Below are 63,861 nucleotides of genomic sequence, written 5' to 3' on the forward strand. Positions count from 1 at the left end.
TGGTTTGGGTTGGAAGGGACATTAAAGCTCATCCAGTTCCAACCCCCTGCCATGGGCAGGAACACCTTCCACTAGACCAGGTTGCTTCAAGCCCTGTCCATCCTGGCCTTGAGCACTGCCAGGGACGGGGCAGCCACAGCTTCTCTGGGCACCTTGTGCCAGTGTCTCACAACCCTCACAGGAAAGAACTTCTTCCTAAAGTGTAATGTAGTGTCATTTTTTAACCACATTTGCCAGGAAAATGAGGTGGCTGCTTTCTTGTCTGTCTCTGTACATTGGTCTGCTGTCTTCCAGTTAGTGTGCCCTTTCACCATTAGCTCTTCAATTTATTAACAGATATTAGCTAAGGTAGGCAGAGGATCACTGTTTTCCTAAGTACTTGCTTCTGTATGCTACAGTTGGCAGAGTATTGAGGAGCCATTAATGTTATGAATGAGGGAAAGGCAGGAGAATGTGGTTATGGTCGGTTCTGCTGGCCCACTGAGCAACATGAGAGCACCAGCTGCCCAGGGAGCACATGCATGTTTCTGCATCACCATAAGGATTATGCTGACCTTTGACCAGGAGCTGAGCCAAAAAAAAAAAAAAAAAGCCATTTTTGAATTTGGGACATAGAAAGAGCTGGGCATTTTGCAACAGAAGTAACTGATTTGGAGTATAAGGCTAGAAGGGGCATCATGATATGGAGGAGTGCTGGGAAATCATGTCATTGTGTTCAAGAGAAGTTGCCAGAACCAGGACTATTGCAACAGTGGGCATTTACAGGATGTGAGACACAAATCTTTAGGAAATAAAGCTGTGCAAACACAAAGCCTCAGTGAACAAGCTGTTATACCTCTTCTGTCTTTGAAACCTCATTAAGAAAACACTGTCTTTAAAAAAATAATAATAGAACATACTCCTAACCCTGCTGTCTTTCTGGATCTGAATTAGCTGTGCAATAATTGCATTTCACCACCCCTGCTAGGAGGCTGCCTTAAGTACAATTGCTATGAGTCAAATATACAGTCACTGTCAGAGCCCAGACAAGACCGTGGGGATCTTAACTCTTAATATATGCACTAACAGCTATTTTAGACAGCCTATTGACTGAGGATATTCACACAGAGCTGACAGAGATGAGACAGGTACAGCAGGAAAACTGTGCCTTCCAGGAGCAGCAGGTGAGGGCAGGTGAAATACAAGAAGGCATCTTAAATATAGACACCTATGTGTGGGCAACTGAATTATGTCTCCTGATTCAGGGCAGTGACAGCTGATGGATAGGGATGCACCTGTATTTGTTTAGACCTCTATATATCTATACATTTTTCTCAAATTTAATTCTTTACTTAAAGTCTTATAGATCATCTTCAGCAAGAGGTTTTTCACACTAAGTTCAAAACTGAATGTTTTGAAATGAGTGACTAGCTTTATACTAACAAATGAGAAGGCATTTAAAGGGTATAGAAATGCTGCATTTTGGATTTATTTCATGTCACTTAAGTCACTTTAAAAAACAGTTGTTTGGTCTAAGTTAGTCTAGGCTTCCTCTGCTATTGATCACGAAAGCAACCTAAATAAATCCCTTTGGATATCCACTTTTGACAGCCTTTGGTCTTTGAGGTGCAGGTTGCATTTCTTTCCCCATTTCCAAAGCAAGAGTCTGTGATTTTTTTTTTTTTTTTTTGAGTATTTTGCTAAAAATTGGCCTAAAAGACAAACAAAAGTGTTAAATAACCTCAACAGAAGATCAAATACTTGACATCAAATACGTGACATGAAATATGCATGTTGCTTCAACTGTTTGTAACAGGAATCCCATGCTTCCCACCCTGCACTGCAACAGGGAGTTGTTGGGCTGGGGAGACATGGGAGTTGGAGTTGTCTGTGTGTCAGGGATGTGTGTGCTGCCAGCAAAAGATCTCAGCACTGGAGCCTTCATGGTCATTTCAAAAGAGTACTGGGCACAGCATTTTCATTCTTCTTCTCAACTTTGTGGTACATCATCATAATCCCCAAAGAGAAAACTCAGTGAAGCATCACTGCTTTCCCCTTCTTTCTATGTGTCTGTCTGCTGCCTGAGGCAAACCCTCAACCGTGCCATTGCACTCTGTGGTTCTGATTCTCCTCTTTCTCTTCATTTTTGGCTCCTGTATAAGCACTTATGTTTTTAACGGAAGCAGTTTTTATCTTCTTTCCTCTACTCAGGTCACCCATAATTATATAATCTTCTTTGGCATGTTGCTCACTGTCAATCTGTGCTATCTCCCTGCTCCTGGATATCTCTCCCACGCCCCTCAGCAGTGGCATGCAATCACCACATCCTGCTTTATCAAAGAAGCCATGCAGTTCTAATCTTTGTCACACAGCTAAACAATCCCTTCTTGTAATCCTCCAAAACGCATGTCTTCCAGCAGTGTCTCAGTTTCGTCCCCTAATCTCCCTCTCCTCCCCCTTGTGAGAGAGAGGTTTTCTGCTTAAAAGAATGGAGAAGTAACAATGGTGAAAATTTCTCATGCCAGCAGCTCTGCAAAGCGCCCTAATGCAGTCATGCAGATTCCCTTCCCTTCCCCCTTTCCCTCCCCGCTGTATCATCAACTGTCTTCGGCTCTCTCCACGGATTGGCTGAAGTCCGTCAGTTTCGATATCCCTGTGCTGTCCTTTGCATTACCATATCCCTCAGCCCTGTCTAGTTCCCCCAGAGCAGTGTTTTGGGACTCTCTGGAGCAGAGAAAATTTAAAATGTTGGTGTTGTATTAACATAATTCACAAAACAAACCACAAATATACTTGCTGTCTACAGCAGGACTGTCAACAACATAACCTGGATTCAAGCAATCTGTATGCAATCTGATCTGTTTAAGCTTTGCCCCTGAAGATGAGATTAGATATCCCTTCTTCTCTGTTATTTATCTGTTCTGCAAGCACGTGTCTCAGCAGACTAATACAAATGGGCTTTTCTAGGCTTTCCTAGCAAGTAAATAGGAATGAACTACCAAGTCATTCAAAACTGACAGACCTGGGCTATGCCTATAGCCACTATAGTCACTGAGCTATAGTGGATTATGCAACTGAACAAATTGGAGAAGAAATGCACAAGGCACTTCCTGGCAGAACCAGCTGGAAATCTATGGAGGCTCTTTGTTTTTCATATCATTACACTGAAAGGTCTTAAGTGGGGCAACAGATGATGCCTTTTCTCTTTCCACTCACTCCCACCAAGGCATAGTGCATGCAAAAGCATTTTTCTTATTCTACTGTTCCACTACAGTCCCCATTTTTATGTGCCACAGCAGCTTCCTCTGATAAACCATGGCTGTAAGACTCACCAGGCCATTTCCAACAAACTTGCCAATAATCATCACACCAGACAATAGGATGGCATAGTCAGGGTTCATTTCAACACAAAGGCAAGTTAGTCAGAAGAGCCTTTTTTCCCTGGTGAGAAGAGCCAGCATTCACCCACCCTGAGGAGTACTGGGTGGGAGGTACATGCTTTGTTGGGGTTTTTTGGTTCTGCAGTACAAAAAAGCTATTGAAATGTTTTAAGATGTATACGGCATGGCCTAGTATGGTTTCACTGAGGCAGGGTGCCAGGGCATAATATGTAAAGTGTTGATCTTTCCTACCTATTAAACTGGATATAGAACAGTCGGTTTGCACTCCTCCTTTTTGGCAACAGGCCCAGCTTCATGAGCTTCCCTATAAACTGGGCCACTTGTAGCACAATAACTGCCCAAGGTGTTGGCAAGACTCAGAAACTCCAGTGGTCCTGTTCATGATGGCAGTTCTCAAGAATCCAGGGTATGCTGTTCTGCTTGTTTCTCCCATGCTTTTGTTCTGGCCAGCCTGTATCTCCACTGCGGCATTCCTCCACCTTCCTGGATCCTTCAAACATGGTTTACCTCTACCGGGACCATGATGAACAGGAGCTGATGACATTTGAGCTGCAGATCTGTACAACTGGCTGGATGGCATTTGGATTCAGCCCTCATGGAGAATTGCCTGGATATGATATTGTGTCTTCCCAAATGGCAGCATCTACTTCTCTGTAAGCTGTAAAGACTTTCTTCGCATCCCCCTTTGCAAAAGGTCATGCTCCAAGTATATTGGCTTGAAAACATATGGGCTCAACTGGCTAAAGATAAGCATCCGAGGAGATTTGAAAACCTTAGCTGGCATGGCCTCTGACAGTCCAGAAGCCAGGTCTTCTGCAGGTCCTGTGTCATGCCTGATAGCCCCATGCAGCTACCTGAAGTACCCTGTGATATTCCCAGATGGCACTAGATGATGTTGCTTAGGTAAATAAACTGATCCCATCTGCAAGTCAAAACCACAGCCAGAACAAATTAGATATGGCTGAAGCAATCACCTACCACAAAGCTAGAAAATGTTGCGGGGAGTGTAACTTCTGATTCATCCAAACCACAGGTCAGTTCAGACAGGTTTAAGATGTGAAACACACACGTTTTCGCTCACTGAAGCTCTTCAAAGGTTAGTTTACTTGGTTTCCTCTGCATTAAGTAGAGACGTGTACACCTCCAAAGGTTGCTTCTTGCTGATGGTCTTAGATGTCTCCCATAGGAATGGAGTAGGACATGCTTGAACTTGCTGTTTCTTCCATTGTCTGTAAAGGCAACCACTAAGGATAGATGTCTGATGTTGAAACAGCTGGAATTTAGAAGAACGAAATGCCACTGTGGGTGTTAAATTTAAAAGAAAAGGATGCTATTTGGTGGTTTTTGTTAGTGAAAAAGAAATAGGCAGTTTAATGTTATCCAGATACAGAAAGAAAAAGTTTACACTGATGAAGTGTTTGTAAGTCACAGTGGCTTTATTTTGTTCAGATGTTTTCAGTTCCCTTTTTACACAACTGTAAAAAGTGGTTTGCATGCAATGTGTCAGAGTTCATCTGAAATGGGGGAACTTTGGGTGAGGTAGCTTGCCTTAATTGTGGCCTTTAGCTGCTTGCAAAACTGTTCTTGAAATACCCAGTTTAGAAATCTTTTTTGTGATTGTGACACAAACAGGGAATTTTTGGCTGTGAATGACTATAGGGGAAAAAAATACAATCAATTTAGAAGAAACACTTATTCTTTATTTTTGTAACAATGATTTTTTTAAAGTGATTTGAGGTAAAAAAGCAGTTAATTTATCCAAAAAGATCACCCTGAAATAAAAAATAGAAAAGTTTGGTTCCAAAAATATTAACTATTCCATTAGTTTCAGAAGAGATATTTAACATTTTCAATGTTTTTCTGCATTGGTAGCTGAAACTTTCCATTTATACTGGAAAATAATTTCGGTCCCACAAAAGTTTCAGGTTTTTCCAACTCTTTTACATGTCAGAAAATATCTCCCAATTATTTAGGTCTGGGGACATTCCAGTAAACAAGCACATTAATGACCACAAAAATCCACATTTGCTCAGTAGGCTGTAAAGCACATCCACGGAACCCTTGGAGCGGTTTGAAGGGAAAACATGCGAGTTACTGTACATGAAGTTTGAGTGGGGTTTTCCATTTACATTCTTCCTTCTAACCCTCTCTCTCACATCCTTGGTTTTTGTTTTAATATTCTTCTTTACTACAACCATAACAAAGTCATTATCTGAGTAATATCCAATGGGTGAAAAACTAGTGAAAAAGGCTTGGTTTTGCAAAGGTGGTTTTTTTCCCCAGCTGTTTATTGCCTTCCTTTTTCATAAAGTATACTTAATTTTAAATATTTTATTTATTTCAGAATAGCTCATTTGCAGACTACTTATCTTTGAATTTGGATCTTTTAATGAAAGAGTGCAACAGGTATTTCACACCTGCACCACTTTATGTTTAAATATTCAGATAGTGAGCGTCTGGATACTGTTCTACCTGTGGGAGCTGTACAGTGGTGCTAAAGATCTTTGCATAACTTAGAGCAAGCAGATGCAGTTCATGTATTGTTAATGTGGTTCTGGCAATTTTTACAAATAATTACCATTCTGTGATTCTATGATATAATGCTATGATGACTTACACAAAAAGCTAACAAAACTGTACTCCACTGATTCCCCGTTAGTAGCTACTGTAGAGCACAAATGTATTCAGTGGTCCGCCTGGATCTGCCCCATCATGTAAGGAAAGCAGCATGCCTTATTACGGCATTTGGCACTGAAGACAAAGTCCAATACTTTAAAGGACAAAGATTTTCCATGTCTCTCTTCTTGATGAGGCACAGAGGCCCATCTGACTCAACTGATCCCAAAATATTCTTCACTTATGACCAGAGGTTGGACAATGTAAGTATTGGACAAGAACTTTACTTGGCATGTTAAAAATTTACCCTTCTTTTGCCTTTCTTTTCAAAATTGATCATGCCCATGATGTTCAAAAGACGGATGTGACTGATCTTGGAAACATGCAAATAGAGCTGACGAGTGGGAATGGAGTGGGAATGGAAGTCTTGCTATGGGTGGGTAAAGGGTTTATTTCTTAGGAAAAGCTGTGAGGTATTGCCTGTTCCCTTGATCAAAGTTTAGGGAGTCAAACACAGACTGTGGTGCTACTGAATTGCAATATAATTATTAACTCAGCATATATGTATACAGGTCTATTGTCTCATCCATACAGCCCCATTTAAAAATATCTATAATATACTGAAGATATTTACTGCTTCCCATCCTAGTCTTGTGGGAACTACACAATGTCACAGAGAAGAGAAACAATGGGTATGCATTTACCTGCTCTTGACAAGTCTTTGAGTAAGAGCTCAGAATATTTAATACACACTACAGTGTGTGCTGCCTCCAGTATTAGCTTAAGCAGCATCTCAGTGTCAGATGTATAGATTTTTATCAGGAAAGCTGGAGCCCCCCATTAGCATCATCTCATGATACATGAGCTATTCTTGTCAAACGGAGTTCAAAAGTACCAACTCAGGGTGGTATTGCGTTAACAACTTCTTTCTTTAAACAGCACCAGCCCACACAGTCAGCACTCACCCAAGCTGCAGCAGAATCAGCTGATTAGTGTGGGCAATATTCCATAGTAAAGAGGGACGCTATTTTTATGTATATATTTGTAGAATTAGTGCTATCATGTGCTGTGCTTGTGACTCCAGAAAACCAGCAATTAAAAATGTTCAATAACTGGATGGATGATTTCAGTTCACTCAGTTCATCTTACAACAGGCAAATTAGTAATGCAGTTCCCTTTTGGGAAACCAAACCAAACCAAAACAAACCAAAACAAACCCCACACAAAACCCCACAAACAAACAAACAGAAAAATCTAAAAGAAAAAGAATTTAAGACCTTGCGGAGCTGACAAATGTGTTTGCCCTTCCCCAGAATACAGTTTCATCTTCTTAACCCTTTAATCCTCTCACTCATTGCAACCAAAAACCAAGTAGTTCTTTAGTAAAAGCATCATCTTCCCTCTTCCCTTCCCCCATGTCCCCTGCTGTTCTGGGTCTCATTCTGTTTGCACTGGCTGTCTTTGGCTTCTCCAAATCCCTGTGCACATTACTGAGTTGCCAGGGGAACCTTCAGGTGACCCATGTGTGTTTCTTTTCCATTTTGCTGTTCCAGTTGAAACTATATATGCCTGTACCTTTATCCCACTGTCGAGCAGAAACACCATTATCTACAAGGTAAATTTGCAGGCTTGTCACAACTGAGGAAAAATAGGACAGGACAGACTTGCTCCAGACTTGCTCCTTCAATCACGTATACGAGCCTGTCTTTTACAGCACTTTAGTATCATTTTGGGAGCATTCTGTTTGTCCGTCACTGCCACTGGGATAAGCCAGCTAATTTGTCTGGCTTGTGTGGAGATAAGCTATGTCTTGTTTCTAGCTTTGAGTACCTTTGTCTTTCTGTACATCACACCTGAAGAAATGTTGCTACAAGTCTGATGTCTGAGTGTAGTTAGCTCTGAACCATGTTACCGGTATCTTTTACCATGTTACCATATTATTGGTATCTTTGAGAGCATCTTCCAGAATTTTCTATATTGAAAGCACTTTTCTATATTGAAAGTCCTTTGAAATTGATAAAAATATCTGTATAAAAGGCCCTCCTTGAAGCTCCCTAATGGATCATCCCATCCCAAAACCACAAACACGCACATACATAGCACAGAGAGCATACTCACCCAGAAAATAGTTAGGAACAGAGTTTAATAAGATAGTCTAGCTTGCAGTGATCAGGTTTGGTCAGACAAACATACTGACCAACAATCAGCTTAGGTACACTGGACTGTCCTTTTTGTCTCCCAATCTTCCCATGTTTGTTTCTCTCTTTCCCTGCTTTTGACCTCTTACCTAAGTGTCTGGTAATATTTATTTCACATTCCCACAATCCACTTAGAATATCCCTTAAATTTTACACAATCCCACAATCCCTCTCATACAACCCATCCATACGTTTGCTCCCTCTTATGAGACCTGCAGTAATCTTCTTTTTCTTTTCATCCATTTTCAAAGTTTTTTCTTTGAACCTCCTAAGGTTTTTGTTTTGATGGTACTTTTAATGGCCCACGTCTTACAATTTCTACTTTTACTCTTTTTATTATCTGCTCATTCTTATAGTTCATGTATCTTTTTGTTTAACTTCTATCTCATCTGTGTCTTGTCTTTGTTTTATACATAGCTGATACCAAGATATGGTTACAGTACCCAGCATGAGGTATCTATGACAGAGTACACAAAGCCAGAAGCGCAATGTTCAGAAAGGCTAACCAGAGCAATCTTTCAATCAGTAGTGACTCACATAAGGAAATGGTCTTAAACCTGCTTTTAAAAAAACAATGTTAAGATGATGTTTACATGAGTTTCACCAAGTTTTTGACTTGATGGGCAGGCGTAAAACACAGTGCTATGCTCTGACTGCCAGGCTCTGACCCACTTCATTTTGAATTGCAGATGAATGGGATGCTGGTTCCAGATCTTCACGTCTTTGCCTGCTTGCTTCACACCCACCTGTCTGGCAGAGGAGTGAGAGCTGCTCGATACCAGTAAGAGAAGGAAACTCACAGTATTGCTGCTCATGCTATGGGATCCCAGGGAGATGAGACCAGCACCTCCCTCTCCACTTTCCCTTCTCAGGAAGCTGCAGAGAGCCATAAGGTCATGCCTTACCCTCCTCTTCAAACCAGACAAACGCAGCGTCCTTTGGCTGCTCCTCACAGGACATGCCTTCCAGCCCTTCCACCAGCTTTGTTGCTCTGGACACATTACAGGACCTTCACATCCTTCTAAAATCATGGGGCCCTGGGCTGATGTTGGCTGAGATACAGTTTATTTTCTTCACAGTAACTAGTATGGGACAATGTTTTGATTTGTGCTGAAAACAGTGTTGATAACATGGGTATGTTTTAGTCATTGCTGAGCAGTGCTTACACAGTGTTGAGGACTTTTCTGCTTCTCACCCCACCCACCAGTGAGCAGGCTGGAAGTGTCAAGAAGCTGGGAGGGGACACAGCCGGGACAGCTGACCTCAACTGATTTACATACCATATGAAGTCATGCTCTGCAATATAAAGCTGGGGAGAAGAAGAAGCAAGCAGCAGACATTCAGAATTAAGGTGTTTTCTCTTCCCAAGCAACTGTTATGCATGATGGAGCCCTTGCTTCCCTTAAGATGGCTGAACACCTGCCTGTGATAGGAATTAGTGGACTAATTCTTTGCTTTGCTTCATTGCATGGCTTTTGCTTTACCTGTTAAACTGTCTTTGCCTCAGCCCATGAGTTGTCTTACTTTCACATCTCCAATTCTCTCCTCCACACCACTGGAGGAGAGTGAACGTGCAACTGTGAGTACCTTGCAGCTGGGGTTAAACCGCAACAGGCACAAAACTGCACACATCAGTCAAGGTGAGGCTGTACCAATGCTGAAACAGCAGGATGATCACTTCTTTTGGCAGGCTGGTTCTGCTGTGTTTTGATGCAGCCCAAGATGCAGTTTGCCCTCTTGGCTGTCAGGGCACACTGCTGACTCCCTATTGATCCTGCTGTCAACCAGCAAATCAGGCTGGGGGATGAGGCTTTTCCTGGCCAATTACATCTCCCAGCAGCACAAAAACAAAATCTGGCATTTTCAAATGATGCTACGAGCTAGGATATTTCCTCCAACAATGATTCACAGCACAATGTCCACATAGCTACGATCTCCTGCTCTATGAAAGCATTAGTCATGTGGGAATTAAAAACCTGGAAAGCCTATGGCTTCTCTAGACTAACATATTCTAGTTGCTGTCTTTGCATGCTAAGCACCCTTTGTCCTTCCTGAAACAGGCTGGACCAATTCCATTTTACGAATTCCCATTTGCCATCAGAAGCTACCTACAGAGGAGAAGAACCTGTTCCTGAGCTGCACATACCCCACGTTCCTCAGGCCACAGCAAGTCAGCTTGGTTCTGGTTTAAGAGAGCTGCAGACAAATGAAGAGCCCCAAAGTGTGGCAGGGTCCTGTTTCAGCAGCAGATCAGGGGTAAATGTATCATGCTTTTAGATGTCTGCTTTTGAAAGCACTGTCTTCTGGACTCTAATACTACTAAAGCCAGAAGCACTTGCCAACAAAGTTGACCACATCAATCCACAACCTTACATTTAACAAGCTGCTATAAAAAGATCAGTTAGAAGTAGGCTTCCTTGCTTATCACTGATTTCTGCATGACTAAAAGAGGAAAGAACTACTTCCTGAAAGTTAGATGGGGGAGAAGGCCACGAGTCGGCCTCAGTTCAGAATACCATTTTAAAATCAGCAGCGAGAGGGAAGAAAGTAGAGGGGGAACAAGAATGTCAGAAAAACTTGTTTATGCTGACTTGAACTTGACTGAATCAACGAGGCCCAAACTACAGAAGGTCACTGATGTCCAAGGTAGGTAAATTCATCTGAACTGCGCTTTTTTTGTATTCTTCAGCCTTTTGTGGAACACCAAAGCCTCAAAGAGGACTAAGAAAATGTGAGGGCCAGTGCTGTGAAAAATGCACAGCTGGGGTGTCCATCTAGATCTTTTACCCCCAAAAAGGGGATTGTTATAAGGTCTAATTTTTATTTGATAAGGTACACATGTGAGGGAGAGTTTCTTATGTGATATTAAGAGTAGTTTCTATCAGTCTGGGAGATTGTTCCACAGTTGAAGGCCAACTGGTCCTCAGGCACCAGACTGATTCCTGCAGCAAACTGATCAGGAGATTGAATGCCTAATGTTTCTGTTGTTGAAGCAGTCTCATGCCCAGCTTGGTCCTGCTTCCTGAGCAGGTGAGGCATTGCTCCAGGGTTTCTTTTTTTCTGCTGGCTTTGTCTGTATAAACTACATGTTTAATAAATCAAGCATAAAATGTTTCATGGGCAGATTTATTTTGATTTAGTATAAATGACTTTGCAAATTCTAATGTAAAACTTATTTTGCTTTAATGAGCTAAGAATTATTGCATAAAATTTTGCATTGGCTTTGCTACATCTGCATAAAATTACATCCTAAAATAACAGACTTCATGCACTGTGTTTCATTTTTTTTTTCTTCATTTTTAACTTCACCATCTCTGACACAAACAGTAGTTTCTGTTTGTATTTTTTATCTGCAGATGTTAGAACAGTTTTCTCTTTTCACACCATCGTATTAACTCCTTGAAATTTAGCATGATCTGCAGCTTCCAGGTTTGCTTTGATGTTGTAGACAATCTCACCACGTACATATGGATGTGAGTAAGACAAACAGTCAACCTTACACATTTTTCTTCACTTCCTTTTAAAATATGTGTGCAGGTACCCATGTCTCCTCTGTTGCTGTTTGCACCGAAGAGAAATCAGATGTGTTTCTGCCTATAGCAAGTCCTCTTAGCTGTGAATGCAATGGAGAAAAATATTATTCAAGCATAGTCAAACACAGTCACATAAATCAATTGCTGCGATGTGTGTAGCATTTCTCATAACTTCAGTTATTTTTGTTCCATTTAAGTTGTTCCCTGGTTTTCTCTGTTATTTTTGCCTGGTTTTAGATTCTACGTATGCAGAAGTGAAAGTGCAGTCCCTAGACAGAAGTGCTGCAGTTAGCTACACGTCATCTGGTGAGTTTTTAGTGGTCTATTAAGTTTATATGAATTTAAACACTGAGAGGAGAGGATGTTGGTCCTTATTTTCCAAAAATGCAGTGATATGAAACCTTATGTGAGACAGGAAGAAACAGATGTCTGCTTTACATAGCCAGAGCAGGGGGCTGTTCATGTGTTGTGTTATATGCAAAGAAATACTTACGGGTTCACTGGTATAGGAACACACAGAAATTCTGGGTCAGACCAAGAAACCACAGCAGGCATACATGAACAACTAGAGATGAGTAAGAAGAGGGTGGGCATATACAATACTTCCTGTAATACTTTCTCATGCACGCATCTACTCGGAGACTTCCCAAGGCAGGTGTATTTCTCTTTATGTACCGTCAGTGGATATCTCTTCCACAAACTTGCCCAATCTCCCCTTGGTTTTATACACAGCCCAGATTCCTACAGTGTCCTTTGATGAGGGGATCCATAGTTCTTTTTAATACCACATGAAGAAACATCCAATTTTTTCACTCTGAACTTGCCTTCTATTAGTTTCAGCTGATGTTCCATGAAAGATATAGTAAGCAGCCATATAATATCCAAGGTCCAAATGACACTCAGGATTTTATATAACTCTGACATAGCTTCTTTTTGGTTATCTCTTTTCCATACCACAGAACCCTAGTCTGCACCATCATTTACTGCTTCCCTTCTCTGAATCTTTTCCCATACTGGTAGTAGAATTGCATTCATCACTGAAAATAGAGGCAAATCATGATTTTATAAAACAATGTGGCAGACAAAACATCCCGCATTTTGTTCATTTGCCTTCTGCATGATTCCTAAAGTGGGAGGTTGTAGAATATTCATCCTAGGATGAATATCAAAACCTGACTGTGCATGGTCTTGGACAACCTGCTCTACTTGACATTGCTTGGACTAGATGATCTGAAAAGATGACTTCTAACCTAAATGACTCTGTGACTGTGTGGTCAGGACAGCCAACCTAAGTTCACAGATCTCCTCTAGAACTTCCATGTATTTTTTATTTTCAATGCACATTAGATCTGTTAACTTCCATTCCCTGGGTGCAGAGATAGCTTTAAGAGTGAGGTTACAAAATGGTTTAGCAACCCAGCTATCTCACACCTAATGTCTCTTGGGAGTTTTTTAGCTTATCTATTCTTTTATTTGGGCCATACATCTTCCAGTTCATGCAGCTTCTCACAAGGAACTGCCCTGAAATGGAAGATCTACCCAGTTCTTACTCAGACAACCCTGCTATAAGGAATTAATTTAGCTTCTCTACTATGACCTCATCTTCTGAATGCTTCCTAGACAGCCTACCACTCACTGGCCTACAAAACAAATTATCTGTCCTCTCCTGGACCTGCTTGTGCTTTATAACACCCAGCCAGTATCCACTAAGTTGAGAGACTAATGAGTATCACAAGGACCCTCTTGAACTAAATCCTAAACAAAAGTCCGTAAACAGTAAAAACAAAAAGAGGAGACAATTCACTTCTCTGAAAAATTTGCTTTGTTGAGGAGTACAACATGGCAGGACCTTTATCTGGTAGGTTGATTGGGCTTTGCTTTCATAGTATTTTGAGGGGGCAGATAAGGATCCCCTTGAGCACTTAACTCCAGTATCAAGTGCAGCAGAATATATCAAAGTATTGTAAGCAATGGCAGAAGGGTTCAGGTTGAATGCCTGTGATGGAATATGTGTCCACGGTGTAACTGTCACAAGAAGAACAAACATCTGAAGGGACAGCACCGAAGGGCTTTGCCTAACTTAAAAGAGTTCTCTCATTGTGAGCCTGGAAATGGCATCTTTGAATGAAGACAAAGGGTTCCTTTTCCAGTTGCTCCTCTAATCTTTATTTTTTTCTGTCTATCTGTAGGTAAAAGCTGTTGCTCCAGAACACGTGTTGCTGTATTGGTTGCTGTGATAATCCTATTGGTCTTAGCAGTGTGTCTGATACTCATGTGTAAGTCCTGCTAAAAATGTAATTAACTGCAATTAATTTGTGACCCTCACCCACTGACTGACATCTGAGTAATTCCATCCAAAGCCAGCAGCAACAGAAGGCTAGTCTGAAGGTACAAGGCAGTAGTTTTTAGCCAACCACGGCTGTAAAAGGAAATCCATAAAAAGTCGAGTGGTTTGGAAGTTTAAAATTCCAAAAGAAAAAATCCAAAACAGAATTAAAAAACTTGATGATGTGCAGACAGTTGTCATGGTTTAAGCCCAGCCAGTAACTCAGAATCACGCAGCCACTCTCTCACTCCCCCCGCTTCCTCCGCCCCTGTTCCCGGAGGAATGAGGAGGAGAATAGAAAGAATGTAACTCCCACAGGTTGAGATAAGAACAGTCCAGTAACTAAGGTATAACGTAAACCTCTGCTGCTACCACCAATAATAATAATGATAAGGGAAATAACAAGGGAAGAGACTACAACCGCTCACCACCCACCTACCAATACCCAGCCTGACCCAGCAGTGATCTAGCCCTTCCAGGTAACTGCCCCCAGTTTATATAGTGGGCATGACGTGCTGTGGTATGGAATACCTCTTTGGCTAGTTTGGGTCAGGTGTCCTGTCTCTGCTTCCTCCCAGCTTCCCCTCCTCCCTGGCAGAGCATGAGGCTCACAAAGTCCTTGGTCAGGGTAAACATTACTGAGCAGCAACTAAAAACACCAGTGTTATCAGCGCTGTTCTCAGGCTGAAAGTCAAAATCACAGCACTGCACCAGCTACTAAGAATGAGAAAAATGACTGCTACTGCTGAACCCAGGATAACAGTAAATAATTTTATTATTTATTATTCAAATGTTTTGAAGAAATAAGTCAAGATTAGATAATGCCTATTAGTATGATGATTGCTATTTGTGAGAATATTTCAAGGTGATGACTTTGTAACATGTCACCATCACATCCATAACATCAAAAATCTTTAAATAAATATGAATAAAAGCTCACTCATTTGAAAGGGGTAGCTAAGTCACAACTTGAAAGAATTTATTTGCACCTTACTCTAATAAAAGCTTAGTGCTAGGTCTCTCTTCATATATATCACTGAGTTCACAACTATCTTTGAGCTACATAAAAAATAGGTTTGTTTTTTTTTTAGAAAGAAAGCATTCTTATCTCAATTAGAGAGGAAAAAACCCAAAACACCAACAAATTTTAATAGAGCCACATGGTACGTTCCTTTGAATATTTTCAAGGAAACATTTTTAAATTTCAGATGTGGCTGCTTGTTTCTTTTCATCCTTTAATAGTTAAGCAAGTTTAAGAAGTTTCCAGTCAATCACATTCAAGCCCCAGAGTTTACCACCTACTCTGAATGCACATGGAGAAACTCTTTGAGAAGACATGACAAAACCTTTGATCCATGGAACTTCAAAAATAGGGTTGGGAGAGGTAACTGTTTTTCAAGGCAAAAAGTAAAGGAGAGATGTCTGATAGTGCTGTGACCTTCATAAAATGTAAAACAGCACAGGAAGAGCAAAATTATATATACAAAAAAAAAATCCCAACAATATTACAAGGTGAAATTACCACCATTTAATAAAGCTTTTAATCAGGACTTAATCAGTCACTAGACTCTGATTCAGGTATGGCTTCAGTTATAGTTACTTTGTTGGATTCAGTATGGCCCCAGTGAACTGAAAAAAATAATCCTAAGAAACTTGAGATCTAGATAAAACTTGAGAAACTAAAGCATATTAGTTTTTAATTTCAGTAGCATATAGTTTTCACTTGTACTCCTAATAAAAACTGTTGCCATGTTGAGTGGTTTATTTCCAAGTTTTTATTTTAGATGAGTTTTCCATACGGTTTTGTCTTGCCAAATATACCATTATTGATAAACTGCTTGTTCAAATGAACTAAACTGTCACCTCTTGATATTGCTCCATCTTACAAGAGCTCTGCAGGCCAGAGGGCATTTCCATTTCTGTTCATGAAAATGACAACAATCTTCCTCAATGGAACATGACCAGAATTTTTTATGATTTTTATAGTAGTATCATATCCTTTTATTTTTTCTTGAAAGAAAAGTTATCTGCTGGTAAGTGAAAAATTAGCCCTGAGTTCATGAGCTGGTCTTCCAGTAACAGAAAGGTCTGACTTTGAAATGCTCCTTCATATGACTTAAATTTTGCTCTTTTCTGAAACCAGGAGCTGATATCCAGCCTCAAGGTGCATGCATATAAATGCATATATGCATGAAAAACATACACTTTCAAACCTATTCTTCTGGTTTATTTTCCCTTATTGCTCTAGGGGTTCAGTAAAAAGCAAAGAAAGCCTAAATGTTCCCAATTAGTGTATGGCCAAAGCATGATAAAGTTCAGTATCAAATTGCCCCAATTAGAAAATAACACATTATTGCTTTGTTAGCTTTTGGCGCCTTTGAACCATTTTCAATAACAGTGCTGTCTGATACAGCAGATTTCAGAGTTAAAGTTCACAATATTCCAGGGACAATCTCGATCTACCACTTATGTGTTTTAAATTGATTTCCATTCAGTAGGAGAACCAGTGTGATGGTGTTATTTTTTGCAATGCACACTAGTATGCATTCATTTTGATTTTTTCACATAAATTAATGGTTTTGAATTATGTTAGGTAGTTTTAGTATCAATATTTGGTGCTATTATATATTAAGGACTTCAGGTCACCTTTACAAGCAGTACTTCAGGCTTCCACCCACAGGATCAGGCAATGTGCAGAACCCAGCTTCTTCATCTTCTAAGATGAAATGGTCCTGATATTGGTTCATATAATGTTTTTGAGAACTTCTACTGAAGAATAAATTCTGACTTCCCCCTCTTCCAAACATGTGATTGTGTCTTCAACTTCTCAATCCCCAGCTTTAAATTCATTATTACAATCAGTGTTAATACTTTGTAAAATATAACACATACTTTATCGGGGGTATCTCTGTATACAGGTTTGGACGTAATTCTACATGCCAGAGCTTTAAGAACCTTTGTTTTCTAATGTTCAGACATACATCTTTCCTTGGGTTTTTTTGCTTAGTTTTGGTTTTGTTGGTTTTTTTAAATAGTGATATCTAAGACTCAACTACTCCTACGGCAATATATTTGAAGTTAATCCCTAAAAGGAACAGGGAAAAACTTGCAAGTTAGTCTCTGCAAAATTAGACTTTTACTGATCAACTTTGATCTTTGAATTGTAAATGTAAAACCTGTGTTATATATTGTCAGCATTTGGTTTTAGGTGCTACAGTGAAGCTTTTTCTCTCACAACTTTGAAAGTCTGGTTCTTGCTTACTATTGGGAAAGAAATGTAGATGAAGAAATGTAGGTCTTCCTAGGCAATGTGTTTTTGAAGACCATAGTAGCTCTCACAATTCATACTCCAGCAATTTGTGAAAGAGTATTTCAACAACTGTTTTGCACCAGGAGATGCCAGCTTGTTACTATCCCACTTAGAAAGAAAAAAGAAAAGCACGCAGGCTCTGTAGGGTATTATTTAAAATGCAATTTATTAGAGTTTATAATATAACGAAAGAGAGGACAATAGAAAAACCTAGGTCTGATCAGATGCTAGGAAACCTGAGCAAAATTACAGAACAGAGGAATCTGGTCCAGTGGCTCTGTTTTCTGGGAAAACAAGTATAGTCATTTCCCCAAATAATCCTGTTATTTCATACTTCCTTCCTTCCTGTTGCCACCCACTGTCTGGCTCTAGGCTTATGGAAGGAGCTGATTATTCCTTTGTACTAAAATTGAGATTCATATATATCACTGCTCAGTTTGGAGTCTCTGGTGGTCCTTGAAATCCTTCATAGGAGGAGGAAAAAGATGAGGAGTAGGCATTCTGTATGGGGTGATGGTGGTAGTCAGAGGTCCAGAAGAGCCCTGAGAGTGTATGGCAAGATGATCAGACATTCAAAGCAGAAACTGCATTCTTATTTCCAGATCATCCAACTGCAAGCAGACCAGCTGACTCAAAAACCTTCCCCATCACCTGTGAAGATGCACAAGCACTAGGTAGGTAATACTCTGACATTCAAAAGACAGGTTCCAGAAGTCTGTTCAATTGTCTTTTAAGGGGGTGGGGGGGGGGGGGGGGGGGAAGGTATGTGTCCAGATTTTGTTCAGAAGAACAAACAAACATAGAATTTGACATCTCAGGAACAACCAACCTTATCACGTACACTCATAGGATAAGCTCTGAAGGCCAGAGACTTTTCATATTTTCATATTCTTTAAAAGCAGTGCTTGGTCAGCACTGCATTACTTTTTCAGAGATAAGAACTGATTACTCTCTCATGCCAGTACAGAGGAGCCCATGGATAGGTGAACAGACAAAAATATAACAATCCCTTTGGTATTGCAGCATTGTCATGAGCACGATGGATCAATGTGCACGTAGTGCTTCTCAAGTACTTCTCCATTCTTAGCATTTTAACTAAGTGCATTTCCCTTTTGATGTTTAGGACCTGCTGGATAACCAACAAAACTATATCAAGCAGTCCCTGTCTCCCTGAATGATATCACCCTTTCCAGGCCTCATTCTCTGTTCCTCCTGGTACCCTGCTTGGCAATGGAGAAAAATGTCCTTTCTTTTAGTAGCATCACTATTGCCATATTTTGCAGCAGGCAAATAAGACTTTTGAAAACTTAAAGCCGCTTTTTGACCTGGCCATTTCTCTTTACCTCCTCAGCAAATATTTTAAAGGCTGGATAAGGTTATCTATGATTCTACTTCTCTGACTTATGCCTAGGGCTGGAATTAACTACAGAGAATGGCATGGATCCCAGGTGGTATGGTGAAAATCAAAAGCAGAACCACAAAGGTACTTCTCTGGCTGTAATTCACTCTCTTACCTTTCTTTTGTGGTGGGATCCTTTTGTTAGTGTGAACATGGATTTTTTCACAGGTGTTCTTCCCTCCTGCAGGCTGCCCCGAACACTGGGAAAAAAATGGGGGAAAATGTTACTTCTTTTCTCAAAGGCAGAATAAAAGCAATTGGAATGACTCCCGTAAAGAATGTACTGACATGAAGGCTGACCTGGTCATCATTGACAACAAGGACGAACTGGTGAGATCAAAATTCATGGGGCTTGACCTGTATGCCAAAGGGCTAATGGGTTACACTTGTGTATTCTCATGTTAGATGTCTGCCTTCTCATGTTAGATGTCTTTGCAGATCTATAATCCACTGCTAGCTGTATACACCAAGCACCCCTATATGGCAGCAAACACCTTCACAGTAAGACGTATCTTGGTGGTTCAAGTCTTGCACCTGGGAGCTTCTCTCTGTAAGCATGCTCCCACGGAAGTACTAAACTCTCTGCCTAGATGACTTATGTTTAAAGAGATTTAGCATACAAACCGAGACGTACAAGCAGACATTTATTTGTGAGAGTCATTTTTTTGATGAAAACTGAACAGGCTTTCCCATCACAATCAGAATAGAAAAGTATCTCCAGGTATCAGGTCATACATGGCTAACTATAGCATATAGTTTTAATGGTATCACAGGTGTATTATTCTTTTTATTCTATTCCTAAGAAGCCCCAGGAAGAGAAATGAGATTAAATAAACTGGAAAAATTCAGCATCTAAAGCTGCGCAAAGATATGTGTGGCTGGATGCATGGTGTACTTGCAACGTTGGTTATTTAACACTAAGCTTTCTCTGTACCTCTGGTGAAGACAACATAATTTTAATGTATTATTATTCTTTGTTTCCTTTCTAGAATTTTCTTTACAAACGATCTAGAAGTAGTTACTACTTACTTGGTCTCACATACTCTCACGGTGAGAAGAAGTGGAAGTGGATTAACAACATGGAACTTAGCTCAGACATGTAAGCCTTTTTCAACAAGTCACTGTGATGCAATGTCTGGAAAAAGTAAAACACAAAAACACACAAACAAACCAAACCAACACAAAAAACTCCGAACAAACCCCAAACCAAACAACAGGGAGTACAGGCGAGGTCAGTGACCATAATCTGCAGCAACCTGAGTCCTTTTGATTCAGGTGCTTCAGCACATCCCTGTGACAAGTCAAAGGGAGCCTGTAAGTCATGTGGGAACACAGACATGTCACATCAGGATGGCAAAAGAGGACACAGCTGTAGTTCTGGTGAGTAAGGAGGAATCTGATTATATTGAATTCAGTGGAGAAAGGAAGCGGCAAGGAAGTGTAATGTCAGCACCGTTGAACAGAGGCTACCAAAGAAGGGGAAGGTCTCTAGATGAGAAAGCATAGCCCATATACTTTTGTTGAGGTCTGGGGAAGAAAATTACGGAATGGGAGTGAGACTCCAGCAAGGCAGCCTCTAATCCCACTGACAATAATATAGCTTAGCAGCAAGGCCAGGTACCACTGTGCCTTTCACGGAAGTGATATGACTGCATTGCATCCAACTAGGTCAGGAATGCAACTAAATCTGGCTTTCTCTCCCTGTTCAGGTTTTGTATAGGAGGAGACTTTACTGACTATTTCTGCACTGTCATTGGACATGGCAAAGTAGAAACTGCACCTTGCAGTGGATCCTTATCAACACAAAATATGTGTGAAAAAGCTGCAGATATTTCAGAAAGCCAGGAGAGCTAAAAAGAAGAGATCCAAGCAGCAATGTGATCCCCAGCTTTCTGTAGGAATGGCAGATGGTATTTGTGTCATTTATCTCTAGCTGTCTAAATATCTAGTCAAAGGGACTCTTACAGGATTCCTCTAGACACCTTGCCAAGCATAGCATATTCTTTCCTGGACGGGTTCCCTTCTAGAAGGGCATTTTCACACATTAGGAGCCTGGGTGACTTCTTTATACCAGATGCCCAAGTTTCAGGCAGCCACTGTTACATGATATGAGTCCAGCCTTAGGGATAGGTGTGATCACAGACAGATCCTGTCTCTTATAGACACATACATATGCACCCATACATTCAGAGCCCCGCTTATGTACGAGGAGACACTTCAAAGCCTTGCCATGCACTAGTCTTCCCTGCAGCCACAAGTGAAGGTTAGCACATATATGTATTTTGGATCCTGTAGAAAAACGCAACCACACTCATTGCCATGTGTCATAGATAGAATTGACAGGACAAAGTCAAATGTGTGTGTGTATAAACCTTACTCTGTAAAAGACTGTCTTTGTTAAACCCCACACTGAATACCAAACCCTGTGGAGCTAAAATGTGATTCACCAAAACATCCAGAAATGAACCTACACCACAGCTCTGTGCATAAAATCACCACCAGTCCTGTGTAGGTGAGGGAAAGTATATCAGATTTAAAGTTAGCCTTGCTGGGGAAGGGCGCAGGATGAAGAGCATTAGAAACCACCAAAGCCTGAAAAACACAATCACAATAATAGCTCAACTGGACAGAAAATAGTAAAATCAAAAAACAGTTATCTGTGAAGAAGCTGGTGAGAAGTATGAGAGTGATCTACAGAGAATGACAATACATTTGGATTATCCTGGTTTTCCTGGATAATGATTGGAGAAAATTATGCATGAAGGCTCTTCCTGCACAGAGAAGTTAGAGTCAACAGTGGAAACACGTGGTATCGGTAGAGCAGAGATATGACCGGCAAATGGTGAATATTACCAAAGCTCTTTCACTGTGCCTCAGCAGCTCCTGGGACCCTGAGGCTTTTGTTACTCTGAGGATTATCACTCTTACTGTTTCCATTGAGGTAGAATCATTCCTGCTTCAAATGGTGCCATTCATGGCTCTCTCCATTTGCAGGATGGAGAAAGATCTGCGAATTCCTTGATGAAGTGGCAGTGACATCACACTTTCTCATTGGGGGGAAAAAAGAAGTTTTCTGCTTAATCAAAGAATTTATAATCAGAACATTGCGGCCAAGTGTAGTGAAAATGGAATCATACAGGAAAAATTCCCTCATTCTGATCTGAAAGCACATTTTGATGTCTCTCCGACAAGCAATACTCCTTGCTGTTCCCATTCACCAATGGCCACGTTGATACATAAATTAACAGATGGCTAATATTGCCATTCTTCCAGCATATGAATGGAAAACACCTTGACATGCTACTTCCTCACAGCTTTCTTAGATGAACAGAATATCTTTGAGGGGGAGTAAGGGAAAAAACTCAGAATAAGCTTGTCAGTTGGAAATAATCTTGTCCATGGCAAATAACCAGAGGAAATGAGAAACATCTCATAGAAACTGCCTACTCAGAAATAATTTACCCTGGTTTTGTGTATTCCAGAGAAGACTGTGGGCCTTGACAAGGAGGTATCTGTATTAAAATTATGGCAAAGTTAAAGGTCTTGGGAGGATTTAACATCCATAACTAGTAGAGCAATTATCATTAAATTTCAATGACATTCTCAAAAACAGACAGGCACAAGACAATAAGGATGAAGATTCTTTCTTCTTTTTTTCTCCTTTTTCAATTTGAAAGTCTGAAAGCAACAATTTTAGCTGTGCTGTAATTCTAGATACACTGAAAGATCTGTCTTGTGCTGATCCACCCTGTTAGATTGCAAAAGTACACTCCACTTCCATATTGGACAGGAGTCTGGGATTGGAGACAATGTCAGACCTGAAAACTAGTCACAGGGACAGGTGACCTATAGACAAGCATACTCCTACAGGTTAGTAAGAATATGAACAGCATCACTATTTAATGGTTTACCAAGTTCCTTGGAAATGGATCTGACTTTGGTAGATGAAACTCCACTGATTTTTGCAATGAAATATAGAGATTCCATATTTCTATTGTTATCTATCACAGACAATGAAGATCTGTATAATTAAGCTCAGTGATATGAGAAGTGCAGTGCACGGCTGTTTCTCTAACAGTTTCTTTTTGTCTCAGTGTATTTTAGATAAAGCTTCTAAGAAATTTATCCCAAAATAAACCACTTTGTATGAGGATGTAAGCTGAAATCTTGTTGATGGAGAGCATCAGAAATGAGAAAGTGTAGATAAAGCTTTAAGAGCAGCAACTGAAGCTGTATTCAAGGCTATTTTAAAAATTTGCTCTAAACCTGCCCTCAGATGTATCCATCACCGGTCACGTATTTTCAGTGGCAGAGCAGAGATTTTTTATAAACCAGATAGCTTTACCATTCAGACATCATACTCGGGATTCTCACTGAAATTCATCTTGAGAGAGATATCTCTTACAGCATTTTGTTACTTTAGCTGATGCATAATAGTTCAGGATTCCTGCTTGAAATTTACAATTCGCTTTTGACCATAAAAATAATATCATGTAAGACCGGTGTACCACTTTTGTATTAGATCATTTGATTCGTACTATATCTTTCATTGTATCTTAGTGCACTAGGTTTAATTCCTTTTATTCACACCACAGATGCCTATAACATACCTTGAAATCCTTATTCTCCTTTCCTTCTGTTGCACTGCAAAGTTCAAGTTATGCAACTGAGAGGTAAATATCATGGCTGGGTGACAAAGGATACTTCTACATAAGTTACATTAATAAAAAAGAAATCAGCATCAATAAATGTATATGGAAAGGACAATGAGAGGGAATCTGAGGTATTTAAAAAACATTTTTTACAGGAGTTGGCAAATACAGTGTCTGTCTTTTATCCACTGAACTTGCGCATATAGCAGTGTATTCCAGTACTGCCCTCTGAAAATGCTGAAGTGAGACAATGTCACTGAAAAAAATACCAGCTTCAATAGCAGACAGCTCCTGCAAGATATCCCAGTGAAATTCCAGAGCAGCAAGAAAGGGGAGACAATAAGAGAAGCAAAATTGAGAAAACTCATGGCTTGAGATGAAGCCAATTTTATAGGTGAAGACAACAGAAAAAAGGAAGTGATGCAAAAGCAGCCACTCACCACCTCCCACAAGCAAACTTATGCCCTGTCAGTCTCTGAGCAACAGCCACCTTGGAAGCCAACAATCCTCCCCCATCTCCTTCTTTTATTGCTGGGTAAGATGCTATATAGAAGAAAAAAGCCTTTTATTAATTTGGGTCAGCTGTGCTGGCTATGTGTCCTCCCACCTTCTTGCCCATTTGTGGTAGATGGAGACAGGGCATAGAGTAAGAAAAAGGGAAGACCTTGATGCTGTACAAGCACTGTTCAGCAACAGACAAATATTAGAGTGTTATTGACACTGGTTTAGCCACAAATCCAAACCTCTGCATCATACAGGCTGCTATGAAAAAAGTTAACTCCATCCCAGCCACGCCCAGTACAATCTCCGCCCCTTATTCTCTATCATTTGCATCATGCTCATAACCCCTCATCAACACCCAGGCTATCCTTTGACATATACATTTAGTCTGTGACCCCATCTGTTACAGTGGTCACTCAGGACAAGAGGGGTGGCATGCCATCATGGACTGCTGGGTGCTAACACCAGTCTTGGCAGGGTTATCACTGTACTTGCCCTGGTTCTTGTGAGGCTCTTATCCTCCACTGGTTCAAGTGGTTCCTGCTGTAGTACTTGATATAACATACAACTCAAATCCTGACTTATTTTCCCCCTAAGTTAATTCTCCTTAAGGTGCATGCCCGTTTTCCCCATCCTCCCACATCATCCTCTAAGCGCACCCACATCCTTGAGTGAAAGCAATCCCACAAATGGATTTAACTGTTCCCAAGGGAGGAGCAATCCTTGCTGTCTTTCCCAGGCAGTTCCCTTACATCTACTACGGTAACCTTACTTCCTCCTACAGTGTGTGGAGCGTTTGTCTGGGAAGGAACAGGTCAGTCAGCAGAACCACTGGTGTTAACCAGCCAAGTGGCTTCTGCTAAATTTACATCCCAGTGTTTCCATGTCCCAGCACTTATCGCTCTCAGGTTAGTCTTTAGCAAGTTCATTGTATTGCTCAATCTTTCCAGAGCCAGTAGGTGACAGGGGATGTGATACATGCAATGAATGCCATGTTCCTTGGCCCTGGTTGACTATGGAATTGTTTTGAAAATAGGTCCTGTTGCCTGACTCAACACTGAGGTACCATGTTGCTAAACAACTTGCTTTTCAAGGCCCAGGATACTGGTTTGGACAGGGGTAACAAGGTTACAGGTTACAGAGTATGTTGCCAGCAACCTGAAAGTCATCTCCACCATGGCAAGTACATAACACTTGTTTTGGCAGGTTCATGGCAGCAATTCCAGTTGAGAACATGCTTGTTAGTGCAAAACGGGCTGCCTCAGTAGCCTGCTGTTACCAAAGAAGTAAACTACAACAGAATTTCATAGCAAGCACCTGAACTTTTCCAGTTCCTCATTGCCTGTCCTGTTCTTACCATTTATGAAGTTGAAGGTCCCTGGAAAGTGTGTATCTTTGGAACTGAACACAAGCCTGGCCACCAGTACCTAGAAGAGTGTTAATAATATCTATAAAAACACTCAGATATTAGCAGATGTTTTCAGAGAATTTACCCTTTCTATCCAAGAGAAGGTAGTGACTGCCAACAGTGTCACAGAGAGCTTGGGAAGAGCTATTGCTCTGCCCTAGGCAGGTGCCACAGTGCTCATCATATTCCCCCTGGGACTGTCCCAGCAACATGCTGCTAGGGTGTTGGCAGGCCACTCAGTTGTGTCTCACCTCAAATTCATTTTATGAACTCCAGCTGCCAATACTAGCACACATCCTTGGCCTAATTTGCACATGGTGCCTGTGCACCCACAGCCACTGCTTCCCTGCAGTGTGGGTTTCTGTGTGGGACCTCACCTCGTGTCAGGGGTTAGAAAAGAGGTACCTCTAGGCTACTCACAGCACTGTGTGAATCACTGCCTCCCAGCTCCTGTGGAGGGACAGTCCCATGCAAATGGACTCATCCATCACAGTTACTCTCTTTGCTTCAAAAGGCACCTTCTAGCCTAAGATATAATTTCCAACCATTTCTTGGTTTTCATGCTGCCACAGAAATAAGTAGGCAGATCCCTTCCACATACCTCTGCCCCCACACAGTCTTATCTAACAGAGAAAAAGGAAGCCTCTCTGCATAAATTGCATAATTCAGTTGCAGCTGTGAAACTGAATTATGCAAGACAGAATTAAAATCTTCCCATCCAAAATTAACAACTCTGCAACAAATGCTTCCCTCTGCTATTTCATTGCCCCCTCTTCTGGTGTCATTTATTTGGCAACAGACCTTCTTCCCAGCTAGATGTCCACAACACTTGCCCTGTGATAACTGCAGTTGAGGAGGACCAAGGTCAAGTAGTGTTCTTGTCCAGCAGGAGTCACTGCTGTGACTTTTAAATGAGGCGTCCTCTAAAATAATTACTATAAAAAGGATGGATGTCAGTGTTTATTAATGAACTGATTTCTTGATACATTCCCAGAACTCCTTATATGAGTGGTATAGTGACTCAGTAATGCAGAATTTTACAGACAAGAAGAATGTGTATACATATGTATATATATATACACACCAGCATTTAGTACTAGGGCAGTGTTCAGCTCCCCTTCTTTACAGCAAACCAGAGACATAGATACAGAAGACATTTTACTCCATGCATTGGATATGTTTTATAAACCCAACAGCATCATATTTATTTGTGCCTAGGCAGGACTGCAGAGGGTGCTTTTTGAGCCTTCTATTTTATATTTGTATACGCAGTATCCAGTATTACTGGAGCTAAACAATAAATAACTACTGAAAAAAACCCAAACATATAGGTATGTCAGTAGAGTAGATAGGAAAGGAGTCTTGCACCAGTGCTGTGTGCATAATAATCAGTCAAAGAAACACCATACCTCTGTTCAAACTGCTTGTGCCCACTGATCTAGGATGTTTCAAATCTCTTACGAGCAATCTACAAAAAAGCTCTTCTCCACATAGCACATCTGCATGCTGCAGAGTGATGCCAGCATTTCAGTAAATCTCTCAGCAGCCACTATTACACATTTCAGTCACATTCAACCATTCGTGGTGCTGGGACTCAGCAATTTTGGTATGGGTAGTTGCACAACCTGTGGTGCCCAATGGTAGCAGTATGTCAGTGCAACTGTCCCAAGTTTCTTTTCCTGCCACAGTAAGTCAGGCCTTTGCAGAACATCTCTTCCCTGTTCCTGTAACTGTATATAACCAACTGAAAATAACCAATGACCCACTGCAGTTTAGAAGGTCACTGAGATGCAGAAGAGAGAAGGAACATCTTGAGGTAGCCAGAAATCAGCCTTGTAAAATGTTCTGTGTGGACTAAAAATGGTCTTCCGGAAAAGGACAAGTCAGGGATTCATCCTTCTGACAGACCACTGCAGTTCCCTAGCTGCTCTCACTGGAACTCTCCATGCCAGAATGTAAGGGGCGCATCATCGATGGCATCCGTATAAAAACATTGCTGACCAGAAGGATTAGTTTCCAGAATCCAACATGGTCTCTGGTGATTCCACTGCTGCTCAGCTCTGCCCACTGCTGCCTTTCTCACTAGTACCCTTCTGTTTTGGTTCAGTTTGGATTGGTTTGGTTTTCTTACCCCATACTCATATACAGCAAGGCAATTTCTCACGGACCATTGTCAAGACTAGCGTTGTCCTATCTGTTTTGTACAAACTACTGTGAAGATTAATTAAAGGGGATGCAGTAAAGAACATGCTGTGCTCAAGCAACCTAGCCTCAATCACCTAGCCTTCTTTTCTTAATGCCCCTGCAAATAAGCCTAGAATGGAGGGTAAATAAAGTTCTCTAGTGGACATTTGTCCCTATAATAGCCTTTAGTGACCCCTCTGCTGTATGTCTGACTTCCAACCACTTTGTATTTTACACTTTTTCCCCTTAACTTTTCTTTGTGGGTGGCTCCTCAGGGCTGTGCATAAGTGTAGCTACTTCAATAGACAAAGAAAGGATTTTTTTCCCTTTGATATTTAGACCATAAACATCTGGGCTGCAGACACTTTAGTCTTGAATTTCTTTGAGGTTAAAGTGAAAAAAAAATATATGGTTCTAAATTATAAATGTAACAAAAGAAGAAAAGGAATTTGCTGCCAAATGGACAGTTCAGTGGTGATGCACTGCCAATGTAGATCTGCTGTCAAAAGAGCAAGCAGGCTTACAGAATACATGAAGGATAGCGCTGATACTACAGTACTCATAGAAATCAGTGATGTTTTGGTTTCCTCTTTAGCATGTACTCCTCACACCATGAGGCGCTCTGATGTCTTCTGCAGACCCATCACCCCATGCAGGTCTTTTACTGCATTGCTCATACAACATCCTTCCCTTGCTTTGGTCCACCAGGGAGGACAGTGCTTCTTGCTACACTACCTTCAGCACTACAGCAGGCAGTGGTAAAATTGTATGGTAAAACAGCAGGGAATAAAAGCTGTTAAACTGATACAGATTAGGGGAAGAAACCTTTCTGAGCATTCCAAATGTTATTCATGCCTTTGATGGAAGGTGCTTGGCTCTACCAGCTGCAGTCATGAGACAACTGCACAGGATGCTGAAGAGGAGTCAAGTAGCTCTGACAAGAGGATGACTCACCAATTCAAAAGTCACAGGTGAACACTGCACGAGCTTCTTTCTTCTCCTCTTTGGTCGACAATGGACCTATCAGTAGAAGCAATGGAGGTCTCTGGGTGATGATGTAGCAGCATGATCCCATTTCATTTCTGTCCTCTAAGAGCTTCCTGGGGCAGATGCAGAGCCTGCAGACACTCTGGCGCCTGCTACCCATACAGGAGACATGATGACACCAAACTCAGCTGGCAAAATCTACAATTGGACTTTTTTAGAACCTTTTTTGGTTTCTGAAAAGGCTTCAAATGGTGACTGACTTTCACAGGGTTAAACGTGATGTTTGCTCTATGGTGAATCACTTAGTATTTAAAACAAATTCTGCACTTTCCTGGAAGATAACATTTACAGAAAGTACAGCTACTAATCCGTACTGATGGCCAGACCACAAGGTTCTGTAGATTAAGCCGAATAAGCTTCTTTATATCATCTGAGTTTTCAAGTGTAATTTCCTGTCATGCTTATTTTTATATTCTTATCTGGGTTACTCAGCTTACTAGTGTTGATTGTTTTCATATCATTATAATGTTGTGGTGTTTTTTCTGCCATACTCCAACCCTCCCTATTTATTTCTATCCTCCCCCAGGTAATTTTCAATATTAAGATTTTGAGTTTGAAGATGGAGGCTATGTCTTCTACTACAAGTGCTATAAACCAGTAAATAACAATCCTAGTGAATACCAGCATCACCAAAAATACAAACATGGCTGATAACCTAGCTGGATTCCTTTCTCTTGTGCTTCCTATTCCAAAATAATGCTATTCAAGACTTCCGCAGATGAATGATTGAGCCTTTCTGGTGTAGAAGACTTAGCTGTCGGATGCAGTATTCTCAACCTGGCACTTCATAAAATGCTTAGTACTTCACAAATACTAACTTAACTTCTGCAGTAAATACAATCTGCTAATACCTCTGTTCAACACTTTCTAAAGGAGACTTTTTATGTTCAAAACTACTAAGCACATATGATGTTCCATAAGCCACTTAACATTATTTCTGCTACATTCATCCTTCACATTTTTCTTTCATTTTGTTGCCTAAAACATGGATATTTCCCATATTATTTTTTCTTATCTGATTATTTTCATGTTATACATCAGAAATGTTTGCAACTTAAAGATAAGCAGACCCATTTGTCTTTGCAGGCTAACGATTTCACATTGGGAATTGTAGGAACCTCTCAATGCCATTCTGAAACTATATTGGCTCAAAAAGTTATAGGCACTAGAACAGTAAAAATGTTATAACTATTAAGAAAGAAATGTATTTTTGTTCAACTGAACACAAGGCTAATGAGAAATAAAGTTCAGGAATAGTAAGCAAACCCAAGACTTTCAGCATCTTCCTCCTTATTTACTGGCAGGATTTCTGTGGTACAGAGGCATATTGAGATCAGGAGGCTCTGATGAAGTACAGTAACAACAAACATAACAAATCAGCTGTGCTTTTAGCTGCATGAAAGGTACTTGTCAATAGATGAACCGAGAGTTACAAGCTTTAAAAGCAATGTAAGAAGAAACACATTAATTCAACTCCTTTTCCAATAAATGGATTGGCCTAATTCAGTGGGACCTTAAGAAACTAACACTTGTCTGATATATATAGACTTTACAAGAGTTTCCAAAGCACCCTGAGATATCAGAAGTCAATGTCTCGTTTGGGGTACAAATGCCTTAAATGTCTGACTTAAGACTTCGCATTCACTAATAGTCCCTCCACTAACTGGGGCGGGCAGGGGGAGACAGAGATGAAACCAGCCAAAAGCAGTGTAAATTAGTCCACCACACTCCGTGCAATCACAGGGAGACTGCCACTAGCATGGGAGCTGCTCAGTTCACTTGAACTCAGGTGTTCCTGCAGTACACGGCTGTGACCAGAGCGCAGATGTTTCCTATGCGGATACTCTGCCTCTGCATTTCTGACATGCAGTGATTTCTCCTTGCACAGTCTCACTGTAACAGTTATTTTTAATGTTCATAGCTTGCATTCAGTTCTTGAGAAAAGGTAGGGGTAGCATGTTAGTGGGTAGTAAGAGGCAATCAAAGATCATGGTAGCAGTGAGCAGGAGGTGGCACCTCAGAATCCAACTGTAACTTTCTGAGTCGGTCCCTCTAGTATTGCAGAGGCTGTTGGTTTTTTTCACGGAAAACAAAGGATTTTGAAAATACCATGCTTTTTACTTAGCATGTTTGTATTTCCCCCTACAATGTGGCAATATTTTAAAGCAATTTTCCACTAACTCAGTTTGCAGGGTATTTTTGTCTTTTGCCTTTAAGAAATCCCTATCTTCTTCTTCAGTCTTCATTTTATAAAACATGGGAACACTCCGCAAAACCAAATCTGCATGTAAAAGGATAAATACACAGCCCTTGCAGTGCCTTATGGAAGACATTTTTTTCCTGCAAGAATAAACATATTCCTTTCCCAATCAGCTATCCTCAGCACCCCAACAGCCTCTGTGAGGTCTGTGCAAGATGGCTGTGCAGAGAGGAATTTGCAGACTTACCTTTGCAAAGGCACATACGCCTCAACCTGGTAAGGCGCAAGAAAGGAGAGCCAGCAGCCTAGTGCGGGCCAGACAAGCGTCCCTCTTGCACTCAGTCTGTACACTGTATTCTGCTCAGGTATGAGGATGAACTCTCCTCCACCACCAGCCTGAACACTCCATGCAAATGCTCAACTAGTCTATTGCAGTTCAGCAGTAGCCCCCCCGCCACCACCACCCCCCCCAAACCAAGGTGGTAGAAGCCTGCTCCTTACTCTTCTTCAGTCTGGAGGTGTCTTAGCCAAACTGATCGGGGAAAGTAAAGGTTGAGTTTTCAGTTATACGTACCTGGGGTTAACAACTATAGTAGTTTTGGAACACCAGATGATTCACAACTGAGTATGTTACACGTTCTCTTTTTTTGTTGTTTTTGGTCAGCCTGGAGAATGCCTACAACTGTCGAAAGCATCTTCTGTATTTGTGGGTGAGTAAGCATGCAGATAGTACCTGTGAATGCTCTGTGGTTATAAGCCACAGTAAGTTATTTTCTACCTCAATGGCAAGCAGGACTGAGTGGCAAGAGAGCAAACCACTTCTTCAGAGTGAATAAGTGCTGAATAACCTGTTCTTAGAATAACAGCTGCGCATACATTTGCATTCCACTATCTCTTTGTATGCAAAACCTGCTCTGTTCAGGTCTTGAACCTCCCGCTGCCCTAATTCAACACCCCACTCTTATTCTCTGTCCCTCTGGACTGGGGTCTCACAAGCCCTTTTGAAGTGCCTACAGCTTGTGCTCTCTGGACCCGTCAGCTTTTCCCTCTCCCATTCTCCCTCTCCCAGGAGAGGTTCCCTAACTTCCCTGAAGCCACTGTGCTTTAAGCCTTGTTCATATGTATCTTTGGGATTCTTTTTCACCTTTCTGCCTGTTTCTTCTCAAGTCTCATCCCAAGCAGGCTGGCCTACCCATCTCTCCCAATCCATTCCTTAAATGAGCATCTGCTGCAGACAAAGACTAAAATAAACTGCAAATCTGTTCATATTTATGGAAGTATAAAGTTTATGTCGTTCTTTATTACCTGTAAACACTTGGAGATAATTTTCAGCAACTGACTCTTGCTAAAAATCCTTGACAATCAAAGTAATTGGATACTGCAGTGAAAGCATAAAGTGTAACCCTTCATTCTCATGGTTTTCTATTTGAGGTTTTCTTCTCAGGTACAGATGAATGCCAGTTTTGGATAAAACACCACTGAATTCCTCATCGGCCTCCCACGGACTTGAGACTGGAAGAGAGCCGTGTTCTTCTGGCTCTGTGAACGTGCAGCACAGCCAAGTTCTGTTGTACGTAAACCAGTTACTGTGCATTAACAGCTGGCAAACTGCCTGTACTGTGTGCTAACCCTCTTGACGGATACGGAACCGGAGCCGAGGAAGCGGATCCCGGCCGCTGTCCCCAGCGTCTCCCGACCCCAGGAGCTCCGCCAGTTCCGGCCCCGTGATCTCCCCACCGGTGGGGCCGTGGCTCCGCATCCATGGGACACGAGGGCAGAGGCTCCCGGGCGCGGGGGACGGGATGGCGCACAGGTGAAGGGGTAAAAGGGAGAGGGGCCGCAGTGGACGCCGCGGGGGTTCTCGCGGCAGCAGCAGGGCGAGCAGCCGGCAGCTCCCACCGGAGACGGGGGCCGAGAGGGGCGTGCCGACAGGGGACTGAAGGGGCCATGCAGCAGCGGAGCACTGGCCGCTCCGCCCGGCTGCTGCCCTGCGGCCGCCCGGGAGCCTCCGGGCCTCGGGAGACGCCTCCCCGGCCGGTGCCCGCCCGGCTCCGAGGGGCTTATCCGGTGGAGGTCCCGCCGTCCAGCGGCGCCAGCCACCCGGGGCAGGCCTGGGCGGACGGAACCCCAGACGGAGCCGGGCTCCGCGCTGCGAGACCCACCCCAGAAATACCCGGAGGTGCCGGGCACGGAGCGGACTGCGGTGTGCGCGGGGCTGCCCGGGGATCAGCCCTGTGCCAGCATCCCATGGGGCTCACCCTGTGCGTGAGGCTAGATAACCCCCTCTGTGTGCTGTGGCTCTTTACAGTCAGAGGAGGCTGCCCTGTGCTGGCAGCGGAGTGAGCACCAGTAGGCGGGATCCTCCCTTTGTAGCCTCGCTGGGGCGCCTCATCTCCAGCTATTGTTTGCCAGGTTGGATGCAGGACACGGCAGTGGCAAGCTGGTGAGTTCTTCCTACCTCCAAACCCAGACTGCTGGCTCTTGGAAGGGAGATGGGAAGAAAAGAAATCTCTGAAAAGCTATCACTGTGGGATAAGGCTGGATGTTCCTTAGGAGAAGTTTATGGCTGTGCAGCAGACAACTTGTCTTATTTCTCCTATCTATGCCATGTTTAGGCATCAGGTCAACCTTAGACTTACTGTTCATATTTATTTGTTCCATGCTTGCTTCTTTCTATTTCAGTCTTTTTTGAGTGTCAGAAACTACCTTGCTGTTAGGTTAAGGGCTGGATGAGGTAATGAATATTAAGAGTTCATGTTAGCTAACTAGCTTCATGATGACACTCTAAATGCCACACAGTTCCTAGTTTCCAGCTCTGCTCCCAGCTGGCTCTCCACAGAGAGTGATTTTTTGGGGAACAACCTCATGGGTCCTGGGCTCTGCTCCTCTGTCAGCTGGTTGTGGTTTGGTTTCAGTTTTGGTTTTGGTTGTAATTCCTGACGTTTCTCTTTTCAGGTCTGTTCTCAAGTATCTGGTTATGGCAAGGTGTTGCAGGAGTCCTTGCTGCTGCTGTCATTTTGATTTTGTGTATTCAGTTTGGTAAGTGTGTAAATCATTTAAAAGAAAATACAATTAGCCTTAGAAATTACCAGAATTTTAGGTTTCCAGAGCCTCAAAAGGTTTATTCAGAGCTTGCCTCATCTCAAAGTTAAATAGATGTCTTGTGATAGACTTTAAAATTGTGGACAGGTGCAACCCTTGCAAAAACTATAGTTGTCAGCAATATGTAAGTTGTAGAAGAGTCCTTGGAGGGTACGTTTCTATCACTTTCTTGGATACTTCTACCAGCCTGCCTCTGATCATCACTTTGAAGGTACGTCAGCAACCACAGGGGTGCAGGAGGCAGGGTATATAATTAGTTTGCAATAATTGTTTCTGCTGGGCAGAAGTAATAATGCTACAATTAGACATGGATGATTTTAGATGATGCAGTCAGAAACCGCTGCGTCAGAAACCTTTTCCAGTTGTAAGAAATAGGTAGACTGGTTTATGTCTTTTTGCAGTAAACCATTCTTCAGATTTTCCCATCTGCCCTTCCCTGGAACTCTGTCCATCAGATTGGCTGTATTTCCAGAGAAAATGTTACTACATCTCTGAGAGTGAAGCCAGCTGGAACTCCAGTCAGAGCTTTTGCTCTTTGCACAATGCTTCCCTCCTGGTGATAGAAAATCATCAGGAACTGGTAAGGAAACAAAAGGGGGGAGGGGAGGGGGAGTCCTGGTTTCACCCCATCTCACTTCTAGGGAGTTGCACAATGGACCAGTGTGTTCTTCCAGCCTCTTAGGCCGAACAGTTTGAAGGCTGATGCAGAGACCATGACGAGTCACAGCGTGCAGAAAGCTGCGTGCCTCCTTTCCCTGCACACAGCAAACATCAGGTTTTAGCAGTTGATGTTTTAGAAAATGCCTGAGGGTTATCCAAGTTAAATTTGGGGCTGCTCACAGCTGTAAGTACTCACATTGAAGGCAACTATCAGGGTAAACATTGTTGGGTGTCATTTATCTTAATTAGGTAACTTCTTTCTTATCGAGATAGGTTAATGACAGCTGAGTTGGTAGTTATGTTAGCCTTGACCCTTGGAATTAGGAGATAGTTACCACAGCTTGGAGCATCTGTTTCTGTATTATACTGCCATATTAGGAAAGATTTCACCTAGCACAAAGACCTAAGAGAATGTATTCTTCCATATCTGTTACAGACCTTGATATTTTCAAGCAGCCTCTCCTTAGGTCAGTTAGGCCTATCACAGACACCAGTATAAAGAGCTCACCGGGTGCAGATGTCAGTTCTGTTGCACACACTGGAGCAAGGATCTTCCTTAACTCATCTCTACAATGTCTTCCACAAAGCTAGATAATAAAAATTCACTATGATGAAGACATGTCAGCAATGGAGAAAGGCATTAGCTGCAAAGGTATTCATTGTTCTTTGAAAGCTTTCTTGTGGAGAGACACTAAAATGATGCATTTGCAGTTCCACAGGAGTTCTGAATATTCAGAAGCATATTGCGTCCTCATAGCAGGCATTTCGGTCACCACAGTGTCTGAGTGCTGCAGCGATCCTGTCTCAATTAATTTGATATCTGATCAGTTGTAAGTTAGAATCATAAAATCATAGAATAGTTAGGGTTGGAAAGGACCTTAAGATCATCTAGTTCCAACCCCCCTGCCATGGGCAGGGATACCTCACACTAAACCATGTCACCCAAAGCTCTGTCCAACCTGGCCTTGAACACCGCCAGGGACGGAGCATTCGCCACTTTGGGCAACCCATCCAGTGCCTCACCACCCTCACAGTAAAGGATTTCTTTCTTATATCTAACCTGAGCTTCCCCTGTTTAAGTTTTAACCCGTTACCCCTTGTCCTAGCACTACAGTCCCTAATGAGGACTCCCTCCCCAGCATCCTTATGGGCCCCCTTCAGATAGTGGAAGTCTGCTATGAGGTCTCCACGCAGCCTTCTCTTCTCCAGGCTGAACAGCCCCAACTTTCTCAGCCTGTCTTCACATGGGAGATGCTCCACTCCCCTGATCATCCTCGTGGCCCTCCTCTGGACTTGTTCCAACAGTTCCATGTCCTTTTTATGTTGAGGACACCAGAACTGCACACAATACTCCAAGTGAGGTCTCACGAGAGCAGAGTAGAGGGGCAGGATCACCTCCATTGACCTGCTGGTCACGCTCCTTTTGATGCAGCCCAGGATACAGTTGGCTTTCTGGGCTGCGAGCGCACACTGAAGCCAGCTCATGTTAAGTTTCTCATCGGCCAAAAGTTCTTTCAGTCACGTGCGTCACGCAAGATCCAGACACCACAGTACCCTGTAGATTTAATTTTTATTATTGTTTCTTCCGGGAGAAAGGCAGGATCATTGTTTTGCTTTCAAGCGCTGGATCAAAGACTGTGCTGTGATAACTGCGCTGAACATGCTAAACTTTTCTCATATGGGTTTATTTCTACAGAGTTTTATTATGAAGATAACAAAGCAAGACCCCTGGATTGGACTCTATAAAAGAAATGAAGAGTTCTTTTGGGTAGATGGGAAAGCATTAGACGCTACACTGTAAGTCGATGTTGAGGGTTTTTGCTGGTGATACTAGGTTATAGCGGAGTAAGGAAGGATAACTAAATCCTTGACAGAAATAACTGTAGTGATGTTGAAGGAATAACTATGGAGAGAGCATGGAATACAACAGAGATTTCACTTAGCATTGTTAAAACTATACCAAATGAAAGTTAGAAGCTAAATTTGTGATGCCAGGTTCAGAAGCAACATGGGATGGTAGCTCATAGTAAGGGAGAGTATAGCAAAGTGAAAGTTAAACAAAGGAACCACCAAGATAGCAAAGCGATGAGGAGGAGGAATTACAGTATTAGAAATTCCTCATTAAAAAATACATTTTGCAAAAGTGCAAACCTACATGCAACATGCATGAGGTTTATAGCTAATTATTTGGGAGGCTTTTAAGATGTTTTCCTACTTCCTATAGGATGTGTCTACAGAAAAGGCTGTTGGAGGGAAAGGTGAAGCTGTGAATTTATGTTGCATGAGCTGCTCTGTGGTCATGGCCCTGTCTTCTGTCCCACCAATGTCAGGTGTTGGGAGGTTTGTTCCTCCTCCCAGTGGCTTTCCTGTCTTCTCAGAGATTGCAGCTTCTTGTCCTGGGCAGCTGCTGGCAGATTGTAGAAGTACCAGTGGCAGTAATAAGCATTGAGATTTCAAAAGCCTGAAATTAACTTTAAAAGTGGAAAATTTAAATACTTTTAAGTTTCTGACATGACTAGTGGTGTGTGACTGTATTCAGTCCATTTCCAAGACCTGAGGGCTTGATCTGATAAAGACCTTATGCATTGAATGTGAGATGTGAGCAACACCTAGGCATCTCAAGTTGAAAACTGTAGCCTTTTGTACTCTTGCTTGTCCCCTGCCTGTGATACAGACATCCACTGAGGCTTTCACTTTCAGTGATGAAGTTCACATTCTTAGACTTCTGCTTCTGTGCTTGCCTCAGAATGCCCCTTCCATCTTTAGAAAGGCAATCATTTTAATGTCTAAGCTCAGTTGCTGCTACTGTCATGTTAACACTGGTGGGGTTTGTCCCTTGGCTTTTCCAGAGACCGCAGTAGTTTGGTTGCCCTATTCACAGAACACTGTCACAGTCTGAGAACAGAGCTGGCGAAGAAGACCCTTACCCCTTATACACGGACAGCTACAGTGTGGAAATTGAAGTTTGCTTCCTGTTTTCCACCACCCTCTTAACCATTGTACAATGTTCAGTTCTGAGGAAGAGGGAAATGAGAGAGGCATTTGTTTCCCAGCTTCTATTGGGATGTTTTAGCTGTATAAAAGGATGTGGAAGTCAAAGGTGGAGCCAGTCTTGATAGCACAGCGTCCTTGAGAATGGCAAACCTGAATTCCAGGCTCCGCAATATGGGCATATTTGACATTAAGCAACCACTAGACAAGACGGGGGAGTACTGCAAGTCCTAGATTTTGTATTCTGGTGGCCAGGCCCCATTAAAAAAAGATGATCTTAGTGGTGGTCTCTTCAAAGCACAAGCTACCATCCTGTGATGCCTTGACTATGGTAAATCAGACTTTGTACAAAGAGAACCTGTGATCCTGAAGTTCTCTTTGCTTTATTGCATTATTTGATTGTGGATGTCAAAGTAATTGTCTTTCATTCTCTCATACAGGATTGAAGTAAAAGGCTCTGGAGACTGTGCCTATCTTGAATCCAAAGGAGTCTCAGCCTCTGGATGTTATTTAACCAGGAAGTGGGTCTGTAGTTTGAATATTGGCTTAGCACGATAAAGGTGGATGAAGCCACCACACCTGACACTTGGTGCTCTGATATGATGTCTACACAGACTATGTCTATACTCTGGGACCTGGGAACACATCTCAGCTCCTGCCTGGAGGTGAATGGCTTTTCTGGTAGCCAGAATTCTGCACCCATGGAGGAAGCCTCTGTTGTTTAAACATACCATTTAAAAGGCTTCAGCATCTTGATAAGCCATTTCCTTGCCCCATTTTTGCAGCTACCACTCATCCTGTAGGTGCCTTTTGATGTGTTATCTGTATTTCTTCCATTAACTCTTCTCTTGTAGAATCAGGAGCAACTGCTCTTTTCCTTTTTGGTGTGCAATTGGAGTTGTTTGTTCTGCTTTTTCCTTAGCCAACCTCTGTGTGCAGGGATGGGTTGTGAAGTGTGGGTCTACCTAAAATTCTGCCAGTGCCTCTCAGATACAGGGTAATGCAGAAAAGAGCACTGTTGGTTTGGAGAGGATCATTGCAGATTCTGCTCTCCCAGTTTGATGAGGTACATCTTGTGTGACTCTGCATTATATTGTGTTTTGTTAACGTTATTTTACATTAATCTTGCTAAAATAGCTTGACAGTATTAACATTGTGGGATCTATGTAGCTGTACTACACCTGATGTTCTCCTTCCCACAGCAAAAAGAAAAGTCAGGATAGATAAGAGTATTCACCTGAGCATCTGCATGGATGGGGAAGGAGTTTGAGTTGAAACAGTAGTAGTGAAGCTGCAGGCATTAATGTTGTAAAGTTAGCTATAGTCCTCAGTGCAAATAGGCGAAGTCATGAGTAGGGAATAAGAGAATTAACAGCAATGGATGAATAAGAGAATTAAGAGCAAAGGATGTTCCTCCACAGCTTCCTCGTGGCCTTCGCCTGGCCAAGCATGAGGGTGGACAGTCTGTTTTCTGGAAAGACAGTCAGTGTTTTCTTCTGTGTGCGTATCGTTTTCAGCAGCAACATCCCGTGCTGTTGAATTGCTATGAGCCTTAAAGGAACTGAGGCGCAATCCCACTGAACCCTGTCCACTCATGTCTAGCAGGTAACCTGGAGATTTAAAGTGCCCTTTGACCCAGAGGAAGCAAAGCAGCTGGTTTTCCTGGAAGGACTACTCCTATCGGGTATCTAGAGAAGGAAGAATGGGAAATTCACGTGTAAAGCAGGGCAAAAGAGCTTCCTTGCTCGGCACAAAGTCCGGAAAATTGTTTTTCTTGTGATCTGGATGCTATGGAGAGGACTGTGGGCTCTGTGGGACTTCTTGAAGGAGCAAGTGGAGCCATTTTTGGAGTAGCCACTAGAGTGCACTGTGATTCCAGAGAAGGGAAGCTAGTTGTGTCTTAGTTACTGAGAATGTAAAACTGCACCATGTTTGACAGCTTATTTGATGTGTATTTGTTCGTTGGGGTTTTTCGTCCTATTTGTAATTATTTTTGCCTTCACTGTGTTTTTATGGATGTTTAATTTCTGTCTGCTTCTGTTCAGCATCTTGTTTATGGCTTCATTATTTTCTGTGGCAATGGGACCTTCCTGTAATAGGACCACGCAGTATGGTTATTGTTAACAACTGACTTTACTATGGTTATTTATATATGAGCACTAATTTTGCTGAACTACCCTTTTTATAATTGCTTGTATTCTTTATAAGCACAGTAACAGAACTCTATTGTCTGAACAGCCTAATAATCTATATGTTAATTTATATGTAACTAGTTGGGGAGGTGTTATTCTGCAATCATTTTAACTTAAGTAGCTCTGAAGGATATGGTATGTGCAATAGTCCTGAAAAGGTACTTACTAAACATCTTTACAGAGCCTTGGAATTACAGTGGTTTGTGTCTTAGTATGGTGCCACTAACAGTATTTTTTTAGCTCAGGTACCATACTGGGGGAAAAGAAAATCACCAGACTAAAGCAAAAATGTTCAGGTTTTGAATATGAAAAGATCTTCAATCATAATGTTGGCATTAACAGGAGACAAGACATTTCACCCAAAGAAGAGAGCATTTTACTTTCTAACACTCCTAACACACTTCCATGTTTCACAATGTGTCAGACTTTTAACAAAACCACGTAGCTGAAATGCTGAAGTACTTCTATAGAAACTGTGGTGAAATGTACACAGAGAAACATACAAAGCAACTGTAAGCACAGTAGGTTATAATGAAAGCTCTGTTGTAATCTTAAGGGGTGCAGTTAGCATCTTCTTCAGTATCCAAAGTCTGTCATGCTAAGAAATTAGGGGTCAGGAACTAATGAACTAACTTTACTCAGAGTAGGGTTTGATGAAGTACTTCAGTGGCCATTTCTTTTTTTTTAATTGGTGGAATTACTCAAGACTTAGTGACTGTTGTCAGTAAGAGCTTCCTAAGGCCCTGCAAAAACATAATTAATTACATTAGTAACAGAGATGGCTCAAATACTAGATGTTTCATGAATATTGTTAAAACCTAAACACCAAAACTGATTAGAGAGAAGGCAGCTCGGGAGTTTTAAGTTTTTCTTGTTAATTCAGCATGGCTCAAGAAACATCTGCCATAAAAACAGCAATTCAGCAGTTGTCTCCAGTGCATGGTGAAGGATATGCTCTAAGTACCCTGAAGTTATCTTTCCTCAATTGGAATATAAAAATACATATAGACAGATATGTATACTGTAGATAGATATATCTTACTCATTTCAGGCTCTTCCCTTGCCTTTGCTTCTCTGTTTAGAATAAACAAACCACTCCTCTTCCCCAAACACATGCTGCACTGAATTTGGGGGATTTTTCACTGTTTTTTTTTTTTAACATGAGAAATGTTAGTGCTTTTCAAATGAGTCTTTAGCTGGTAATGCTGCATTCTGGAGGGAGTAATTCTGTGTTGTTTATTCATTTGAAAGGAAGTCAGCCACCCTGAAGGTACCGTACTTTTCAATCTGTAGCCTCAAAGTAATGAAGACCCATTGTGCTGTGCAGTGGAACGCAGCAGACTGAGTCATGTGCTTGGTATCTCTTTTCACTGAAGATCTCTTATGCCTTTTTAACTCTCACTTGTACACGCCTACTACCTTCCTAGCATCTCTGTCCTGGCACCTCTATTAAGTGAGGTGTTACCCATCAATGTGTGCAGATGGAGAGGTGTCAGTCTCTAGGTCTTACCATATTGCTCATTTTGTTCCACAGCTGCAGTCATTTGCGTGAAAAGCCATGGTAATTTACACCAAGAGCTCATGTGCAAGCATATGTGTTGGTTACTCATCACAAGTTGCTAGACATTAACCACATCCCTCCATAGGGACACTACACATCTAGTGCAGGTGTGAGACAATGTGCCTAGGAAACTCCAGCTGCCTTTAATTGTGTGTATCATAGCAAAGACGAGATAAACACTTTATATTTCAAAAGCCATGTTGAACTTATTTCTCTCTCTCATTGCTAACAAAGACTTTAATTCCAGTCTGTGCAGTTGTGGTAGAGTTGCACCTTGGATTTTAATGTTAGGTTTTGTTCTGTTTCCTCCAAACACAACTAACCCCATATGGCTAAGGTAAAAAGTACATGAAATTACAGTAAAACTCTGGAAATTTAGAATCTCCCATTGACTGGCCCTGAAATTATTGCATAAATTCTATGAAATGAGTAAGAATTCAGCTTCTAATTTCCTGCACATCACACAGTTCAGGTGCACAGTGCTCATCTTCACATGAGTACCTCTTCTCCCTTGCCTTTTCCTAGAGGCAATTGCTGCCAATGGCTGTCTGCAAGAAGGCTAAGCACCCCCAAATCCAGACATGCTGATGTGCAGTCTTGTTGCATGACCTTCACACAGGCACTTGGCAACTCCTGAGTTCCCTGTTTGCATTCAAACAAAGTCTTAGGGATCACAGAACAGCAAAATACAGATTTCTGTGGAAGTCTCTTAAAATTATTTGCATCGCATGTTGTTTTATCGGTAAAACGAGTCTTCTGAGAAAAAGCTCCCCCTGTTGTCTGATGATTGGGGGTTGGAACTAGATGATTTTAAGGTCCTTTCCAGCCCTAACTATTCTATGATTCTATGATTTGGCTCAAAGCACCAACAAAGTTGCATTCTTCTTACAGATCCACTTCTTTAAAGTCTGGCAGTTATCTACTTGGATCATGTTTTTTCTTCTGTAGACAGCACAATTCTTGTCAGTCTCAATCCTATTTATAGCTTTCCTGGTGAGAGAACGAAAGGAATGCAATGAGTTGTCAGCTTTAAATTCAGTACTGAATAAAAATACTGATAATATTCTGAGTGAGGGGTTTGTGTGGCACCCAGTCTGTAACCTACTGAAGCCCAGTTCCTCAACAGCCATGCACAGGTGGGATGAGCACCTACAGCAGAGACGACTGTAGGCTGCTGAAGGATGTATGCTCAGGAACATTAGTGTGAGAAGGATAAGGAAAGGCTCCACATGCAGCCATGGTGATGAACTGTAATGGTAAGAGATCTGCTGCACAGATCCTAGCACCCATGCTATGTGACAGGCATCACTTTCAACAGAGGTGGTCAGTATGTGGTCTGTAAAGTCAGTGAGTCTGTTGATAGAGATATCAGTGGGAGAAATGTGTGTTAACGTCCCTCTACGTTCATACATACATGAATTGTGACTGTGGTTGGTCTTGCAGGCAGTAAACAGATCTGTTTCCAAAGATGCCCAGCAGGAACCAGACAAGCTAGAACTGGCTGTGAAATAGACCCTGAATAGGTGCCTGACGCTGTAGGACTAGATCTGTACTTTGGGAAATTAGTTTGGATTCAGAGTTGAATTTCCATGCAAAGTACTATACTTTTGCTATTGCCAAAGACAGCACACACACACAGATCATGACCTGTTTTCTTTTACTCCAGGATCTTCAACCGGACTCCATTGTTTCTTCATTTCTGGAATCTTCAAGCCAATCCAGATATATTTGGTATCTTTCTCTTTCTTGTCTATGAATTCCTGTGGAACAAGCAGAAGCATGTTACCCAACAGTAGAGCGTTTCTTCTGTGCCCAAGTCACTATCCTGTCTCATGCACAACTTTTCGTGTAGTCCTTCACATGGAGAGCAATGGCAGGAATCCAGCCATGGCAAAGCAGCCCATTACAATGGCCCATACGCATGTGACCAGCCACAGTTTTAATTCCAGTTGGCGCTCAGGTTAACTTGCTTCAAGAAACCCCTCAGTGATGCTCCTCACCCTGATAAGCCGGGTTGCAAACCCTGGGCTTTAGGGTGAAACCTGTTCCTCAGGGAATCCTGAGTTTCTCAGAAGAGCCATTCAGCTACTTTTCTCAAAGGAAAATGAGACAGAGGTCTGGCTGTTTGAATTCCCATTTAGTGGTTGAATCAGACCTCTCTTCCCAGAGCCATGTAATGGAAATGGGTGGGAATTCCCCACCATTTCCTCCTCCTGGTCAAAAGTACTCTGGTTTCTACACTTGCATCTCTTGTGCCTCTCCTCTTTAGCTCTACTCTCTTGACACTCTCAAAACAAGCTCAGATGCTTTGCACTTGATGGGGCTCTTACTTGCCTGCATGTACACCTGACATTTGGGCTATGTTCACTTGGGGAAATGTTTGGCTAAGGCAGATGTTGTGGCGCAGTTTTAGGGCTGCTGAAAGACTCACCATTTCAATTTCATCTTCAATAACAAGAAGCTGGGATTTCCTGGCCAGACAGTTTTTCTGGCTATCATCCCAGCTTACAGCCTCCTCAGAGAAGTAGTAACATCTGCTCCTGTGCAGTTGCCACCCAGGAGGACACAGCTCGCATGTTCTTCCTGTGAGTGGAGAAAGGGAACGGTTAGCTCACACAGTGACTTGTTCCATTTGCCTTGTAGCATTTTATGTTCATGTGCCTGGCTGGCACAAAAGCAGACAGTCCGCACTTCCAAGCCTGTGTTCACCGAGTGTGGAGAGAGATTTGAAGGCTCCAGTGCCATTCCTCTGCTCAAACTCCCACTCCCTTGCCGTGGTGCTACACGCTTCTGCACTCCCACTGCACATCACTGGGTTCTCCACCTCCCTGGGCACCTGCCCGGGACATAGAAGGCTGACAAGATGCTTTTCATCTCCCCACATGCAGTCCTGGTGAGGAGGCACTGTGTGATGCGATGTGATGTGATGTGGAGTGTGTGGATTTGACACACGATGTGACCAGAAAGCACAGGTGCTTATCCAAACTCTGTCCATGAAGCTGGAGAAGGAACTGTGTTACAGAAGGGGAACACTGCTGTTCCCAGGTCTACTTCCCATTTCACACAGAGCATTTGGAAGGAACATCCCCCATATTTCCTTAATGTTTACAAGCAACACAGTTACAATCAGTTCTTAGAAAAGGATTAGTATTTGATAGCAAATAATAGATCCACAAGAGAAAGACCACAAATTCTTCCCCTGCCTGATCCGTGCAGAAGGATAGGAAATTACCTCCCACTTATTGCAAACAATTATTGTCGGGAAAGTGTTTTCCCGAACAATGGGAGGATCTACAAGATATGGCATTTCTGACAGAAGCTCCTGGCAGAAATAAATGTAAAGAAAGTACCGGAAACTATTTATACCAAAAGAGGAGCAAAACTATTGTCATAAACTGTTAGTTCAGATCCTGTCATCACTTCTGTGTTGGAATGCCATGTTCCCTGGGTAGAACCAGTGAGTCGCCAAAAACTGCAGAGTGTCAGAGGAATAGGAACAGAGACAACAGAATTGTACACCCAACACATCCTCTGTGCTGTTAAAGGACTAACTTTCCTCACCCTGTCCATCTTCACACAGTTCCTCCATGAGCCATTTCAGGAGCACTGCCAAGACAGTCTTCTCTGAGGAGGTGTGATTGCCAGTGCTATTTACACCAATATGGGACAAACTTTCTGATTTTCCTGCTCTGCACTTCAAAACTTGAACAAAAAAAGAGATTGTGGTTAACAACAAGGTCAATGAAATTTAGTCTTATACTCTGAATATGAGGATATTTGTGTGTTGCATATACACTAGGGGGTAACACGCTCAGTTATGAGCGTACTCAAGTGTGTGTATGCTGTGTATACTGCCATACCCTGGCAAAGGGTGTAGCTGCTGAGTAATATGGATGGTACAGAAAAAGAAAGTAAGTTTGTCATTACATAAAGAATACACAATATTTTGGTGAGATTTTAGGGATAATTGGAAGGAATGTGTTTTCTGAAGTTTTTCCTTTTCTCTTATGAGATGAATATCCCCCTGGAACAGTTCTTGTACAGCTGGAGCATTCTATGGATTATGATATTACTAGTACCAGGGAAGTCTGATTAAGTGAAATTATCTGAAGTCTGGTTTTTATGTCATTTGTTCAAACCTACAAAGAAATTAAGCAAAATGGTCTCGAAGTAGCATCATAGATGCAACTTTTAACTTCTAAGTCAGGAAGTGCAAATCTTTTGATTGTCATGATGATTTGAAACCTTCTACACTTTTCAGCATCCCTGATGATAAGGTAGACTGCAGCAACTCCCCCTCAGCTGCACTATATATGTTAAATGACAGGTACCAAATAGAAAGCCACATTTATTTTGCTGTATTTGTGTATAACTTGACACCTTTCGTGCAACACTAAGGGAATTTCTCTTCTGGTATGACTCTGCCTTTGAGGTTTCACCATGTCTGCAATGAAGAGATGAAGGATTTACTCACATTGCTTGGCTAGTACGGCTACGACACCTAGCAGGACAAGCACAAGGGCTCCTAGGACCAGTGCCACGTAGAACCAAGTGGAGCACCTGTGTCGCCAGCCTGGAGGGAGGTGGGAAGGAAAGCGGCTTTAGGTCTTTGCACTATTAACGCTGCCCTGATGTATGTGAGTTTCTTACGTGGAAGCAACAGAGAGATCAGTCTGCCGTTTGCAAGCATGCAGGGACATTTTACTCATTAAGAATTTGTATCCATTTTGCATACATGCAAGTGAAACTGAAAGATCATTTGGTCAGACAGAGCAAGTGATTTTCAATCAATCGCTCTATTAAGAATTCACTCTCTCTCCTTTGCGTTAATTTTGTCAGGCATTGCCTTCTGCCACCCACCCACCCACCCATACCTGGCAAGACCCTGCAGAGCAATTCAGGGGAAGTATCAGGGATGGTCTGTGGTACATTGCTCCTCTCTGACTGCGCTCTCCTGTGTTAACATGCCTGAAAGCTGACCTACCAGAACTAACAGAAAAGACAAAAAAACCCATACTGACACCATAGCACAGTGAAATACAATGAAATACAATGACAAGCATCTCTCCAGCTGTTTGACGCTCATCAGCTCATGAGAGTGAATCACTCAGGAAGAGGCAGAACCCGAGAAAATTTGGGGTCAAGGTGCCATTTCCACAAGCCACAGAGTTGCACTTTCATAACTGCTGTTTTCCTGACCTTGCCTGCATGAGACAGATAGGCAACTCCCCCACTCTCCGGCTGCCTGAGATACGTTTTGTAACGTTCCCTTGCAGCTTTCTGGGAGCCTGACCTTGCCTGGAGCATGTCCTTCTATACAGGGAAGCTGGCAATCCACCAGTGCACTAACTGCACGTGGAGGGCTGGGTATTACGCTACTTCCAAAGCCAAAGGTGTCCATGTTACTGTTCCTGCAGAGAAACTTAACAGCAGGGTTCCTAAAATCTGTGGAATTTCACTTTCCTTTGCTAAATTTTCAATGTAGGGCAAAAGGGCATTTTTAAAAATTATTTTAAAAATCTCTTTCAATATTACTTTTACAGGGAAAATGTGTTATCTGAGAACCCAGGAAAAGAAAAAAGAAACCTTATTAAGTGATAAATCAGTTCTTTATTGAGAGATTGTATGTAAAGACTCTTGATAACAACTTTTACTGTTGGGTAATAGTATCATCTATAGTTACATCTATAGTTAGTAACCAACGACCAAACAAAATAGCACACTACCAGAAACGGAAGTCTCTGATCTGCTGCTCCCTTTGGGTTTCGGCTTCACGCGCAGTTCAGCGTATGTGATCATGTTTCCTGTTAAGGAGTAGGGAAATGCTGACATTTGTGGTTGTACAAGCCATTAACTGGAGAAAGAGTAAAGAATTACACAGAAGACCTAGTCTGCATAAAAAGGGGCATGTGTTTCCATAGCTGCTAGTTCAGCTTTTTCTTTTAAGAAACATCAGTTGAGATGATGACTGATCATTTCCTGCTGCTGCCAGGAAGTAACTAAAAGCCTCCTCCATAATCTTTGCTTGAGCTATTTGGGTCCTGTACGGCTGGACCAGCAGGCAGGCAGACAGACTAAAAGATGGGTAAGACCTGGGTACTATCAGTCACAAATATTCCGTTGTTGCTAAGCCACCTCATGAGATATCATAGGGACTTAACAGCCATGACCCCTTTGTGGACCAGGGAGACCCCAAAGGGAAAACTGCCACTCAGAGAAACGTTTCTGCAGCAAGGTGTCTCTTGGGGGCATTCCTGACTTGTGGATGTTTATGCTGGGATATTATGTGATGCCTGTAATAGCAGAGGAAGGGATTTGGTGGTTGAAGATCTCCATTTCCAGGTGCACATTGCCAAAGCAACAACAAAAAAAGCTATTAAAACAGCATGGTGTGAGTTAGATTCTTTCTGAAAACATTTAAAATTCTGTTTTATTGGGGTATTTTGTAGAGCTACTGCCTGGTTTTATGGACGGTATTTGGACCTTTGGTAGACTGATCTTGATTTCATAAATGGTGAGAATTTACCAATCTGAATCAAGAATAAGCTTCATGCTACAGCCTTAGTTTGTGATCATTGGGGCTTTTAAAACAAAGCAAGCAATTTGTGTTGTATAGAATCTCACTGATCAGGGAAAAACTTGGAAGAAGAGGGTCTTATTATGTTAAATGAGGTAGTTTTTGAGATGAGAATTACTGAAGTGTGTTGAGGTTTTACAGTAAGAAAAATACTGAGGACCTGAGGCAAATAAGATTTATTCATACAGGTGAGCTGTTCTGTGCTTTAGAGAACCTGACCTAACACACTTTGCTGTTTGCTTTATTGCAATTTATTAGTTCAATGACTTGCAGAAAATGGGTAAGTTATATTGAACTGCATGGATAAGTAACTGCTCTCAAAAGAAATGCTTATAAAAGTTTTTCTTCTTAGAGTGTAAATATTTTTCAAGCAACAGTCAGGACTTTCAGACTTCTCGGCGCACAAGCCTTATAAATGGAAACACTTCTTGTAAAATATGTGCCTTAGAAAATCTGCTCCTGTTACTAAGTGTTTTCTCTCTCAAATAAAGATCCATTCCTTTAAAGAATATCTCTCAGACTGTATGAAAAAGAAATTATTATCCACATGGACTGAATATTGAAAAAAAGAAAGGATTACTTCTATCGTGGTGTGTATTGGCACAGGGCCATTTGAATGTGAAGTCCTCAGAAGGCAGCATTTTTAAAGTACCACGTAAACTTAGTTTTACCGGATGCTTACGCTCCCTTACCTCGTTTGGAAACAAGTAGCCCTGATATTAGGTAGAGATCTCTGTCACTTACTTATACTGAAATTTCACTTTATTTCTACATGCAAATTGTCGAGTGCAGAAAGACATCTCTATTTACTGGAAGCTTCTATGTGGTGAATGTGCAGATAGGGAGTGCTTCTGGCAGGTCAGTCACTCAGAAGTGTCAGGCTTTACAGACACCAGGCTCTTGGGATTCACTGGACAGCAGGCTGAGCGTGAGCCCACAATGCACCCTCATCATTACAGTTGGTGCAAGCCACCAGCAGGGCTGAGTTAAGAGACCTCTGGCTTGCAAAGGAGAAGTTCCTGTGGTGCTCCACTTGCTCCTGCTGCAGCCACACCTGGAACATTGTGTCCAGATGTGGTCCACTCCATTCAGGAGGGACCTGGGCAAAGCTGGAGAGGGTCCAGGAGAGAGCGGGCCTGGTTAAGGCCTGGACAGGCTGAGGAGGGTAGGGAGGGGAACAAGAAGCTAAGGGGAGAACTAAGAGCAGCCTACAACTATTCGTGGGCTAGTTTGAGAATGGAGTTGAACTCTTCTTGGTTTGTTTTTCTGCTAGATGAAAGGTCTTATAGGTAATCATTTATGAATTATAATCAAGTAACTCTCAAATTATTCTTGAGTAAACTATGAACTTGAATCTTTCATTAGAAGATGGATTTCCAGGCTGTAATTATCTTTGTTTGCATTTTTGTAACACTTTTCTACTCTTGAACATCCGTTTCAAAGCACTTGCTAGCCCACCAAAGCATGTTCACAGATAGTACCATGTACTAACTCCTCCTCAACATGCTCTAGTAGAGCATCCAAAAATCACCTTGTCCTTGTAATTCAGAGCACCTGATTCACAGCTGAAGTCCAACTTATTGTGCAACAGGAACAGGATCACAACAAATCCATGTTGACCCCTTTTCTGGGTGCAGCCTCCCAAACGTGGAGCTGCAGGCATTTTTTATTGCTACATTGTGTTAAACATTATTTAACACACTTTTCCCACTCTATAGATTTAAATGAGTGAGCTTTCCTTGACCTTATATTGCGAACCTGTGCATGTTTTGCAATTACGCCACCAGTGATTTTTATGTCTTTTTCTGTATCCTCACAAAACTTGATGACCTTAACGGTCTTTTCCAACCTAGTTGATGCTATGATTCCATGAAAATACATTGAATAGATTTTGAGATAAGAACAGTATTTGAGAGAACTCCAAGAAACTCTATAACTTGACCAAACCAAATCCCTTTCTCATGGATAAGGCAAAACAGAAAATATGATCTATAAAGAGACTTTTATTCTCAAATCCAAATTTTACATATTTAAAACACCTACTCAGCTACTAGAAACCTTGGCAGAAATTCAGGTTCCCTCATGTTTACCTTTCATGTACACCAGATCTTGACAGAAGCTATAAGTTAGCAAGGTAAATGACCTATGCTCCCCACTCATAGTTTTTGGTATCTAGTCCAGTATGCAATTTACAGCCTAGCAGTCTGAAACTTGCACAAAATGCAGCCAGGAGGAAGTGGGCATGTTCTGCTTTCCTAAAGCCTAGTGATGTAAAGTCTTGCCTAAAGTCTGGAAATCTGCTACCCAGAGCATTCATCTGCTGAATTTGCAGTGGCGATTAAATCCAGCCCTACCTCCTCCATGGTGACAGTTTTACCCCTATGCAGTGCTTTCCCTCATGCTCATCTTGAAGCCGCTTCTTTTTTTTCAAGAAAGTCAGACATCCCTGGCCAAGAGCAACACCGGCAAAAAATCTGGCAAAGGGAGGGATGTGGGTACGAGCCATTCTCCAGCAGACATTTCAATGTGTTGCAGAGATAGTGCCAAAGGGAGAGCTTGTGATGCTTGCCACAGCTCCCACCTTGGAGCTGAGAATCCTCACTTTGAGAATCAGATTCAAATTCCTGCTCCGAAGGAGGAAGCATTGAAACCTCTTCATGAACAGTGGGACATGATATAAGTGTGTTTGGCATGTGGATGCTGGCCTGTCTGAAGTGGCTTTGAACTCCGTCAATGTAGGACAGAGCTGCTTCTAGCTTGTACGGAAGGATCTAACTCCCAGAAATGGTTGACCGAGCAGCACCTTCTGTCATTGCTCTATCCTATCATGCAGCCATTTTGGGCAGTTCATTGCTCACCATGCTAGGATCCCAGACTCTCCTCCATTAGCTGTAAAGAACTGCAGAGCGTCTCGGGGAGTCATTAATATGCAGTGGGGAATCTTAACACTAACCACTGCTGTACTTACACTGAGCTTAAGTCTGTTTTATGAATATTGTTCAACATGTCCATCACATTTCAGGATTTTTTCCTGAATTTCATACCAAGTATTTAAAAATTACAGAACTTATTCTATAGAAAAAATCCATTTTCTCCCTTTCTTCCTGAAAATTACTCTTTTCTTTTACAAGAATTTCTTGCAATAAAAGAACACTCACCACCTGGATGACTATGTGTGAATTTCAGTCAAAGTTTTAAAACATCAAGGAACTAGAATTGTTCTTTTGCATTTTTAAAGCATGATAATATAGCTCAAGTTCTTGTCTATTTTAATAGTGATAAAAGTCATGTTAATGTATGTTAATGATGAAGACAGAGAAGGAATTGTCATCAGGGAGGTATTTCTAGCATGTTCTATGCTTATATGAGGTCCAATATTGCTTAATACTATTTGGTGCTTTTTCCATTTGTGTCAAAGTAAGTAGAAAAATAATTGCTAATAAAATCCAGGATAACAGGAAGGTTAACAAACGATAAAGAAAAAGCCAACCATAATGACATCCCTGTGAGTTCAAGCCCCATCAAACAAACCGTGTTTTAGTATAAGCAGATAGAGGTAGGGAGAGAGAAAGGGTAAGGAGACACCAGGCATTATAAACAGTGGAGGAAAGATTATTTAAGATATTTTTATCTCTGTGTAACTGAGACAGCGTAACTGAGACTTGTGGAAACAGTGGGTGCATCTGTAGTGCCCATATTTTGGTAGGAGATGGAAACACTGGAGGATGACCAGAAAAACTTCAGAAAGCTAGAATGAAAGACTTGAAAGCAAAAGGACACTGAGAAATTACTTTATTACTGTGGCCAGTAACTTCATGTGAGAATATACTGAGTGCTAAAAGCTATCTGACAAAGTCTTAACAAGAACTATGTAGATGTTAATGAGAACTTGAATTGAAAATTAAAGCTTAGCCTATTTAAATTGAAGCTTTTCCTTCAGACAGCATGACCAAGGGACGTATTTTGATGTCATCAAATCAAGATTTGATGTCTTCTTAGAAACTGGGTAAAATTCTAGGCAAACCCTCTGTGGTTTGTGTTGTACAGGTTACAGGAGTACAAACAACATCCATGGATACATAAACATACAGTCTAAGGTAGTATTTTATGTCAGGTATATAATTAAGTGAACTTTTATTTTTTAGATACACATGTTGTAAAAATATAATTTCCCCCTTCTCTCCCCATCATTTTGATGGGGGGAAGAATCATATGGAATCATATTCTATGGTAGAATCATAGAATCATAGAATACTTAGGCTTGAAAAGGACCTTAAGATCACCTAGTTCCAACCCCCTGCCATGGGCAGGGACACCTCGCACCAAAAAGTACATGCATTCAGAACACCATCATCACTATTAATCTGCATTGTAAGTAGAACATCTTCTAAAAATGCTCATCACACAATATTGTTTCTTTAAGTAATTAAATGCTCATAGTGAGAAGCTGTTATTCATATTAGCTGTGATCCAGAATTTTGACAAAATGCTTTCATGAATGAATTTTTTTTTCAAGTAGTGGAAATCTTAGCTCTTAAAAAACAAAAATAGTTTCTTAAATCATCTCTTTTCCCTGAATATTGACTTAATCCTTTGTGTGTTGTTACAAATATATGAAGTGATCACAGATTGATAATGTGGTTTTAGGAAAATCACTACTGGAAAATTAAAGAGGAAGAGCAGAAGGGTTTTAGGAATCATTCAGTACTTCCTTCAGTGATAGTGACTGCACGTTCAACTGCCACTAGCTTTCTGATTTACTAGACATCATAAAATGCATAGATCTGATTTAAAAAGAAAAACAAAACAAAAAAAAAAAGGAGAGAGATTATGCTCATTATTCAAAAATATCCAGTTTTTGTTTTGCATACTGTTATTTAAAATAATGGCCAGAACCAAAACATTATTCTGTAGCGATACTGACTTAGGAGTAGCTTTCCTGATTGGTATCTCATGAGTATCTCTTCCACCACTTGCGAATTTTCACCCCCTTGCATGCAGCATTTTATAGCATTCTTCTAATATTATCCAGAGATAATTTTAAAAACTAAAAAGAGAGAGAGAGCATTCTAGAGAAGACAGTGAGTGCACAAGAGCTGATTAGATATTTTACCTGGAACTGATGTCTGAGAAGGAACGTGTGGTCTTTCCCTCGGTAGCATTGCCACGTCTGCATATGTGATATCACCTGCCATTGATGAGTAAGTCCCTCTGTCTTATGGAAAGAGCTGTTTTAATACAGTAGGTAACATCCTGTATTAGCTTTGCCTGCCTCCAGAAGTATACAGACACCGTGCTATGGCTCTGAGGAAGGCTGAGAAACAGATAAAAGGAAGGAAGTTACATCTTTCAATACACTTTCAAAGTGTATTGACACCATTCTGTCTCTTGTGTGATCTCTTGCCTTTCAGAATACAGGAGAAAATGAAGATGAAAAACCAATCTTTTTTATTAACATAAAAAAAATTTTTTTGGCCAAAGCAGAGCCAAGTTTCTAAGGAATATTCAAACCCAGACTTACACAGATACAAAAGCTTTGCTGGTTCTCACAAGAACAGCTGAAGCAGTACAATCCGTGTTGTGGATGTATTATGCTTGTGTGCATGATCTTACATAGCCTATTCACCTAAAAGGAGGATAAACAAAATATATGTCAGTACAAGATGTTTTGGGGCTAATGTAACTGCAACCACAGTTAAAGCTATAAAAATGTAACTCAAATTCATACCTGCTCTATCCAACAAGTGCTGTAATGGTTTAACAACTGAATTTGGACTACATTAATGATGCATAAAATTTAATTTAAAATCAAATTAAAACTAATTTTGTTTCAATACTTTACTGTAAGAGTAGTTACAACCAGACTAGAGCCACTCTTCCTAAGTTGCTTGAGCTATCCCCTGCTTGACTCAGCAACTCTACAGGCAGAAAGCCTGAGTTGCCTTTAACTCCTTGTTCATGACCCATGTGTTTGCTGCAGGTTATTTTCATGGCAGTGGTTTTGTCTTCTATTTTGGAGGAAAAAAAACCAAAAAAAACCAAAACAGCAAACGAAAAACCCTACAGATTTGAATTAAAACTTAAAGCCCTTCTAAAACCTAAAACTGCATTTCAGAACACACAGACATGGAGCCCTGTGCATGCACAGTCCAGACATTCCCTGCTAAGAGCTACATTATTGGTTTTGTGCTTTATTCCCACCTAGAAAATTCCTTTAGACTTCAATGCAGATAGGCTCTACAAACCTACATGGGTCAACTGAAAATAATGTTTGTTCTGTGATACAGTCTACTCACCTTTTCTGTTACATACAATGGTCCTTTCAATGCTCTAGATTTGAACAAAAAAAAAAGTTTGGTTTTGTGATCTATTACTGATCTTTTCCTTCCTACTTTCAGCGTTGGTAACAGTGTTAAGTGCAGAAACAAAAAGGTTTAAGGGAAAAAACAAATGAGCCTTTGACAATCATGGAACAGATTACTCAGAAGTGCCACTCAGGTACAATTTATATGCAACGTACCTAAATTTTTGTTCCTTTACCATCAGCCACAAAGTGATCAGTATGCAGATGTGGATACTGTTAACTGGATACTGATAAGGTTTGTTTCATGGCAACCTACACGCCATCCATGTCACTGGTCCTAACATGAAATGGAACTTTTGTCTTCTGATTGAATCAGTTTCCATTGCTTCCCCCTGAACTTTTCACCATCCTTTACAGCGGATATTTAGGCTCTGAAATGGAAAAAAACACACACACACACAAAACAAACAAAACCAAAACATACCCCCAGAACACCCAACACCAAAACAAAACCCAGTCTCCTTTTTAATTTTTCTCGAGATTTCGGGGTGGGGTTTTTTTGGTTTTTTTTTTTTTTTTTAATTTTATAGAGCTAGATGGCCAAACAGGTCGCTTGAACTCTCATTCTCTCTTTCTGTCACTGTATATACACCTAAGCAGTCTTTTCTCACATCAGTCTCTCCTAAATTATTCAAAATCATCAAGATGTAATCATGTACAGTTGGTGTAAGCATGGGTCTTTCTGAACTAGTGGAAAAAAATAGTGTTTCTATTTTAAGGGAACATGTCTCTCCTCTCCTCTCTCCTCTCCTCTCTCCTCTGAAAAATGCATTTTCAGACAAAAGAGCAATCTCAGTAAGTGTAGTGCAGACAAGGCAATTACATCATTTGTGACCTCGCAGATTCTCACTTGCCTAAAGAAAATGACAAATGCACAGAGTTATTTTTCAGAGCAAACTTACAAAATAGCCGTAAGAGTTTCTCAGTTTAGATTGTAAGTCTACATGATGTGCTCACTGTTAGGACCGATCATGAAAAGGAAGGATAATTCTAATTTTTATAAGGAATAGGTGATTAGAAGCCTTTGCAAGGCATTTTTCTTGAATTCTTTATATCATACTGTAAAACTGTGATTTTTTTCCCTTACTTTTAAAATGGATATTGCACTGCTACAGAATCTTCATTTGATAATTTTTTTCTTTTTATTTTAGCTCTGTGAGTATTTTCATTATTTTCTTTGCTTTCCATTTAAATTCCAGCTTTATTGCTGAATACCCAGATGTGGGTCACCGAGTCTGTCGCATTGATCTCTCAGTGCCAATAGTACTTCCAGAAGAAAAAATCCAGGCTGTTGTAGGAAAAGACCACGGTAGAACCAGGAGGTATTTGTTAGCAAAATGACCCACTGCTCATAAAGACAATAGAAAGCCCCCTTTTTCCTGCCCATGAGTCTGGGGATGAACAAACGAGTCAGATATCCAAGGCTAAGCAGTGCTGCCAGCATGCATATAGCAGGCTCATGGAGTCATCTGGGGAGAGAGAGGGACATCTGGAGGCCTCTTGTTCAACCCCTGCTCCAAGCAGGGCTGATTCCACAGATCCATCAAGTTGCTCATGGTTTTGTCCGGGCAGGTTTTAGAAATCCCTGTGGACACAGATTCCATGGCCTCCCTGGGCACATGTTGCAGGTTTTTTTCTTCTGCCTGGTCAGAGTCTCTTGGCTGCAACTTGTACCCCTTGCTTCTTGTTCTTTTGCTGTTCCCCTCTGCAAAAAGGCTGCCTCTGGTTTCTCTGTAAGCTTCTTCTCATGTGTTGTCTAACAGAATACTGCAGACAAGCTAACAGGCAACCGTTAGATTTTATAAAGCAAGCCACTTTCACTATGTGCCATTACATCTTAAAATAAATCGGTGTTTCTTGTAAATTCGTCTAAACTGAGTTCTGCTGGTTTGTTTAGACAGTGTCACAGGTGCACTTTTATCACATGAACATCTCCAGACTCTGAACACGTGTTTTGCTTGTGACAACGCGCTGCCGTCTACTGTTGTATTTTGCAGAATAAATGCTTCAGAAGCACAGGCTGGTTCAGCCTAGTCATTACCCACTGTCATCTTGTCATAGTCTTTTTGGTTTGTTACTCCTGTGGAAAAATGTCATCCAAATATCAAAATGCTTCTTTACAAACTGTAATCTGGGTTGGGCATCCACGTGGCTTAACTCATCCCAGGATCCACCATCACCTCATGTCTTCTCGTTTCACCAGACAGAGCCTGCACCAGGTAGAGCCTTGCCTCTATCTCTTCTTTTGATCCAGCCACCTGATTAATATGCTTATCTTATAGTACACGAATGCTGGTGAGGCCAGTAGAACAGCAGGGATTACTGTGTATATCAGCCACATGTCAGGGAAGTGGAGAGTGATTTTATAGCCTCGAGCTTTTAGACTGTTTGTAGGAGCATGGAGAGGCAGTTCAGACTTTTTTGCAGCATCTGCAAGGAAAGATGGTGGGGGGTTGTTGTGTAGGAGTCCTCTGTACATCATTTAGAGTTTGGCAGTCTGGAGCTACACTGGCTCTGTTGAGGTAGGCAAGTGAATGCAAGCTCACATTCTTCCCCATCTTGACACGTGCTCCTGATTGCACATAGACTCTCCACTTGTAACCATCATGTTAACGTTGCTTAGTAATGTTCTGGTGTTAGCACAGTTACCAGTTCCAGTTCTGCACAGAGTAAATGTGATAACAGCTGAAGATGACACCCCTCCTGTGGGTGTGACAGTGTGTCCTTCACTGCATGGAAAGGCAAAAGTAGACTGGAAACAGCAACGTGGGCTGCAAAGTAGAATTCAGCACCTTCAGCCACAGAATAGGCAGCTCAGCACAGGGCTCCAGCAGCCTCGGGGTGCACATTTTGAAGAACTTGAACTGCTGCTCTGACAGCAAAATGGACCTTTCCACTTCTCAAAGGCTGAGCTGCAACGTTGACTTCCAAGCTAAACTGAGTGAATCCCATGAGCTGATCTCCACAATGGGTTTCAATTCTAAACCCTATGTCACAGAAAAGCCTGTGTGTACAATGAGGCACCCAGAAGACAGACATGATCAGAGCTAAGGCTACAGCCAAAGACACTTCCTGCCATAAATGAAAGACCATGCATTGTTATCCCATACTGCAGCAAAAAAAAAAGATGACATCTAAACAGCAAACCCATGAACTTCCATGCCCGTAGCTTCATGTTCAGCATGTGGGTCTTGGAGTAGGTAGGAAGCAAACAAGGTTTGAAGCCTGTGAAATGGGTTTCATCCCTATGGAGGGTTTTGGGTGGTTTTAGGGCATGTCAACTCTCTGAATTTCAGGTTAATACTCAAAGATGTTGCTGTGTAGATTATTTTCCTGAGTGCCATGGATTCCCTTGGATGCATTTTTCAATGCTAAGCAGTATTGGGGTGACTATGTTTCAGTGTCCTAAGCAGTTTGGTGATGACATGTCAGGAAGGAGCTAGTGAACACCCCTTCCAGCATACTGCCAGATTGCCTTCTCTCCTTTCTTTCATACTTAGTTTTCCTTCAAAGGACTGAAGCAGTGAGCCTGCTGGAACCATTTCCATAGGTAGCATGTTCTTGGTGATGTTGTGAGGTATATTCTGGAATGGTATGTTATAAGGTCTTCTGGAATCTTGTATCTGTAACTTGGAGAATGACTGGTGGGGAAAAAGTGGTGTGTCTGCAGACCATACATCTGCACAACAGCATCTAGTGCTTTGGACAACAGAGGATGTCTTTGCAAGGTGAGACACAGCAGAGGTGATGGTACAGTTGTAGATCACCCTGGCATGACCACAGCCCGGTGGTTGAGTGAACACATCCTGGTTCAATGCCAATAGACTGTAATGCATGGTGCTGGATGTGCCCCTACAGCGAAGTGCAGCACTGCACAATGTAGACTTACAGCATGAAGTCTGCTTGTTTGGCCTTCCATGATGTCCTCTATTCTGCCACACAGGCATAGCTTGCTTTCCTTCAGATCTACCCTGCATCTTACCCTCATGCATTATAAAGTGTTCTCTCTTGAGGAGCATTTTAACCTGTGGGTGTGAAAGCACTTAGCAAAGAAGGGCATGTCACTCTTGCCAGGACGCAGTTGGAAGGGCAAAAGTAAAAGGACTTGCCCCAGATCACTCAGCAGGCCAGTGGCAGAGCCTGGAAGACTACTCAGCACTCCTGTCACTTAGCACAACACCCTTTTCAGTAGGCCAGGCTCATTATTGATGCATCATATACGTGCAGAGTATAAAAGTATATAGACATATATATAATACATATATAACATATAATAGTGTTAAGCCTACAATACCAGTCCACAGAAAAGTGGCTAGATGTGGATGACTTTCTGGCAAAGAACGGCCACGTACCCAGATCAGCAAGTGCCTACGTGGAGTCGAACATGAACTAAGGAACAACAAAAGGTGAAGGAGGATGGGAGCGAGGCACTGGGGGTGAGAATCCCAGCAAGATAAGAAGGAGCTGGAATTTACTGAGTTGATAAATTGAGGACAGTTGGAAAACTTTGAAGGTCAGGTTCTCACACCTGTGCTTAACCAATTATACGTTAGTTGTTAAGGGCCTCACAGATATGTATCCAATCACAATGGGCCAAGTTAGTGCAAACAACTTTAAGAAATAGTATATAAAGAGTTAGTTTTCTAGAATAAATGGCTTTGTCTGATCACATTGATCTCCGACTGAGTCCATTCCGCGACAGCTAGATATCCAAGCACAGAAAAGCAGCCCCATATTCCATGCAATAAAACACGCTGTGCAGTGAATAGGCTGCGTGCCCCTATGACAAAGAAAAATAAGTGCATAAAGGCAGGGCTGCACCAGCAAAAAAAAAAAAAAAAAAAAAAAAAAAAAAAAAAAAAAAAGAGGGCTTCCAGAGGTCCAATTTATTTGATGGTTTTAGGATTCTGTAATGATTTTTGTCCCCTCTCGTAATTTAAAGGAGCACGGAGGCATATGGCTAACATCAGACTGGGAGCTCCTTTTTGGTGCTCTCCAGCTCTTAACTTACTGTGTTTTTTTCAGCTCAATTCTCATAACAAATGAGAGCACAATGAGCACTTTCTTCCACAAAACTTGCAGTGCTCTCTAGCGTTATTTCTTTACAACTACAAGTGTGCGACAACTCTACATTGTTCCCTAGGAGGCAGAAACACAGCCGTGAACGAATTTCTCTGGGCCATATAATTTCAAGATTCTAAAGGTAATTCTTTCAGTTACAGCTCTGTAGAGCACCAGTGCTTGTTCGTCCTGGGATCCACTTGCATGACGCTAAGGGGTTTGCTGTCAGCTTTCAAGTGAGTGATTCTGTGGGAAATGGACACTGGGCTTCAGTCTTTACAGAACTTTTCGTCAGGACTAGCTAGGAATCCATTAAGAAGTCCATGCCTTTTATATTTTTCATAATATATGCTGTATAAATTTTAAGTGCATGTATTTTTTTCCAATGGAAGGAAACATCTTAAACCCCAGAATATAAATGGTGATCAAAATGCCTTGAAGAAGAAGAATATATTATGCGACCTTACCACATCCAATGTGAGGTAATGGCACAGTTCTCAGTCACAGGGAGTCAAAGTCAGAAGAACTACAGTGTACAATGTGGGGTGGTACAGAACAGGGAGAAACGGCTGAACTCAGCCCCTGAAGAATTTTCAGTAGTAAAGCCTGGATCTTGGTTTGTTTTCTCTGCAAGTTTAGGTCCCTACAAAAACACCATGTAAAACATTGCAGGGAAAGTAACCCAGCAAGCTAACTAACAGTTTACTGTCTGACTGCATGGCTTCTAGAGCTAGAAGTCTAGAAACATAGTGATATATATATCTAGATACATAGGCTAGATCAGGACATTGATCATGACATTAAGATTTCAGAAGCAAAGGGGAGAAATTAAAAGCTGAAATAAGAGTCTGCTGAGTTAAAGCACTGAAAAAAGACAACTCTAGAAGTGTCGCTGTAAAGCAACAGTATGTGCAAAGCAAGCCACGGACATAGATCTTGCAGAAGCATCCTCTTGTAACGATGTCGACTTAAAGGATAGCAATTTATGGTTTGATCAATATAGTGACCATTCCATAGAGAAGTATAAGGCTAAAAGTCCACTTTAGGCTAGCTAGAAGACAGATGTTATGCAAATCTCTGACTCTATAATGCATTTAAAATTAATAAGCTGCTTATTTTAATAGCTCCAAGGGGCAATGCATCAGCTTGCACAAAGACATGTAGATTATATGCTTTCATCCTGAAGAGAGACACAAGCCTGAAATCTTTCTGGATTTTAACCACAAATAGAATCACAACGCATTGATTCATCACAATTCAGGTCTACAATTTCCCCTTCATCTGACACCAGATATCCTGTCCACTGTAAAGTGGTGTAAACCTTCAAAGACCCTTCAGAATCCCTATTCACTTTCACTTTCCAGTATCTTTGATACCCAGAAGGACTGCACTCTTCTTGCAAATCCACTTGTACAGGGAGTGGCAATTATCAGCATACACTTGTGTCAACTTATAAGCAGCACACTTCTCTTCTTTCTTCCCTTCTTTTAACATAAAACTGCAATAGATAAGCAACACAAAGATATGAAAATCATTGAAAAGTTTTGTAGCATATCAAAAGAGTGAAACCACAAAGACTGCGTATTTTTTTGTCTTTATGCTGTCTTTCTTTTGCTTCTCTGACACACACATGGGTTTTATTTGTTTAGTAAGCTTCACCCTTTCTCTGTTTCCTTACCTGTTATGCAGCTGGAAGTAAAAAGTTTACACTTCATAGGCACCTCCTAATAACATCAGTTCCTTTTCGAGAGCTATCAGGGGATTTCATTTTTCAACTGCATATTTTGACCAGAATTCTGTACTAAGGAAAATCAGAATAGGCTGAGCGGCCTAACTAGAGTATGGACTTTGTTATCTTACTACTGCTTTCTCACTGTCTAACGACTGAACAGCCCAGGCACGGAGAGTGGAAAACACGTCACAGAAGCCAACATAGATTCACTCCAGAATGAACCTACCTGTGCCCTGTAGAAGCAGCTGAAAAACTCCTGCAGCTATAGCATGCTGTGGTTTCTTACTTGAACTGTTAAAACACATGCCTTCATTTGAAGGTGTAACTTCTAATGAGAAGTTTATTCACTATTCACTGCTAAGATAGCTACTGACTGTCTTCCTGGTTTTTTATAGTCATGTTTTTAATAATAAAATATGTGCAAGACCTAGGCTATTGCAGCTTCTACTAAGAATTTCACTAATACATTAGTACTAAGCAGCACCTCCCTGTTTTGAAAGATGAGGCAGCAAGGAATTATTGTTCAGGGCTATTTTTTTTCAGTGAACTTTTATTTGTCTGCTGTGGAGTGTCATCACATATTCTGCAACTCAGAGTCACTAGAATCAGAGGAATGCAGTGCAGGTCGGAATGTGCTTTATCTGTTGGCTAGATCTCTGTAAGACTACAGCTGCTTCTCCATTTCAGGTAGGAGGGCAGGGGGATTGAGATGAAGTGCTGCAGCAGTCCTCATACTTAATCCAATTCCCAGAAATAACAAAAGGAAATATACCAGTCTGATACCTTTTATGCATAGTGGTCCCAACCACTAAAGTCCTGGCTGATTGCCAGCAAGGACCTGAATGTCAAGTTTCTGTTCCCTCTCTGAAACGAGATGTAGTAACAGCTGTACATTCCTATCCTGCTGCAGAGCAGGAGTGGGATTCATGTTCAGATTCATATTAGTTTTCTAGAGCGAGCTTCTTATTGCCTTCCAGATGGTGATCAACTGACTCTCACTTGGGTGTCTTGAAAGCACCTGTTATATCAGAAAATTTCAGGAACTGGGACTGAAGGAAGAGGCAGAAGAATGGGCAGCAGTCTTCAAAGAGCATTTTACTAGGAGCCTTGGATGATGAGCTGTCTGTTGGCTGTATAGGACAGCTGAAACCCACTGCAAAAGAATATAGAATCATAGAATCATAAAATCGTAGAACAGTTTGGGTTGGAAGGTATCTTCAAAGGTCATCTAGTCCAACCCCCCTGCAATGAGCTTTGACTAGATCAGGTTGCCTAGAACCACATCCAGCTCGGTCTTGAATGTCTCCAGGGATGGCGCATCCAACCACCTCTCTGGGCAGGAGAGGGAGCAGTGGAGGAATATAATATAATATAATATAATATAATATAATATAATATAGTCAGGCGGAGTGGAGGAATTCTGAAAACTGCCAACATAGGGAAGGCGTCTGGTAACAGAAAATACCTTAGTTCATCCTAGACCAACACAAAACAAAATCTGTAGTTGTACTCGAGTGCAATTTATTCAAGACAATTCTTGGTTACCTTCTTTTCTTCAGGGTCCTAGAGGGAACATTCACGTTAGAGCAGCCAAGAGCCTCAAACTGTCTTACACCTCCTCCTTCTCTCTCAAACAGCCCCTTCCCAGGAATTCAGTAAGGCAGCTTTTCACATTGCAAGCATATGAGACTTACATTCCTCTTCACATTTTTTTGTATCAAAATAAATTGTTGACAAAGGTCATAACGACCTGCACAGCTTTTGAAATGCAGAGTGTAAGTTCTGACTTCATTTGCATCAGTGTAAAGCAGGGATAGCCTTGGTGCAGGTGGCTGTTGGGTGTTGTCCTGGGTTCAGCAGTAGCAGTCAGTTTTTCTCCTTCTTAGTAGCTGGTGCAGCACTGTGTTTTTGACTTTTGGCCTGGGAAGAGCTGATAACAACTGATGTTTAGACTGACCAAGGACTTTGTGAGTCTCATGCTCTGCCAGGGAGGAGGAGGGGCCGGGAGGAAGCAGGGACAGGACGCCTGACCCAAACTAGCCAAAGAGGTATTCCATACCACAGCACGTCATGCCCGGGGATGTAACTGGGAGCTACCCGGAAGGGCACGTCCTCCTTTCGGTCGGGCTCTTTTCCGGCGAGCGGTATCATATTTTCTTCCCTTGTTATTTCTCTTATCATTATTATTATTGGTGTTAGCAGTAGTGATTTGTGTTATACCTGAGTTACTGGACTGTTCTTATCTCAACCCGTGGGAGTTACATTCTTTCGATTCTCCTCCCCATCCCTCTGGGGAGTGGGGGGGGGGGGAAGTAGACTGCGTGGTTCTAATTTACAGCCGGGGCTTAAACCACGACAGTTCTTTTTGGCGCCCAACGTGGGGCACGAAGGGTTGAGATAACGACAGATCTGACCGGAGTGTGTCTAATCGTATTTGTGATAAGCATTCAGTGTTTTAGATTAATAGTCACTCGTCACAATGCTGATTTATTGGCTCTCAAAGTTGTTGTTTTTGATCTCACAGTCTCAATATGCCGTAGGTTACTTAGAGCCGGTATTTGCTGTGTTGGTGTTTTTCAAGTGTGGGGCTTGGGCTAAGGTTGTTGTCTCGTTGTATTTTGTGGCAATGACTTGTAATACAATAGAAGGATTGATCATGAAACTGATCTGGCTTGTGTTCCCAGTGTGGTCACCACCTTTATACTTTGGGAGGTATATAATACAAATGCTTAGCAACTATACATCTTTTTTCTCCTTCCTGGGTGGTCAACCTATGAAGGAGACATTCTTTTACCTTCCCAGTGCCCCTCCCAGACCGTTTACAGCATCGTTTGAGAGTTTTGAAATTTTTGAGTGGCCTTTTAATA

At 41.6% G+C, this 63,861-nt stretch overlaps 2 protein-coding genes across 2 annotated transcripts; one reads left to right on the top strand and one right to left on the bottom strand.

Annotated features, from left to right (window-relative positions):
• Positions 1-10,739: 10,739 nt before the first annotated feature.
• LOC308217145 (killer cell lectin-like receptor 5) lies at positions 10,740-20,616 on the top strand (the record flags this gene model as incomplete). The annotated part of the gene is made up of 8 exons (XM_080609969.1): positions 10,740-10,840; positions 11,965-12,033; positions 13,917-14,003; positions 17,966-18,037; positions 18,775-18,846; positions 18,950-19,092; positions 19,752-19,861; positions 20,472-20,616. Exons 1-8 carry the CDS (start codon positions 10,759-10,761, stop codon positions 20,614-20,616), a joined length of 780 nt encoding a protein of 259 aa, XP_080466095.1. The 5' UTR covers positions 10,740-10,758.
• A 21,501-nt stretch (positions 20,617-42,117) lies between these two features.
• Positions 42,118-53,032, bottom strand: LOC308222826 (killer cell lectin-like receptor subfamily F member 1; the record flags this gene model as incomplete). Its single annotated transcript, XM_080621256.1, has 7 exons — positions 42,118-42,250; positions 42,908-43,020; positions 43,692-43,843; positions 44,822-44,962; positions 45,735-45,833; positions 46,987-47,064; positions 52,951-53,032. 7 exons carry the CDS (start codon positions 53,030-53,032, stop codon positions 42,118-42,120), a joined length of 798 nt encoding a protein of 265 aa, XP_080477382.1.
• Positions 53,033-63,861: the final 10,829 nt, after the last annotated feature.

This window comes from Psittacula echo (assembly GCF_963264785.1).
Source record: "Psittacula echo genome assembly, chromosome: 1".
In the NCBI taxonomy this organism is placed as follows: Eukaryota; Metazoa; Chordata; class Aves; order Psittaciformes; family Psittacidae; genus Psittacula; species Psittacula echo.